General features: G+C 52.4%; 4 protein-coding genes across 5 annotated transcripts in view; 2 read left to right on the forward strand and 2 right to left on the reverse strand.

The window, feature by feature from the left end:
• Positions 1–7,013: 7,013 nt before the first annotated feature.
• On the forward strand, positions 7,014–10,763 carry NEIL2 (nei like DNA glycosylase 2; the record flags this gene model as incomplete). The annotated part of the gene is made up of 4 exons (XM_081998248.1): positions 7,014–7,157; positions 8,221–8,552; positions 9,802–9,998; positions 10,447–10,763. Exons 1-4 carry the CDS (start codon positions 7,020–7,022, stop codon positions 10,761–10,763), a joined length of 984 nt encoding a protein of 327 aa, XP_081854374.1. The 5' UTR covers positions 7,014–7,019.
• A 2,095-nt stretch (positions 10,764–12,858) lies between these two features.
• Positions 12,859–26,750, forward strand: FDFT1 (farnesyl-diphosphate farnesyltransferase 1; the record flags this gene model as incomplete). 2 transcript variants are annotated; one of them, XM_081997238.1, is made up of 8 exons in its annotated part: positions 12,859–12,960; positions 13,595–13,692; positions 18,905–19,088; positions 22,086–22,214; positions 22,697–22,888; positions 23,931–24,107; positions 24,369–24,521; positions 25,786–26,750. In XM_081997238.1, 8 exons carry the CDS (start codon positions 12,859–12,861, stop codon positions 26,005–26,007), a joined length of 1,257 nt encoding a protein of 418 aa, XP_081853364.1. In that variant the 3' UTR covers positions 26,008–26,750. The 2 variants fall into 2 exon arrangements, with proteins under 2 accessions (XP_081853364.1, XP_081853363.1); XM_081997237.1 differs by lacking the exon at positions 12,859–12,960 and having other exon boundaries at positions 13,069–13,692.
• A 2,486-nt stretch (positions 26,751–29,236) lies between these two features.
• Positions 29,237–40,926, reverse strand: CTSB (cathepsin B; the record flags this gene model as incomplete). The annotated part of the gene is made up of 10 exons (XM_081997626.1): positions 29,237–29,334; positions 29,418–29,546; positions 31,010–31,126; positions 31,788–31,934; positions 32,834–32,919; positions 33,553–33,671; positions 33,893–34,007; positions 34,414–34,499; positions 35,079–35,230; positions 40,809–40,926. The coding sequence occupies 10 exons, from the start codon at positions 40,924–40,926 to the stop codon at positions 29,237–29,239; spliced, it is 1,167 nt and encodes a 388-aa protein (XP_081853752.1).
• Positions 40,927–68,888: 27,962 nt separating this feature from the next.
• LOC309404059 (gallinacin-13-like) overlaps positions 68,889–69,503 on the reverse strand; it is a gene marked incomplete at its 3' end in the record, with an annotated part of 2,196 nt that continues 1,581 nt past the window's right edge. Inside the window, exon 2 of the mRNA XM_081998406.1 lies at positions 68,889–69,010. Within this exon, the coding sequence (XP_081854532.1) occupies positions 68,889–69,010 (122 nt within the window). The remainder of the gene's footprint in view (positions 69,011–69,503) is intronic.

A 69,503-nucleotide genomic window follows, 5' to 3' on the forward strand; every position in this document is an offset into this window, starting at 1 on the left:
AGTCTAAGTGCTTCACCAGATGCTTGCCATGACATTTTCATCGTTTCCAAAGAGGGACAGATTCTCCTGCCCAGGCAGAGATTTTCTGGGAGACCTCATCCTACAAGATTCTCCGCTCTTGTTTCTGTCCAGTACCAAATTCTTCTGCTCTTCTTGCCTTCCCAGCTCCCCTCTTTCTTCCCTGCATCCAGAACTCAAGTAAGGAACTACCAAGTGAAAATCTAGAAGAGGGATTGTGCATCCCCCCTGAAATATGCCATCCTCCATCTCCCACTGTTTAACATTCCCACAAAGAGTCTTTCCACCCAAATACCAAGATACATGGCTTGGAGAAGAGGAAAGCCACATACATGGTTGAAGAAAAAGAATGGCGTTGTATTTTCTTTGTTTGAACTCGCCATTTTCCCCTTGATGGTAGAAAAGCTTCTTTAAGGAGAAGGATTCAACTGGACTTGTGACAAAGACTGTGACTGGAGTCACAGTAGAGACCTGGACCCTTTCACATTCCCTGTGCTCTGCGTAACTCTGATTTGCAGGGTTTGGGAGGGGCGACAGAGCCTCTGCACTCCCCAGAGAAAACCACCATGGCAATGATGCCAAGGGAATGGCTGGATGGTGTTTGCACCAGAGTTTCCACTCTGTCTTGCTGAGCTAATGAAGGGTCTAGCCTCGTTAGTGTTAATTACAGACAAGGAAAAGACATTCATGAAACACGAATAAAAATGAATTAAATTCTGTGATTCTGCTCAGGCCTGGTAAGCTGCAGAGAAGAGGCCAGAAATAACACCTAAAAATATGAATTTGGGGTGAAAACATAAAGACATTTCTTCCCAGGCATGCAGGTCTTCAGCCGGCCTCCTCCTTGAACTACATTCCTTTGTAAATGGCAGTTGAGCTCTCTTGGGTGTGAACTCCTCTCTGTGACAGAGAAGCATGCACCACAAAGATGCCATCTAGTTAATGCACACATCTGAGATATCGAGAACTAGCCTGGACAACCTCAGAGGGAGGGGAGCGGGTGGCCTCGTGGAGAGTAGCTAAAGTCCAGACCAACCACACACCCCATTTCTCTTTCCATACAGATGGTCCCAGAGGTTCTGTTCACCTTGCCTTATTAATGCACTCCTTCTACTGCCTTCAGAGCTAAACTCGTTGGCTGAATTTTTCACCTGCCCTTAAAACACGCTCCGAGATGCCATAAAGGAATCTGCTTGCAATGCAAGAGGAGAAAACCCCTGCAGAACATAAGCCTGCCTTATGCTCCTCTTCATTTATCTAAATGACCATGGTAGAGATTTGATACCTGGTTCTCAGCCTTCCTCAAAGCCTTAAAAATAATTCTTGAAACACAGTGAGGAGCATTTACAAGGACCCTGATAACGGAACAAGATGTCCGCTTTCAAAAGGTGAGGGTCTGTGGGCTGTGAGGACAACCCGGCTCTCTTTAGTGGTGGAAACTGGCTCTTTTGTCCCCCCTTCTGCACCACAAACAGTAGAAGTCCAGATACATCTGGTTCTGTTGTTCTTTTCGATTACCCAAAATTGTTGTAGAGGTATTGTCGGTCCAGGAGCATTTACCATATTCTGGACAACACTGAAGTCAAGGTGATGAGAGGCTGAACTCAGATGGAGCACCGTCATGCTAGGTGCTGTACAAACACACCATAATAGATGGGTCCTGTTCTAGGGAGCTCATAATGATAGAATTACAGAGTAATTTGAATCAGAAGGGACTAGATCAGGTTTCTGAAGGACCTGTTCAGTCAAGTGTTAAATATCCCCAAAGGATGGAAATCTTCTGGGTTCCTGTTCCAGTGTTTGACCACCCTCATGGTGGAAATGTTTTTCCAAATAAACATCAGATTTTAATGAGAGGCAAAATCACTGGTAAATGAATTGCTTAGCCTTGGGGACTCCCAAGCAATGAGTCATTGCAGGAGACTGGACGTTGTCTCCAAGCCCAGGAGTCACACAGAGCCCCTGCTTGTAGGTAGGAGCTGGGACAGTCAATGCAGGATGACAAACATCAGAAGTGACAGGTGAAGGGATACTCACAGGATGAGAAGATAAAAGTGCTACCAGTTTCAGGAGACTCAGCTCGTTATAGCAAGAGGGGCAACTTACAAAATTCTGGGTTCCATCTGAACTCTGCTTTCCTTCCCATGATGGCATTTAGAGCCTGTTTTGCTAATGAAATTAGAGACACAATTATTAGAGACTCGTTAGGGCAAGACAATTATTGCTTTTATTGCAATAATTTATTTCATTGCAGCGTGGCTGGAGAACTTTGTGACCTAGGCCAGGTCCTACACAAATGCAGGACCAAGAACTATCCCTGCCCTGAGGACTAAGAAGGAAGCGCCCAGTGCTGCAAAACACTTAAGCACATATATAAATGTGTTTATGGGACTTTTTCCCTTAGAGGTCATCATTAATGACACATGCAAATTTTTATGTTGAAGGGTTTGCAGCACAAGGTTTGGTTGTGCCAAACCAGACCTTTGCAATGGCTCAGTGGTCACCAGAGTTAGACGGGCAGATGAGAACCAGGATGGGGAGCCAGAAGGGTAGAAAGGTCATTTAACCATTTCTGAATGTCTTTCCTCTTTGTGGAAGTGCAATACCTTGAATCACTTTGGTTATTCTTTTGTAAATTGATCAGAAGAGATCCATATTTCCCTTACAATCTTATGAGCTGGCTGGAGAGGGTGCCATCAGGAGGAGCTCGGGAATATTGTTTTAAAAGCAATGAACAACTCTTAATATAACGTTGAAGCTGTGACTATGTCACAGGTGGTGTTTTGTTTTGCTTTTTTTCTCCCCATGTATAAAGTTTGAAGCTTCCCAGATCACCTGGGAAGGTCCTACAGAAACAGACACTTATTTGTAAGGGGGAGAGGGAAACCAACCAACTGAACAAGCTGTAATTATTTAAAGATGTAAAAAAATATATATTATGAAGTAGTATGGCTATCAATCCACATAACTTCTACACCTTTAGAACTAATGGAAATAAAACAATGAAAATAAAACCAGAAGGCTGTTGCTTGACTCTGACTACCCTCGTGAGCTTCTTGGAGAGGGCTGGGGTTAAATGATCACATATGAAGTGCACCTGGAGAAGCAATGGTGCAATAGGTCCTGTCTAAGGAACTCATAACGATAGAATTACAGAGTAATTTAAATCAGAAGAGACTGGATCAAGTTTCTCAGGGACCTGTTCAGTCAAGTGTTAAATATTCCCAAGGATGGAAATCCTACAACGCCTCTGGGTTCCTGTTCCAGTGTTTGACCACCCTCATGGTGGAAACGTTTATTCATATAAACATAAGATTCTAATGAAAGGTAAACTCACTGGTAAATTAATTGCTCAGACTTGGGGACTCTCAAAAAATTAATTAATTGCAGGAAACTGAATGTTGCCTCTAAGCCCTGAGTCACACAGAGCCCCTTCTTGTAGCTAGGAACCGGGATGGCCAGCGCAGGATGACAAACACCAGAAGTGACAGACCCATCAACAGAACAGTTCAGGCCAGGCTGGATGAGACAATGAGCAACCTGATCTAGTGGAAGGTATCTCTTCCCATGGTGGAGGGGTGCAACTAGATGATCTTTAAGGTCCCTTGCAACACAAACCAGCCTATGATTCTATGACTTTAATACAAAGTGGGGAAAGCATCCAATATGTTTTCATGCAGCAGGTAATCCCCCTAACACAGCAGAGAGGGGAAAAAGCTCCTCAGGACACTTTTAATACCATGGTAGCTTTTCTTTTTGGTCTGCTCACTAACATGGCTCTGTGTAGTCGTCTATTGTCCAGCCTAGTTGCTCCCAGCTGAACTTAGAGACAACAGCCCTTAAGCCAAAATCGCAAGGGCTGAGCTCTGCCACCACCTCCCTCTGCAGAAGCACAGCCCTCCTACAAGCACCTAGCCTTCCTTCCAGGCTGCCCAGCTTCCTTCCCAGTCCAACCAGTCCCTGAACACAGGTGTAACTGGTGGAGGTGACTGTGGGCAGTACTTGAAAACCCACCCATTCCTCCCACACCAGCCAATCAAGGAGCTCTGCTGGTATTTGGGGGAGGAGGGTCCTCCTCCCTGGCCTATGAAAGTGGATGGGTGGAAGGGTTTTGGGTTCAGAAGGTGATACTGAGGGTGGGTAGGTTGCTTAGGGAGAGGGTAGAGGGGCGAGGGGCTGTGGGAGGTGATGTGCTGGGGGCAGGGGAAGGGCTCGTGGAGTATGGAGTAGCAGAAGGGGGACAATGAAGTAGGGGAGAAAGGCTGCATGGTCTGCTCCCCAAACGTATGTACAGGGTGAGCCTGGGAAGGGCAGTGGCTTGAGGGCTGGGTGCAGGAGTGTGGGGTTCAGGGGCATGCTATGGTGCCTGCTTTAGGGGCTCTGTCCACGTGAAAGTGTTGGGTGATTCCTTCTTCCCCAGTGCTCTGGTGTGGGCAGACTGCCTCCACTGCCCTGTGAGACATGAAGGGTTGTGGAATTTCTGGGCTTAGTGGTTTTGGAAAGCTGCAAGTTGATGCTTTGATGAGTGTGAGAAGATGGTGAGCTCTGATCCTGCCTAACTGCACATGGAGGGTTGGGTAGTGCCTTGAAATCCCTGCAGGAGCCTTGTTGCAGGGGTGCGAAGGCACAGCAGTGCTTCCTCTGCAGCAGAGTGTGGGGCTGTATTCCCTGGGTGCAGGGGAGCTGGGTTGAGGTGGACGAACCTGACAGCCTTTTCCTTGTTCTCTCCTGGTGTGGGTGCTTGGCTTCTGTCTGAGCATAAGGACTGGAAATGAGTCCCTACATAGGGAGGATTTCTTCTGGAAGCCTGGGTCCCTGCCCCAGACCTGTAGTGGTACCAGCTCCGGTGACCTGCTGGGACAGGTTCTGAGATGCCATGGTCATGTTCTTCAGGAGATGAGTGTCATGCCCTGCAGACGGCTGGGGTTTGTTATCCTCCTTTTTCCCCCTTGGAGGGAGGAGCATTTTGGAAGAGAATGAAGTAGGCTTGAAGTAAAAAGGTGAAGTAGGGAGGTCCATGGAGAGAAGGAGACCAAAGTCAGCAGGTGCCGATTCTTCTGATGCCCTGGGGAGAAGGGCAGACTCTTCTCTTGAACAGGAGCATTACTCTGCTGTCCAGAGTGTCTATAGCTGGGGGAATGCATGTATTAATAACTTAAAGTGCTCAGCACTTGTAGTCTCTCATGAGGAGCCGGTTGTGAACTGAATCAGCAGCAGAGCTGTGTAGCTCTGCAGGTGATGAGCTTCCTTCAGGTCTCAGCTGTCCTGGGGCTCATTCTGTGCTGCCTGACATGAAGTCAGTGCCTGGACTGTCAGGAGGAAGACCCAAAGGGCTTGGGGCATAGGCAAGACCCTTTGGATGACCTCTGTCCAGTGGCCGAACGCTGCTCCCGGGGATCCAGATTGCTTCTGGTGCCTTTGGCAGCAGGAGCGTCTCTTTAGCTGACTCTTGATCTGCAACTGGCTTTTACTAAAGTCTGAACACAATATGCAGCTTTTCTGGGTGAAACTGGAACAGACCTGTGAATGATCCCATGCCTGAGGGACACTGGAATAAAGCTCAGTCTTTTACTCCTGGTGAAGCTAGTTTGTATGACCAATTAATATCTTTAATTTCATGTTGTGGATCCAGGTAATGTTCCTTGACATGTTTTCCTCTTGAGCTCGTCCAAAAGGGATTTGGTTTGTGCTGTAGCACATGAAGGCTTTACAGCCATGCTGCCTTGCTTGCTCCTGTTGAAGTTATGTCCACACCTTACTGCTGTTCACAGCCCTGTGGAGGTGGCTGCTACCTTGAGCTAAGAGCTTCAGCGGACAGGGATGTCCTTGCTGTGGCAGAAGCATATGGTACTGAGGGCTTTGGTTTCACAGTCACTCTGAGCTGCTGCGAGCGTGGGCTGCTCTATCTGAGCTAGCCCAGACAGCAGAGAAGCTGAGATGCTAGCATGAGGTGGGAATGCCTCTTTTGGTGGGGACCCATGCACAAGATTGCGGGTGATTTTTCACATTAAGCGTGCTCAGAGCTGTGCCAGGTAGCTCAAAGCCTTGTGCCAACTGCAGTGGAATTTGAAGCTGAGCCTCTGGTCAGTGCCGGTCTCTGGGATTAATCTGCAGCGGGAATTGGCTCTGTGGGATGAAAGCCAAACTGCTTTCCATATCCTGGAGCCTCCTTTCTTGTGCACCCAGTCCCAGCAGAAGTCCTCAGAAGAACTGCAAGTGACATGTGGCTGGGATTTCATGCAAAAAAAATAACACCTTATGTACTGATGTGACTTCTTGGAGGGAGATACAGGGTGCTATAGGATGCTGCTACTTCATCTCCCCATCATCCAGAGTCTTCTGATCCCAGAGGCTGCTAGTATGAATGCTCTCTGCATGCCATCACAGTCAGCAGGGCAAGCAGCTGGTAAGGCAAGGGGAGGGGATGAGCTAGCTCCAGTGCCTATCAGGGAGCAGCACTTGCCTTGGTGGCTGCATCAGGAGAAGGATGGCTCACCATGGCCTGCATTGATTCTGGTTCATTAATGTCTATGCAAGGTTGTGTTTCCCCTTTGTACTGGGACATCAAGGTTGTGACTGAGGGAATGGTTAGAGTTAGGTGAGCTCTCGTTCCTGGTGAGGAGAGAGATGCTAAACAGTCTAATTAAAGGTCCTCTAGGACTCCTGGAGAAATTGTGACTGGAAAGGACTTCTGGAGATCCTCAGGCCAAATTCCTTCTTGTGGGGTGAAAACTAATGTTAAAGCAGGTTGCTGAGGGCCTTGTTTGATTGAATTATGAGTATCCCCAAGGATGGAAATTCCCCCAGCTCTCTGGGTCTGAAAGGATCTAGTTTCTCTCCATCGACTTTGCTACAGGGACTTGAGGAGGAAAATGGGGGTAAGGAGATTGTGGTGACCGCAGCCTCTGACTGTTTTTGTGCATTTCTGAGTTGCAACTTTCCTTCAAGTCTAGGGCACCAAGTGTGAGAAGGACCTGCTATTCCCTCAACAGCTGCTGGAGATGCCGGAGGGCCCATCAGTGAGGAAGTTCCAGCTGCTGACCTCCCCTTTTGTGGGACAAGTGGTGGCCAAGGTGGGGGGAAGCAGCCGGAAGATCAATGTGAATGACCTGAATGCCCTGAGGCTCCAGGACTCCCAGGTGAGCTGTGCTAAAGATGAACTTATTGGCCCATGGCAAATCTGAGGCAAGCCACTGTTGTCCTGCCTCTGGGTCACAGAAGGTGCACAACCTGAGAATGACAGCAAGCTTGTGTTTGACGTGGACCGTTGACTTTGTTTATAGCCACAAAATAGGTGCATGTGGCCAAAGAGGTGTGAATACCCATTTTTGAGTACCACTGTGTTGTGAAGTTTGGGATCAGGTTTACTGTGAGGAGAGGCTGTTGCAGGGCTGTGGCTAGATGCAGAGATGCCCAGAATTATTTGTAGTTTTGGTCAGTCATGCTAAGGCACTGATACTGTGTCTCCCAAGGGATGAGGTGTTGGTGTTGACAAGGGCTGTTTGTAGCAGATGAGAGAGTTGATATCCAGTATGTGGATATCAGGAGCAGCAGCCTTGTTTCCCCACAGCTGTGAACTTGCAGAATTCCCTTATACCCAAGGGCAGGGTTTCACCTGGCTAGGTTGAAATGTCTATGCTGTGGGCACTTGTGAGAGTCAGACTGGGTCAATCCTGGGGGCTTTGCTTGCCTGCCCTCCTTCAGATGATGATTTGGACCTGACTGACCAAATGCTAGTGCAGCCTCACCTCTGATTACATGATAGTCTCAGCTGGGGGCATGGATGTGAGTGGCTCAACAGTCATTTGTGGCTAGCCTGTGGCTTCAGAGCTACCCTTGGGTTGGGTCATCCTCTCCCGAGACACTCAAGGCCAGCACACAGTGGGGGGGTGAATGAGAAGCAGTGATGACAGACTTCAAAATCCTGAGTGTCTGTCCTAGTATGTCCCTTTGGCCTGGCAGGAGCCTCTGAGAGGGCTTCACACTGGAGTGGCATCTGAACACCTTGTGCTTCATCTAGAAAAAGAAGGGGTGCTGAGAGGATGCCTGCAGCTCTGATGGTAATGGCTCAGGTGCTGATGAATCCTGTGTTCAGGATGGGGTGATGTGCCCTCTATCCAAGAGGATGCAGAAAATAGTAACTTGTATGGAAACAGCCGGAGGTTATGTGGATCCTCAGTACATCCCACCTTTTTTCCTCAGGTTCATGGGAAGAACTTGTACCTGTCATTTGTGGCAGCTGAAGCTCCCTCAGGACCAACTGCAGAAGAGACAGTGCTGCAAAGAGAGGCTGCTAGTGGGGCCAGTTCTCCTGCCCAGGGTGGGCAAGAACAGGTTTGTGCTTCTCAGACACATCCCCAGGAGGAGGAGCTGCAGGAACTCCCACACTCCAGGTCTGAAGCTCCAGATGCAGCAGGGGGTCCAGGCAGCTGGCTGCGCTTCCACTTTGGCTTGTTTGGCAGCGTTCGGGCAAATGAGTTCTCCAGAGCAAACAAAGCCAATAAAAGGGGGGACTGGAAGGACCCAGTACCCAGGTACTTGGTGGAGTCTCCACAAACCTTGCTTTCTTCCTGCCTCTCATTCTGGAGAGAGGCACTCTTTTGTCCCAAACTAAATTTGTTTGGCGGTACTCCTAACCCTGTCTTTTCTCTGAAAATTCTTAAGCATGAGACATGGCTTGAGTGGGGTGTGTTCAGCCAGGGAATTGACAGTGCACTTGTGGGATGTGTGTTGCCTGCCAGCCTGGGCATCATAGTTCCAGCTCAGTTAAGATTTTTATTCAAAGAGATATTTTAAGGCATGAGTCAGTCTGGCATCCTGAAAATGCCAGTTTCTCCCAATCAATGTTTAAAAAAAAAAAAGCCTTGGATAAATAGCATACATCTAGGGCAGCTGGAATCACTCATTGGAGCAATGCTGTTAAAGGCAGCAGTGTGTTGAAAACACAGGCAACAGTCTGTGTCCTAAGTCCCACTGGAAGTGTACGGCACAAGGAAGGGGTAAATACTGGATGGCAGTGTGTACTCTGGTCTGGTGAGCTCTTTAACTGGAGCGGTTAATGTACAAGGTGGGTGTCTGGCCTCTGTTTGTGGTGTACTTAGTAGGGACATACTCCCTGCTCCCCCATCCTGAAATCTTTCAAAGGATTACTTTATTTCTATACAAGTAGTTTGAGACACAGTCAGTTTTGTGTGCTACTTTCAGCATCAGTTTCCCCGATTAGTGGACCTGACTGCTGGAGCCCTTGGTCATCTGGCTTGTCTGCTGGGGAGAGCCAAGATGCTGATACATCTCCCTGCCTGCTGCTGTCTCACCTAGGGACTGTGGAGCAGCAGAAGGAACAATTTTCCAAAAGTTGTGTGGGCTCAGAATCAAATTTCTTGGCTGAAATCATTAAATAGGCTCCCTTGCATTAAGATGGTGGCCTGGTGTGTTGGAGTGTCTGCTGTTGACCTTGTGCACACAAGCACGTGCAGTGATAAGCTGCAGGGAAGGGTTAGCTGGACTAGGGTACATGCTTGGGGGATTGGTACTTCCAGATGTCTCCCTGGCTGTCATGAGAACGAGCAGACATGTGCGAGGGCTGATGCATTGCTGTGTGCTTCTCCCTAAGCTTATAGCATGTACAGGCTCTCTTCTCACCTCCCAGCATCTTTTCACTCCGTTGCTACGCTGCTGTTTCTTTCTGCTCTTTCTGTGCAAATTTCTTCCGCCAGAGCAGAATATAACAAGTGGTTCAGGGATGTTTCTGACCAGAGACTTAAATTTCTCTGCTTCTCCCAGGCTGGTTCTGCACTTTCAGAGTGGAGGCTTCCTTGTTTTCTACAACTGCCGAATGCACTGGTGCTCCTCTCCGAGGGCCGATCCTGCTTCTGACATCCTGTCTGTAGAGTTCCACCGTGGCCGGGCACTGGATGCCCTCCGTGCACCTGATCCCATCTGCTACACCCTCTTAGACCAAAGATATTTTTCAGGGCTGGGTGAGTTCCAGGGCATCGTGGCAGAGGAAGAAAAGGAGGAAGGTGGGTGGGATGTCTACAGATACAGAGCTGCATGACTGAACCTTTAACTCCTTATAGCTTTACGGCTTCTGGTTGATCCAGCTGAGGGTATGTGGCCATCTTCCTGAGGACAAGGGTTGCAGTCTGTAGCCACAGGCTTCAGGTGCTTGACTGCACCATGTGAGCACAGTGAATTCTGTGACTATGGATTGGCTTGTACTTGTGGAAGAAAGGAAGGTCTGCTTCAAGGGTAGTGGGCAGAGACTATCTTCTAGTCCAATTCCAGCTGTAAGTCTAGTCCTTGTATGCCACCTCTGGTATGAGGAATGAGATCCTTGAGGCAGAAGTCACAGTGATTTGAGCTGTAGGTCTGTATCATCTGGGTAAGAAATATCCTTATTGTCTCCTTATTTCTGACCCTTTCCAGGGAACATCATTAAGAATGAGATCTTGTACCTGGCCAAGATCCATCCGTTAACACGAGGCTCTGTCTTGGCTCTCTCAGATCTGGAGCGTCTGCTTGACTGTGCCATTCAATTCAGCTCTGCCTGGCTGCACAGCAAGCTGCATGGCAAAGGGCTGCACCCTCAGATCTACCAGAAGGAGCAGTGTCCCCTCGGACATACAGTGATGAAGGGAACCCTTGGACCCTCAGGTGGCTTTAAGAGACTCATGTGGTGGTGTCCTCAGTGCCAACCTGTGGTGCTGTCAGGGGATGGGGATCCTTCCCAAGTCACTGAGTGACCTGGCTTTCTGTGTGCCCCCTCTTCTTGAGCATGTTTGGGTGGCCTCTGAACCATGCTCCCAGTTGTCCTGAGAAGGGCTTCATGGTTTCTTTGAGGCTGTTGATTTTGTTCCTTAGGGACAGGGAGTTGGCAGAGTTGAGTGCTCAGGGGAGATTACAGGAATCAACTGCAGTACTGTGGTGCCTCTGGATGCAAAAAGGAAAGTGGCTGTAAACGTCTAACTTCATTCCATCACAGTGACACAACAGTGTAAATAGTTTGACCAATTCTGAGGTGTCTTGGTGCCCCTGTTCAGACTACGGTGAATGGAAGGTGTAGGGTGTTGAGCAGGTGATGACTGCAGTCTGAAGTGACACTGTCCCTTGACAGAGGTGCAGGTGCAATGGCTTATGGTGGAGTTAGCAGAAAGGAGTGTATCCCTCTGCCTAAACAGTTTGATTACTTCAGTATTGGATAATCCTGCCTCTGCTTGTAGCTGAATAGCTGTGTGCTGGGCTGGCATTAGGTGTGGTTAAAAGTGAGTGACTGTTCTCACTGTCAGCTCTTACATGAACGGCTGCCTACTTCTGAGGGGTCAAAATAAACCTCAACCGTGCTTGGTGGAGCTCATCTCTGCCTGCCTGTCATGATGTCTGCCCCCACAGATTTGGATTTTTGTGGCAAACTGCAAATTCCAGACCTTCATGTAAAAAAGTCTTTAACAGATTATGGAGTGGACCCTAATATCTAATATAGGAGGTGTGTCTAGCAATGTTTTTGATGGTTATTGTATAAAGCTCATTATCTCAGAGGTAACTTGAAAGCAGAAAAGTTTTGAAATAGAGATGATGTGGTGCCTCCTTTGTTGAGCTGTATGTATCTACGCAGTAGGAAGGAGCTGTTGCTGTCCTTGCTCCCTGGATTTGTGTTTGTTTTAACAATAGACTGTTGACTTGAGTGAAAAATAAAAACTGGAGTTAGAACTGATGTTTTTCTTAAGTTCAGTGTGTCTTTTCTGGTAGCTTCTTGGTTAAAAATGGAGGTGTACAGGGAAATTCCAGTGTTTGGTGCTGCCCTGTAGAGGATGCACAGCAGCTTTCCTGTAGGAGTGGCTCAGCAGGAAAACTCTTTTCATGGGAAGTGCATTTAAAGGTAGGTTGCAAAAGAACTGTGAATGCTGGAGTTCAAGACCTCAGTAGTAGGCTGCTTCCCAAATAGGACTTGCACAGCCTCTCCCCTGTGAACTGTGATGCCCTTGAGTGGTTGCAGGTTATGGGATTGCTGAATAATCCAATTAATGGAGTTACTGTGCCAAAGATGATGGTCAAGTTGCTTCTGAGCATGTCCTGCAGGGTGTTAGCAAAGGCCTGGAAATGTGGCATGGTATTTTCAGTGCCCTTAAAAAAAACCACAAAAAAAACCCCCAAAAGCTGAACTTCACACCTTGAAGGATGAGAATAGCAGCTGGGTATCTCTAGGGGACATACGGTTGAGTCCAAGGCAGGGCTGGCCGAGGTAGCAGGGCGAGGACTCATGTCCTGGCTCACAGCAGGCTGGGGTGATGCTGGTGAGTGAAGGGAGACACCAGAGGAGAGGTGCCACTGGGGAATAAGAACAGAAGGTAACATGATCTGCCGCACGCCTGCCGCAGGGAGGGCCTAGCTGCACCCGGGGGCTGCCGGAGGAAGGCGCGGCGGGGCTGGTGGCCTCGGAGGGGGCGGAGGAGGGCGTTGTGCCTTCCCCAGGGCCCCACGGGCCTGCGTGGGGGGTGTCTCCGCGAGCCTGCGTGGCAGCGAGGTGCGTGGGCCGCCCGGTTCCTACTGCCACCTTCCCGCTCCGCCGGCACCGCGCGTGTGGCGACCGGCGCCGCTATCCAATCAGCGCCGGCCAGCGGCCGTCACACCAGGCCCGCCGCCTTTCTATTAGCTGGCGTTCTCCTGGTGCGAGCGCGCCTCGGCCAATGGGCGCCTCGCCGGCCCACCGAGCGATGGAACGAGCGAAATGATTGGCGGGGGGGCGGGGTAGAGGCGGCCCCGCCCGACTCCGGTTAAGCGCCGGGCGGGGAGGGGGGGGCGGCGGGAGCGGGCGGCGGCGGGGGGATCAGCGCGGCCCCCATGGAGCTGCTGAGGAAATGGCTGGGCCACCCCGAGGACATCTACAACCTGCTGCGGTTCAAGATGGGCGGCTACCGGGCCGTCATGCCGCGGATCGACCCGGTGAGCGGGACGGGATGCGATGACGGGGGGATGCCCTTCGCTCGGGCGGTGCCGCCGGGGGGTGGGGGCTGCCGCCGTGGTGTGGGAGCCAGGGCCAGGAGGGGGCTGTCATCTCCCTGCGCGGCTGTGGCGGTGCCATGGGCGGGCGTAGCGCCGACCCGGTGTTGCCGGCGGGCAGCACGGTGCTTCCCGGGCGTTGCACCGGCTCGGCCATCACCGGTCCGGCTGCTGGCTTTCCGTGCGAAGCAGCGGGTCTGGCCTGACCGACAGTTGCCCGAGGCCGGTCCCCAGCCTACGCCGCACCGGCTCTGAGCGACGCACGGGCCCGGCGCTCCGCACAGCCGCGGCTCCTTGCCCGGCTCAGACGGGGCGGGCGCCGAGCGGGTTAAGGGGGCGGGCGGCTGGGGCGGGGCGGGCCGCAGCCCCCCGCTGCCGCGCCCCCATGGCGGCCAGCACCAAAGCCGTGTACCTCCTCAGGCGGACGCTGGCCCTCTCCCCGCCGCGGGGCTCCCCCCGGGCGCTGGGGCGGCTGCGGGGCGGCGGGCGGAGGGTGCAACAGCGCGGACCCCCCCCGGCCCCGCCGCCGGCCGCCCCCCACCTCCAGCCGTCCCCCGTCTCCTCGCTCTGCCCGCAGGACTCGCTGGGACGCGGCCTCCGCACCTGCTACCGGTACCTTAACCAAACCAGCCGCAGCTTCGCCGCCGTTATCCAGGCCCTGGACGGAGAGCTGAGGTGAGCGGGGGGCGCCGGGACCTGGACGGGGTGGCGGGTGAAGTGCCCCCCCACCCCGGCCGGGGCTCCCTGGGAGGGCTGGCCGGGAGGTGGCCCGCGCCATGGTGCAGCCCCAGCCCGGGCGGCCGGACGTGGGGTTTTTCACGTCCGCGCGGGCTGGGTGTCGTGCACCCCCCTGCCCCAGCGGGGCTCCCCGGCCCAGCAGGCCCGGGGACGGGTGCTGCGGTTTCTCGGCCAGCCAGCAGACAGTTAAGCACGGTGCCGGCCGTGCGCTCTTTGTGACACCCTGGGAATGCGTCTTGGCAGCGCCGAGGCTGGCACTGGCCTTAGGGCTGGCCGGAGGGACGTGGCCCCGCAAAAATCCGGGGCTGACCGAGGGCCTGGACCACCTTGCCTGGAAGGTGCGTTTGGAAACAGCTGCCTCAAAACTTACGTGATCATCGGAGGGGGCTTGCTGTACGCTCGTTTTGTTTTTGCCGTGCAAATTTAGCTGACCCATGTAGGAAAGCTTCAGATGGTAATAGTAACAGAGGATGTAAAGCTCAGCTGGCCTGGGCCTCTTGCATATATATATGCTCTATATAATTCCTTATATTTGCATGGTAATCACTGATTTCAGCACGTGGAGCGCTCTCCAGTTAATCCTAAACTGGGTTAATTGTCAAAATTAAGAGTTCCGACAAGTTACACTAGACACGTCTAACGCTGCGGTTGCGACTCTGACGAGCAGTTGCAGACGCCAGCCTGAACACTGGGTTATCTGTTGGGTTTCTGAGCCCTGGTTTGGCATTTTGGGTGGTGCCCCGTAGCTGGCATCCAGCACTTATGAAATGGTTGTCTGCAGCCTCTTCTACAGGAAACGCGAAGAAATTCAGTGGCTTGGCCAGGGTTGCATGGAAAGGTATTAGTGGGGCCAAGAATTAAACATTTTTTTCCATGCTTGGTGTATTAGCTAATCACAGAATCACTTGGTTGGAAAGGACCTTCAAGATCATCAAGTCCAACCATTAATCCAGTGCCACCATGTTCCCTAAACCATGTCCTGAAGTGCCACATCCACATGTTTTTTGAACATGTGGAAATTAAAGGGAAAAAAAAGGCCAATTGATAAAACACCTTGAAACCTGTTAGCAGTGTCAGTATGTGGTGTGCTTGCCTTAACCTTTCTGCAGTTATCTATCTTGTCTGTCTTTTCTGTCCTTTAATTCCATTGCATTGCAGCTTGCTCCGATCAGGAAGGCTCCCTACCCTCAGGGCACAGAAACTTCTGCCTGGCATCCTAAATATGCTATTGCCAGATCTTTGCAACTTACGTCTGCACAGGAATTGCTGCTGAATTACAGCCGGCTCCGTAGTGGATCAGAAAGAACGAATTTTCAAAACACAGTAGCTTGGCTGAAGAATTTAGGGGAAAAAGAGGGAAAAGCAAAACAGGCAAAATATGGGAGTAGGCAGAGCAGCTTACCGGAGGAATGAATTTTGCTGGATCATGTCAAAGAAGTGCTTTCATTGATGGTGTAATGGGGGTTAAACAGAACCCTGGTTGTTACAGGCTGCTTAATATTTGCCTCTGTGCTTGCTGGTTGGAGGAGCTTGGTGCTGTAGGATTCACGGCTAACCATGGCATGCTGCGAAACACGGTGCTGCCGGGGGTTTGCTCCCGAGCGCAGTGTCCTACGCCATACCCCTGTCCCCTCCCTGGCAGCAGCTTTGTTTGCAACTTGTTTTGGGGTGAAATCTCCTTGTTTGAAGGCTGAGGAGGCATGGAGCTCCTGCTCCCTGGTTCACATTCCTGCTCCCGGGAGAGTTTCCACGTGTCCCCCAAGGACTGCTGGAAATTGGAGAGCTACTGGATGAGTGCTCGGAGCGGTGGTCCCCAGGCTAGTGCACAGGGAGTTGAGCTAAAATGTTTGCTTTCTTCCTGCTTATTTTTTTTGGCCCCATAAACCATGTGTTTTGCTGGCTGGGGCCCTGTTGCTCCATGGTTAGGGTGTTGTTTTGGGAGGTGGGAGGCTCAAAACTGCAGCTTTGTTGGCCGACATCATAACTCTTGCTGGTGGAGAGGAGGAGGGGGATGCTCCTGCCTTCCTCTCCTGCCGTCCTGTCTGTCCAGGGGACCCTTGAGGATTGATTCCTGCAAGTTTGGCTGCTTGGTGGAGAGGACCAGCCTTGTGCTGGCAGAGGGTGAATGTGGTGGCAAGGAGAAAGGAGAAAAGAGATGACGTCACCTGGGAATGGGGGAGCTGTGCCTAGGACAGGGCTGGAGCTTGAGCTCCGAGATGAAAGAATCCTTCACTACAAGAAGGATATTGAGTTGCTGGAGCACGTCCAGAGAAGGGCAACGAAGCTGGTGAGGGGTCTGGAGAACAAGTCTGATGAGGAGCAGTTGAGGGAACTGGGGTTGTTCAGTCTGGAGAAGAGGAGGCTGAGGGGAGACCTCATCGCTCTCTACAACTACCTGAAAGGGGGTTGTGGCGACGAGGGTGTTGGCCTCTTCTCCCAAGTAACCAGTGATAGGACAATAGTAAATGGCCTCAAGTTGCACCGGGGACGTTTAGATTGGATATTAGGAAAACTTTCTTTACAGAGAGAGTGGTCAAGCATTGGAACAAGCTGCCCAGGGAGGTGGTGGAGTCACCATATTGAAAAAACGTGTGGATGTGGCACTTCAGGACATGGTTTAGTGGGTGTGGTGGCGTTGGGTTGATGGTTGGACTTGATGATCTTAAAGGCCTTTTCAACCTTAATGATTCTGTGAAACAGGGCTTGCTCTTTGGAAGTGGGTGCTTCCAGGTGCATGAAGGGGAAGTAATGCCAGAGTGTCCTCTTCCCAGCACTGTAACGCATGTTTGCTGGTGAAGACTGTGGCTTTGGTTGGCCCCTGTCCATGAGATCTCAGGTTGGAGCTCAGCTGGGACCATGGTACCTGGGAATCCTGCAGGGAAAGGCTGGGATGTTGTCTACCTGGACTTTAGTAAAGCCTTTGACAGCGTCTCCCACAGCATTCTCCTGGAGAAACTGGCGGCTCGTGGCTTAGACAGGTTTACTCTTCGCTGGGTGAGGAAGTGGCTGGATGGCCGAGCCCCGAGAGTCATGGTAAATGGCATTAAATCCGGCTGGTGGCCGGTCCCAAGCGGTGTTCCCCGGGGCTCGGTTCTGGGGCCGGTCTTGTTCAATATCTTTATTGATGATCTGGATGAGGGAATTGAGTGCTCCCTCAGTAAGTTTGCAGATGACACAGGTGTCCAGGTGGCTGAGAAGGCCAACAGCGTCCTGGCCTGTATTAGCACTAGTGTGGCCAGCAGGAGCAGGGCAGGGATCGTGCCCCTGTACTTGGCACTGGTGAGGCTGCACCTCAAATCCTGTGTTCAGTGTTGGGCCCCTCATGACAAGAAGGACGTTGAGGTGCTGGAGCGTGTCCAGAGAAGGGCAACGGAGCTGGTGAGAGGTCTGGAGCACAAGTCTTATGAGGAGCAGCTGAGGGAACTGGGGTTGTTTAGTCTGGAGAAGAGGAGGCTGAGGGGAGATCTCATCACTCGCCACAACATCCTTTCAGGTAGTTGTAGAGACGAGGGTGTTGGTCTCTTCTCCCAAGTAATTAGTGATAGGACGAGAGGAAATGGCCTCAAGTTGCGCCAGGGGAGGTTTAACTTGGGTATTAGGAAAAATTTCTTCACTGAGAGAGTGGTCAGGCATTGGAACAGGCTGCCCAGGGAGGTGGTGGAGTCACCATCCCTGGAAGTGTTCAAAAGATGTGTGGATGTGTTGCTTCAGGACATGGTTTAGGGCACATGGTTTGGGTTAACGGTTGGACTTGATGATCTTGAAGGTCCTTTCCAACCTTAGTGATTCTGTGAAATGGGGAGCTGCAGGCAAACCATGCTCACTGTGTAGTTGCTTTTTATGACCTTGTATTTCATAGAAACATAGAATAGTTTGGGTTGGAAGGGACCTTTAAAGGCCATCTAGTCATCTAGTCCAACTCCCTGCAGTGAGCAGGGACATCTTCAACTAGAGCAGGTTGCTCAGAGCCCCGTCCAGCCTGACCTGGGATGTTGCCAGGGATGGGGCATTGACCACCTCTCTGGGCTACCTGGGCCAGGGTTTCACCACCCTCATCATGAAAAATGTCTTCCTTTGATTTGCACAAATTGCCACAGAGCTAAATTCAGTATATGATAGAAGCTAGGGGTGCAGCTAAGGTTTGGACGCGTAAGTCTGGTTAAATAAGTGTTTTAACTATGCTGTTGGAGTTACTGCTAGCTCTTCCTTCGGCATGGTGTCAATGTGAGAGGTGTTTCGGGGATGGCATTTCAGCTTCTGCTTTGCCTTTCTTGACTCTCTCCTCTGGGTCCTAGTGAGCGCTAGCCTTGCTTGTTTGCAGAGTTGGATTCTGCTTGCCGGGTTGGATCTGGCAGTGCCCTGCCCAGGGAGACATCACAGGCCCGTCCCTTCCCCGATACACATCTTAGAAAGCCAAGAGCCATGCTGTAGTTCTCTGCATGAAGGTAAAAGCCTGGGTTTCCTAACCCTGCTCAGGCGTACGGCAGCTTTCACGGCGGTCAGCCCATGGGGAGCTTGTGCGGAGGCACCTCTGTTGCTCAGAGTGGAGGTTCAAGGAGATAATGAGCAAGGTAGGTAGGAAGTGCTGCTGTTGGTGCTTTCCATCCCTAACCTGCTCCTGCGACCCTGGATTTGAGCAGCACGTTTCTAATGCATTTATTTTATGTTCCTGCACTGCAGGGGACAGCCATTGTCCCCACGTGAGGCTGGGGAAGCTGATGCCCTGGATCTAGTTGAAGATGTCCCTGCTCATTGCAGGGAGGTTGGACTAGACGGCCTTTACAGGTCCATTCCAACCCAAACCATTCTATGATTTGATGGAAGACAGATTAGATGTGGTCATCCTTTGACCAAAGCTGATTTTCAGACTGTAGGAGACACTGGGATACAATGGTGGGGACTGGGAAGGCTTTCACATCACCTCTTTCCGTTCAGCTCGGTGGCTGAAGTACCATATTCCTTGAAATGTGAAAGCTAATTGTGCTGGAAGTGTTTGTATCTTCCAAGGCATCAACAACCTGGTGGTGCCAACACGTGTCGTGTTGAACTGGAATCACCTCTGCCGAAGGCTGTGTGGTTAATCTAAACTGTTTGTCCGGCCTAGTGGGCAATCCCAAGTGAGAGATGATTGTGTTTTCTCCCCACCTAGACATGCCGTCTGTATATTCTACCTAGTTCTCCGTGCCCTGGACACTATAGAGGATGACATGACCATCAGCTTAGATGTAAAGGTCCCAATGCTGCACGAGTTTCACTCCTATCTCTATCAACCAGAGTGGAAATACATGGAGAGCAAGGAGAAGGACCGGCAGGTGCTCGAGGACTTCCCAACGGTAAGACATCCACCTCCTTGCTTCAGCTGCCTTGTGTCACCTTTGGGTGCACGGTTGCCTCTCTGTGTTACACTTGAACTCATTCAGTCCCTGCTGAGCCTGTAGCTGTTTGGAAGAGCTATGTCACCTGCATGTGGGGCTGGATGCAGCGCTGGAGTGAGAAACCCAAACATTTTGCAACTCTCTATGTGAGCCAGAGATAAGCTGGCTGTGGAAAAGTGCCAGCTCTGGAAAGTGGCTTTTACCTCCCCTCTTGGAAGATGAAATGACTGTCTGCTTGCGGAGAGCGATTTGGATTTGTTGCCCAACACCGTGCATTGGGTGTCCTGTGACCCCTAACAGACAAGGGGAGGAGGAGGGCTTGTCTGGCATCTAACTTGTGGATGGACCAGCGGTTGCAGCAGTCCTGCAGGATCTGCTCTAGAGCTACAGGAGTCTGTCTGCAGATCTTTGACATGCATGTAAGATAAAAAGCACCCTCGCTGTTAGTAACAATATTGCCTTAAGTCTTACTGCTCTAAAGATCCTTCTAAAAGGAAGCCACAGAGAGTCTGCGTCTCCACTAATGAGCTAAGCAGTATTGGAGCCTGTTCTCTGACCTGGAGGCCAGTTGAGAAAGTCCGTCCATGTCCAAACTGTCAAACTCTCTCAGCGGCCAGAACAGTGTGGTTGCATCCCAGACTGTCCTTAAGAAGTGGTTTGTGGCCTACGCTACTTCCCAAGCTCCGGCTGGGGTTTGCTTGGGGTCAGAAGCACATCAGGGCCATGCTAATGAGGTAGCTGTGCAGGTGATGGAGTCCATGATCGACATTTAAGTTACTGGTGCAGATGCAGCTGCAGGGCCTTGACTCTGCTGTGGGTACTCGGGATGGCAGGCAGCAGAGCTGAAACCACGATGCTTGTCCTGGGCTCCTGCCAGCTTTCAGCCCCCACAGGAGCAACGGGATGATGGAGCTTTGGTGTGCTGAGATGCAACATCTCCCAGCGCTGATGAGGAACCCATCTGTTGTTGTTCCCCTAGAGGGGATCCATCGAGCTGACAGCAGAAGGAGATGTTGTGGCTGGCAGGCAAGGCTGAGCTCTGCTGAGTGGGGATACAGATGTCTGGTTTTGGTGAGGGCACAAGGACAAGCTCTTGGTGGATGCTGTAGTTTTGCTGTTGCTCACACTGATCAAAAATAGCTGTGTTTTATTTTTTAGGGTTTTTTTTAAAGCTTTGTTTAAGAAAAAGTATAGTAGTTATAGTAAGGAGCATTTCATTTTCTGAGGCAGTTCTGTTTTGTTCAGCTTTTTATCATTTTAAATTTATTCCACCCTTAATGGGCTTTCCCTAGCAATGGGAATGGAATAATTGTTTAGAAAACTGAGTTGTATTGTAAATTTTGATGCTCAGCCTTGAGATGACAGTGGCTGTGTCCTATCTGGGAGGGGCGTGCGCTATAACATATGGCTGTGGCAGGGGATTCTTGATGTATAGTGATAGAGATGTGGTAGTGTTGTGGTTTAGCCCCAGCCGACAACTAAGCACCACGCAGCCGCTCGCTCACTCCCCCTCCCGCAGTGGGACGGGGAAGAGAATTGGGAAAAAAAAACTTGTGGGTTGAGATAAACACGGTTTAATAGGACAGAAAGGAAGAAGGGAACAACAATGATAATACCAACAAAGGAATGTACAAGAACAAGTGATGCCCAATACAGCAATTGCTCATCACCCAGTGATCGACAGCCCGTCCCTGAGCAGCGATTTCCGCCCCCCGGCCAGCTCCAGTTTATGTACTGGGCATGATGTCGTATGGTAGGGAATATCTCTTTGGCCAGTCTGGGTCAGCTGTCCCGGCTGTGTCCCCTCCCAGCTCCCCGTGCACCCCCAGCCTGCTCGCTGGCAGGCCAGCACAAGAAGCTGGACTGTCCTTGACTGCTCAGCAACAACCCAAAACATCAGCACATTATCAACAATTTCTCATCCCAAATCCAAAACACAGTCTCACACCAGCTTCTGTGAAGAAAACCAGCTCTATCCTGGCTGAAACCAGGACAGGTAGGTATGACAACGGCTTGGTACTTTAGAAAAGGTTTTGAGAAGGTGCTTATGGCACTTTGTTGGTCTCTCTTGATGTGTATGCGTTATTCACTCTGAGTTCGTATCCAGGCATGTTTTTAACAATATCTGATAGAGGTGTGCTTTGCAGGTCGTGCTTCTCTGTGTAGTGGATTCAAGCCATTGAGACAGAAGCAGAGTCAATACGCTTATTTTACAGACAGACTGAGACACAGGGCAAGGAGGAGAGCCTGGATCTGCGGTGATATTCGTGTCTGAGCTGTAGTTGTTCAGACTGCTGTCCTTACCAGACACACTGGGCTGGCTGTAGTTACCCACTGGTGGAGAAGAACGCTCAGCACAGTAAAACATGGTGCTCCACAGTTTTGGGGAAGATGCACTTTTCTTTTTGGTGCAAGAGCGACTGGGTCATTGAATTCACGTTACTGGAGATGCAGAAGAAGGATTTTATGCTTTCTCCATTGCTTGATGCCTTTCCAGTTGTGCAAAATGTGCCCTGTGGAACCAGAGCCGGAGAAGCCTCCAGAGAACAGAGCACCAGAAACCTCCCCTGTCTTTTCCCATGGTTGGCGTGATGGAGTGCTCTCACAAATTACAAAACAGTGTGACACTATGCACCCAGTGTAGCTAGTTTCGTCCTGCAACTCCCAGATTATAAGAGTCCAAGGCCACAAAGCCTTCCCAAAGATGCTGCTGTGTCTAATCTACTGCCAGAGACGGTTCCATTTAGACTGAGAACAGACTGAGCCTGTGCTTTAAGGGCCTTGAAACAACTCTGGTTGCAGGAGTTGTCCTAGATCTCCACCCAGGGCAAGATAAGAGCCTGGTAACAGTCTTTTTTCTGATTTCTTAATAAATGTTGAGCTGTATTGTTTTTTTTCCTGACTCCGTGGGTTTTGTTTTTTTTTTTTTACCGCTTGTGGTGGTTTGTGCTGCAGATCTCCATGGAGTTCAGGAACCTGTCAAAGGTCTACCAGGATGTGATTTCAGACATTTGCCACAAGATGGGAGTTGGGATGGCAGAGTTCTTGGAGAAGAAGGTGGACTCTCAGCATGAGTGGGATAAGGTAAGTCAGCCTGGACAGAGGAGCGGACTGAACGTGGGTAGGGTCCACCTTGTCTCTGTGGAAAGAGGATACAGAGCATCCCTGTGGGAACAGAGTTCTGCTGGATGAGGGAGGCTATGTGGGCTTGGGAAGGCTTTGAGAGACTGCTGGTTGTGTGGGTAACAGGAGGATGGCATGGATTGTTGGTGTTGCCCAGCAGCATGTGTTTTGGGTCACCCATTGCATCAGCTGCTTCTCTGTGGGCGGTTCATTTGGCTGCTGGAGGCAGAGTGGCACCTTGGTGGCACATCCTTGCTGAGATGTTTGCTGGGCATGGGAAAGCTGAGACGTCCCAGGGAGGGCTGTGAGAATGTGCAGAAAACATACTGTCAATTACTGATGAGCATAATTTTTGTAAAACTCACTGTGGCAAATAGGCAGCTCTTTGTAACTGCTCCTCTTGTCTTGTTTTTTGTGGCCCTTCCCCTCTTGGTGCCTCGCAGTATTGTCACTACGTTGCTGGGCTGGTGGGGATCGGCCTTTCCCGTCTCTTCTCTGCATCAGAGCTAGAAGATTCTATCGTCGGGCAGGACACGGAGCTGGCCAACTCCATGGGCCTCTTCCTGCAGAAAACCAACATCATCCGTGACTATCTGGAGGACCAGCTGGAGGGAAGGGAGTTCTGGCCCAGAGAGGTGAGGGGAAAACGCTGCCTTGGGGCAAGCGTTTCTGCTGTGCCTCATTGGGAAGTGCACTAAGACTGAAGGTACTGTTGTTGCTGCTCTGATACAATGAGTTGCATCCTCTCCTTAGAGGAGTTCCTGCTGGAATTTCCTTCAAAATCACCAAAGCGAGGATTTTTCCCACTGTTTGTTGGTGTCCCTTGACAGTCTTTCATACTTCTATCCAAGACCTGTAATGGATGTAGCCAACCGGCCGTGCTTCCCTGGACACCTGTCTCAGGAATGTTACAGCATGCATAGCAGAAGGTGCACAGCTAAAATTGTAGTGTCTCTCATGTCCCTTTAAATCAAAGTTAAGAGGAGAGACTTGATGGTCTGCTTTAATTTTATTAAGACCCTACAGTAAAGCTGTGCTGCATAAGATCGCTACTGTTGGTTGTGCATCTTCTTCATAATAACTGTTCTTCTAATGACAGCTGACTGACAAGTTCCACATCTATCTACAGCTGTCTGGATACAGATGTGGGGATGAGGTGATGTCTCCCCACACTCGCAAGAACTTGCTGGGCAGCTTTTTCCATTCTCTGTTTTGTTGGCTCTAGGAATGAGGGAGGGTAAGACTGGGTGAGATCTCGAGAGAGTACCTAGCCTGTTCCCAAAGGCAGGATCAGCTCTGCCTGTGCCTGACAAATGCTTGTCCACTGTTCTTCAGGCCCTACAAGAATTTTTTTCTCTCCCTTTTCCATGTGGCTCACCTGTCTCATAGAGCATTTCTTGATGTCAGCCTGATATGTGAGGCATCTCTTCCTTGCCCTACCTAAAGAAGATGTGGAGATGAGTTACATCCTTCTTTACAATCCCATTATGTATACAAAGGCCACTGTCATGTCTCTGCAGGCTGCCCTTGCTTCTTTTCTTTAGCCTAGCAAGCCCAAATCCTTCAAGGCCTTCATGGGTGGTTCTTGTTGCTCTCCTAGACCTCAGACTGTTATTGATGTCTGTCTTACGGCACGAATGTACCCTCCAACTTGTGAATCCTTATCTTGATGTTTAGGTTTGGAGCAGATATGCAAAGAAGCTCTCGGATCTTGCCAAACCAGAGAACATCGATATGGCTGTCCAGTGTCTGAATGAGCTCATCACCAATGCCCTGCACCATGTCCCTGATGTCCTCACATACTTATCCCGCCTGAGAAACCAAAGTGTCTTCAACTTTTGCGCTATCCCCCAGGTGAGTTATGCTTTCAGGTGGTTCTTTGTCATCTGCAGCCTAGCTGATGAGAAGTTGGAGGTATGGGGGGATTATATATTGTGTCAATATTAGCCTGTTTTATTCTCCATCTCTTCCTTCGTTCCTGGTACCTGCTGTTTCTGCTGTCGGTGAGATTGTAGCTCCGCTCAGAGTGTTTTGCCATCAATTTCAGTAGGGCCAAGGTTACTCCCTTGGCAAGCTCCTTGCAGTGCAGTAAGGGATCTTTGTGTTTCTCCTTAGGTGATGGCTATTGCCACTCTGGCTGCCTGCTATAACAACAAGCAGGTGTTCAGGGGTGTAGTGAAGATCCGGAAGGGACAAGCCGTTACTCTAATGATGGATGCCACAAACATACAAGCTGTCAAAGCCATCATGTACCAGTATGTGGAAGAGGTAGGTTGAGCAGCCTGCTTCAAGTAATTTCTGGCTATTCCCATCCTCATTCCTGGTGTGGAAGTGGGAAGACCTGTGAATCTGTTAATCCTTTCCTTGTGATTCTTAGCCACTTCAGTGGTGGCAGAGTATGGTGATGCTGACAGGGTTTTGGCTTGGACCAAACTGGGTGATTGATGTGTTCCTTGAACGTACCCTTGGTCTGTGCCTGTGTTAAGAGGCAGAGACCGAAGTCCTGCTGTCCTTCTGGTGAAGAACCAGAGGAGTCAGCTGTCACAGCACAGGACTTCCCTTGGGCTGAGCAGGCACAGAAGACCTTTCCCGCAACACGCTGCTTCTGAACAGGTTGCATCATCTCACCATGGGCTCCTTCACAGCACACAGTCTTGTTTTCACTGTGTCTGTAGCTGCAGCTGGCAGTGTGGTGTGGTGGCTGTTGCCTTGTACTCTGTGGCCAACAGTAAATGAGGGCAGCTCTTCACAAGTGGTTAAAGCAGTGGGACACCCAACTTCAGGGTACTGTGGAGGTTAAAAGTTCATGTGGAGGAACATCTGGTGGATAGATTAATGAAAAAAACCAAACCACCCCTAAAAACCAAATCTAGCAAGAGCTGTTAAAAGACATTACGTCTGCACCAGGGAGACCTCAAAACATGGGTTATTAGAGCTCACTTTGTGGGCTGGGCAACCCCATGGCAAGGGACAGTGAAACCTCTGTGCCTTAGCCCAGAGGAGGGGTCTCTGCTTTGTGCATACCTCCCGAAGACTCGTGCAGACAGGCATCTCAAAAAAACATTGGGTTTGCAGACCATGAAAAGAAAACACTAATCACCATGGGGTTATCTGATCAAGGTGGCCATTTCCTGGAAGTCACACCAGCTGCTGGTCACACTGGGGTATCCTCATGCCAGTTTGAGGTTTGGGGTGAGCTGGAGCACACCAGCAGTGAGTGAGGATTGCTGGGGCAAGAACCACTGGTCATAGTGACACCACTTGTGGCTAAGACATAGTCTGAGGCCGTGTGGTTCATCTCCTGTCATGGGGTGCCCTCAAGAGGCTGCTTGGCATAATGCAGGTCTCCAGGGAAATGGGCCCTGGCTCCATCCAGGCATCCCTTATAGCTGTTCCTTAATCCATGGCAGTCAACCACTGAGGTTGCTTTTGAGGATGTGGTAGCCCTTAAGGCTTCCTCTTCCATGTAGTGGTCCCGTTTGTCTCCTCAACCTTGGGTGGGAACCATAACTCCTCTTTTCTCCATCCCCAGATTTACCAGAAGATCCCGAGCACAGACCCATCATCCAACAAGACGCAGCAGGTCATCGCCTCCATCCGTGCCATGAGCTTGCCCGGCGGGCCCATGGTATCACGCCACCACTACTCCCCCATCTACCTGTCGTGTGCCATGCTCCTGGCAGCCCTGAGCTGGCAGTACCTGAGCACCATCTCCAAGGCCACAGAGGACTACATCCAGGCGGGCGAGAACTGATGGGCAGCAGGTGGGCGGGGGGAGAGATGGTTGGCAGATGAGCAACGGAGGCAGGAGGCTCTTTGTCCCCTGCGGTGCGGATGGCCAGGCAGCAGGGTGCCACAGGGCCTGGGACGGTGACAAGGACAGTACGCCAGTGAGCTGCAGCCCTGGGGCGATGGTGTGGCGTTGCTGGACTCTGCTCCTCACCGCCCTTGCCATCTGCTTGAATGGTTGCAAACACTAATCGGAGTCTTATTGTTTGGGGTTGAATTTTTTTTTCCCCCCTTTCATGTTGGATGGTTTACCTGAATTTTTTTTTTTTGGTTAGGATGGTTTTAAATAGAAACTCTGGTTGCCTCTTTTCTTGCTTGAGACACCTCTCCAGCTCAGAGTTGAGCAAAATCTCTTGGGTTTTGCCTCCCTTTATTAGGCAGCCTCTTCCCTGTCAGCTCTGGTGCCTGCTCAGTACTGGAAGGATGCCGCTTCATCTGGGAGAGGAACGTGCTTCCTTATCCAGGGAAAAAGCTCTGTCTACCTTTTGGCCTTCAGCCCAGGCTGGTTGACATCCTGAAAACAGGCAGAGGCAACCTTAACATTTCTGTTGATGTGCTGAGGGAGGCTGCAAGGCTTGAAACAAGCCCTTTTAATGTTAAATAATGCTGGAGGTGGGATGTTCCGTCCCCTTTAACGTGTCCCTAGCTGAAAGCCATCTAGCGTAGCTCCCTCCCCTCTAGCAGATGGCACCTTGCACTTGCAAAGCTTTGTGGTTTAGCAGCTGGGGTGGTAGTTCAGAGGAGAAGGGAGCTGCTTGCATGGCCCTGAGCTAATAACCCTGTGCCTGACTCCACTGTAGGGTCTGGGCTCTGCATCACTTCAGCCCAAGGGGACGGGTGACTGTGGCAGAGCAGCACCATCACAGCAGCGCCTGCTGCCTCTGCAAGGCAGTAGAATGAGGGTTTGCACCATGCTGTCCCTTGTGTGATGCTTTTCTGGGGGCCTTGGTGCATTGTCTGCCCTGAAAGGCAGGGGTGATGGCTGCCAAAGGCTGGGAAGGCTTGAGCCACTGAGGAGAGGGCCAGGGCAGGTTTCCCTGGCCTACTTTGCTCTAGCTTGGGAGGATGCTTTGGGTTAGACTGATGTGCAAACTGGAATAGGCTTCCACTGCTGTTTTGAAACGCATCAGGCTGGACTTAAAAGTGAGCCATGTTCCTCCTGGGAACAGCATGGGTCAGAAGAAGAAACAATGCTTTAAAGGCAAGTCCTGTTTTTGTGGTCCCTATCACTGCCAAATGCTGTGTTGCCTTGGTGAAGGGGAGGACAGCCTCTGTTCTCGTGCAGGACAGAGCTAAGTCTACCAGGCATGGGTCGGTGGCCTTTGCAAGGCCAAGCCCATGCGGCCAGACTGTTACTCAGAGGGAGGACCCCTACTCCACAAGTACTGATGTAGATAGTTGTTCTTCAAAAAAACAAACTTGCGGTAGCTCTCTTTGTGCGGCTTCCTGTCTTGTTGAAATTAAAATTTTCTTTGGGAAAAAGACTTTTTTAGCTGTCATTTCTTTTACATTGGTAGTTCCCCTACAAGCCCTCAGCTCAGATGAAATGCTGCTGCTCACAGGCATCACAGTAAAGCCTTGTCTGCCAGACCCACAGGAAGAATTTTAACCAGGGTGAGAGACAGCTAAAGGTCAGAAAATAAACTTTTGATGGACCTTGCTCTCCAGTGTCTTGGTGTGTCCTCTTCCCCATGCAGCCTCTGTGCTGGTGTGCAGAGGCTGGGGGGCAGTTCTGGCTGTGTTCTGCTCCATGTTGAAGCACCTTCTCCACCACCAGCAGTAGGCAATGCCCAGGAGCTCCTCAGGAGTCAGCTCGTGCTGTCACCAGTATGGCCAAAGGACAGGGCTGGTCTGTCCACACTTGCATGAAGACAGAAGGGTATCACCTGCCTTCCACAATGCACAGAACAAATGGAGAATAGCCTGAGGTGGTTTGAAGTCAAGCAGAAGCAACCAAGAGGCAGGAGACAAGACATTGGAGAAATCATTTATTGGCACAGTTGTTCCAATCACATAACACCACAGCTCTGTCTCACTGGGTCTGAGTAAGCAGAGTAAGGGGCTATTTTACAGTGCAAGGGAGAGCCTGCTTCACACATTTCAGGCCTTGTAGCCTCAGCTCAGCAATATACTTTGTGCTTTAAAATTAAAAAAAGGAAAAAGCTCTTTATATATTATATAGTCCTACACACCATTATACCTCCCTGTAGTAACAAAAATAAGGTGGGGTTTTTTTTTTCTTCCTTAAAGCCTGTGGCTCAAAAAAAGCAGCTTCAGTTGTGTGCAAGTTAGTGAGATGATACCTCCAAGCATCTGCATCAGCTCTGTGTGCAGCCCTGGGGAACATATCTCCTCTCTGCTCAGTGTCAGCACCTGCAGCACCCTTGCCAAGCCACAACCTGCTGCACACACCAAGCTGCCCAGCCACGGCCAAAAAGTGCTTTGCTCTTTCCAGTGTGCTCCTAGATGCTTGCAGACATTTGATCAAAGGCTCCTGGAGCTCCAGCCAGGCCCTGCCCTGGGATCAATAACTCCAGGCTACAGCAGAAAGAAAGCAAATGAACAGCTGAGGAATGAGTGGTTTAAAAAGCAACCGAATGCATGGAGCAGAGCGAGTGATGCACAAAGGACGTGTTGCAGGCAGGAGGGAGCCTTAACCCAGCCTTAACCCAGAGCCAGCCCCCCATCAAGTTTGTCAGTGTTTTGTCATTAATAGGTCCAAGTTTAGCCAATTCAAGGCACACACTAACCTACCCTGCTTGTTTTGGGTGCCAACAGTCACAGCAACCCAGCCATGGGTGCACAAGTCACTCCTGGCCATGGGTTCCTAGCAGGGTCCATCTCCACTGCCCCACCAAGGTCCTAGTCCCAGCAAAGCTACTGCTTCCTACCTTCCCAGTAACAGACTGGGCTGGAAGGAGTCTGGGCTAACCAAATAACCATGGCACAAGAGGCCAGTGCACCCTCCAGCAGTCCTTTGAGCAGGGAATGCCCCATAGCTGTGACCTACCAGGAGCAGAGGGCTTGCAGAGAGCAGTTCCAGCTCCACCATATAATTAAAAACAAAACAAAACAAAACGATAAAAAGCTTTAATAAAGTAACCTCAACTATAGTCTCTTAGGAGGGGGGGCTCTGCAACCCACTATCAGTTAAAAGCATCGGGGACTCAGGATTATTTGTGGTTTGATCAAGGTTACACTCTCTTCCAGTACTGCTCCGTCCTGGGGATGCCGGCCACGATCTCGGACTCAATGCCACAGTGGTCCTCTCCTCGGAGGATTTTGAAGAAGCCTGGAAGCACACCAAGAGCAAAAGTCAACCTCCCTACCACGCCAAGGAGAATGGGGAGGGGGTTCCCTCCGGCAGCGCCTCACCGTTGTCCCCCCAGTCGGTGTTCCAGGAGTTGGCGGCCAGCCAGTACGGAGTGCCGTTGTCTACCCCCCAGCCCAGGATCCGGATCGCGTGGCCTCCAACCTGCTCACCGGTCACGTGCTGGTAGACCCCTGCAAGGCAACATGGCAACACATCAACAAGGCGCCACGTCTGCCCCTGCTTCAGACCACTGCCAGCTTGTGAGACATTCAATATCAAAGCCCAGAGACCAGCTGAGAAGGTTTTTTTTCCAGTTAAATGCAAACCTGAAGCTTAGTGTAGAGTCTGGAGGAAAGACTGATGCTAAGTGTCAGCTCAGCATGCAGGACACCCAGAGACACTTGGTAAGGGTCCCAAAGGTGGCACATTGTAAGCCATGAGAACATGGATTTGGGGCCACACCAGGAGAGCCATCTGCCACGATTTTACCTAAAATCCTATCTATTCTTCTCAGCTGCAATCCTGGGGCTCCCCATTGGGGCTTCCCCCTGAGCCAGTCCCAAGGACCTATTCACAGAATCACAGAATCATTAAGGTTGGAAAAGACCTTTAAGATCATCAAGTCCAACCATTAACCCAACACCACCATGCCCACTAAACCATGTCTCGAAGTGCCACATCCAGACATTTTTTGAAGACTTCCAGGGATGGTGACTCCACCACCTCCCTGGGCAGCCTGTTCCAATGCTTGACCATGCCCTCAGTAAAGAAATTTTTCCTAAGATCCAATCTAAACCTCCCCTGGTGCAACTTGAGGCCATTTCCTCTTGTCCTATTGCTGGTTACTTGGGAGAAGAGACCAACACCCACCCCACCACAACCTCCTTTCAGGTAGTTGTAGGGAGTAATAAGGTCTCCCCTCAGCCTCCTCCTCTCCAGACTGAACACCCCCAGTTCCCTCAGCTGCTCCTCATCAGACTTGTACTCTAGACCCCTCATCAGCTTTGTTGCCCTTCTCTGGACACGCTCCAGCACCTCAACGTCCTTCTTGTCGTGAGGGGCCCAACACTGAACACAGGATTCAAAATGCAGCCTCACCAGTGCCCAGTACAGGGGCACGATCACTTCCCTGCTCCTGCTGGCCACACTAGTGCTGATACAGGCCAGGATGCTGTTGGCCTTCTTGGCCACCTGGGCACACTGCCGGCTCATGTCCAGCTGGCTGTTGACCAGCACCCCCAGGCCCTTTTCTGCTGGGCAGCTCTCCAGCCACTCCTCCCCAAGCCTGGAGTGTTGCATGGGGTTGTTGTGACCCAAGTGCAGGACCCGGCACTTGGCCTTGTTAAACCTCATACAGTTGACCTCTGCCCATCGATCCAGCCTGCCCAGATCCCTCTGCAGAGCCCTCCTACCCTCCAGCAGATCAACACTCCCACCCAACTTGGTGTCGTCTCCTTTTCCAAATTCCCCTTGCTATAAACCAATGGATACAGGAGATGGTATCTATCTGCCCATGTTCTTGCAACACCAGACGCTCAAGTGTGCATTTGACATCTCCTTTCAAAGTCGAGTAGAGGGACAAGGGCCATACAAGACAGACCCTATGGATGAAGTAGGGAACAGGGCTCCCTACAGCCTTGGTGCTGATGCTCACCAGACTTATACATGAGGAAGTCCTCATAGACAATAAAGGCTCCTTCCACCGGGCCATTCTTGTAGATCTCAGCCATGATTTCCTTCTCACTGTGAGGGACACCATAGGATGTAATGCCTAAGAAGAAAAAAAGTCCCACCATTAGCACGGCATTGTCAGGCCACACAGGTCTTGGGACAACTGGACAGTGACTGCTTGGTGTGCCTGTGCCAGAAGCCTACTCCACTTACAGGTGAAATTCAAACCCAGCTGCTCCAGAGGCACTGACACTGCCAGGCAGGGAAAGCGGGCTCCAACCATCCCTCTTCCATTTAACTGAAGAGTCCTATTCTGTACCCGAAGACCTATTTCAGGCAGCTTCAGTGGGAAGGGAATTTTTCCCCTTGTACATCCTCACTTCCAAAACAAACCAAGTTACTCAAGGCTAAGACAAACCTCCAAGAAACAGCCAGACTCTCCTACAGGTATAGTGCTGGCTACCACCAAGGAGTAGGAAGGAGGTGGCTTTGAGACCAGACTCCCCCAGGGCTCAGCACCACGCTCTTCAACCCAGGCATGTGCACCACATGGGACTGAGATCAGTTCCCCCATCTCAGCTGAGTCTCAGCAAATACCAACTGTGCATCTGCCAGGCTTGCTCCAGGACCACCCATCTTGAGGGCACAGAAAAGAGGCACCATAAAACAGCTTAGAAAGAGGTCCAACCCCACTGAGCTACCACTAGGAACAGCTCTGGAGCCATTTTGCATCAAGCAGCAGCCAAGGCCACCTCTCTTACCGTAGTGCTTGTCCTCCTTGTACGAGGGCGAGTAGCCGGGTTCACAGTGCCGGCTGCACCTGGGGGTTTCCCCGCCTTCGCCGGTGCATGGTGGCCGGGAGCCATTGACGTGGTGCTCACAGGGTGGGATGGAGTAGGGACGGCAGCCTGTTGAAGACAGAGATGGCATAAACTGTCTGTCCCCAAGCACCCCTGTCACCAACAGCCATGCTGGAGAAGGTACCAGATGCCCCAAGTAAAGGTATGACCTTTCTGACCCAGAAACCCCACAGTTTAGTGGGGTGCAAGCAAGAGTAAGTCTGCCAGTGCCATGGATGAACAATCCCTGCATCAGCAACAGCTCTCCCTTCTGGATCTGCTTCCCAACCCCTCCCTTCTGACAAGGGGATGGAAAAGATGGAAACATGAACCAACCTATGGCCATGCTTGGAAGAGGCAGAGATTTCCACTCTGGAAGCTGCTTTTTGAAGGGGAAATATGTCAGGATGACTCCTGCCCTCATCCAAAGTGTATTGAGCTGGTCCAAAACCAGCAGCAACAAAAAAATTCACAGCCTGATTAATTCCTGCTATGAGCCTTGTGGTGTTGTTAAGTCTGGCTACTGTGCTCCCTTCCTGGATGGGTCTCCTGCCACTAGGTGCTGCTTGGGGACACCTGTCCCAAAGGGGTGACCAGAAGGAGCCGTGGGGACAGGAGCCACCCACTGGGATAGCAGAGGTGTTTGAGCCCAGACCTGAAGGAGGGAGCAACCATAAGGATGCAGACCAGATGCTTGGTCAGGCATTGGAACAGGCTGCCCAGGGAGGTGGTGGAGTCGCCATCTCTGGAAGTGTTCAAAAAATGTGTGGATGTGGCGCTTCAGGACATGGTTTAGGGGACATGGTGGCGCTGGATTAATGGTTGGACTTGATGATCTTAAAGGTCCTTTCCAACCTAGTGATTCTGTGATTCTGTGATTCAGAAGAGAAGCACCCTGAAGCACATGAACCTGTAACTGAGCTGAGATGCTTCTCTTTGCTTTCACAAGGGTATCTGCCAGGACTTACCCACATGGGAATCGTAGAGACCCCCGGACACGAGGCCCCTCTCTGTCCAGTACCTCCATGCGCCAGAGGGGTAACCACCGTTGCACCTGGAAAAAGAGGCAGCAGTTCCAGCTCCAGCCTGCTCAGAGCCATCCCCTTTTGGGGGACGTGGGGGAAATGGAGCCAGCTTTGGCTGGCTGAAGGGAAGCTTTCAGCACGTTGAACCTTTTTAAGTCTGTCCCTGCCTTCCCCAGGATTTCTGGGCCTCGAGACTCCGAAGCCTTGGGGCAAGAAGGAGCTAAGAGCACCCATGCCTTCAGATCCCAAAGCAGTGGTGCCTCCGTACCAGATCCTCAGTCAGCCTCTGCCACCAGGAGCAGCAGAAGGCACACAACGTGGAGACCCAACTCCCCACCCTGCTCTCAAGAACTGCAAAAGCCACAGGCAAAAGGCTTGTGCCTGAAAACTAAGGCTTTGGGGCTATTAAAAGATCCTTCCTTTGGCTTAGGCAGCTGCCAACTATGTATGGGAAAGCATCGTTATGTGGTTGCCCTCCCTCCATCAGCCATCACCATCCACTACTGCTGGGGCCAGGATGTGGACTTTTAGTCCATGCTAACTCCAGCATCTACTATGCAAACCACTGGTGGGTCTTCCTGCTCTGTAGGGAGACTAGGAAGGGTTGTGTCCCTGCTCCTCCCACCCACCTTTTAAGTGCACAAGAACCAAAAGCAGCTCACCCCATGCCACACTCGAAGCCACAGCATGACAGCAAGTCCTCCGCTGAGACCTCCACGCTCACCTTGGCATTCGTGTGAACGCAGATTCTGTCCGAAATCGCTTCTACAGCACCGAAAGCCTGTGGGCAGTCCCCAAAACATAAAGGAAGACCGTTAGAGCTGGCCAGGGGTGAGAAACCAGGAAACCAGAAACCTGGCTGGGAGAAGCCCACTGAGAAGCTCAGACACTGCAGGATCCCCCGTGTCCCTCCATTTATGCAGTTCAGTAGCAAACTCAACAGCATTTTTTTTTTTCAGCAAACTCTGTGTCAACATGACCTAAAACCACCCACACTCTTACCCAGCAAGAGCCACAAGAGCCCTGGTCTCTTATCTCATTGATGGTAGGACAGTTAGGCCACTGCGTCCGTGAGTCAAAGTTATCGGGCAGCTCCATGTCTGCAGCAAAATCTACCCTGCAAGTGAGAAGAGGGAAGTCCTGTTATAGAAACACCAGTGTAACACGACTGGGTGCACAGGGCTCTCTCCAACCTCCTCTGAAGGTGACCTGGAGGACGAGCGCTCTTGTTGTTTGCTTACTGAAGGAGGACAAATACTTCTGAAGTCCTCAGACCAGCTCAGCAGCTCCTCCAGTGTTTTGAGTTTCGAGGAGTACAAGTTACACGATTGCTGAAGTATCTCGCAGGACAGAGGATGGATGTTCCCCCCATGCATAATCCCCTGCTTAACTCCACACAAGATGCCCAGCAAGCTGCACCCTGGGGAATCCCACTCACAGCGTGCCAGGGGAGACCCTCACCCACTCCAGACACACCACGAGCATCCACACAAGCTTTTACAGGGCCCTCATCATCTTCTCACCTCTCAGGGAGCTTGGGCCCACCCAGGAAGGTGCCACAGAGCTTCTTCACATAGCTCATGTCAGTGTTGTGGAAGTTGTGCCCTGCCTGGAAAGAGACATGGAGAAATGGGACATGATTCTCCACAGCCATCAAGTGCATTCCTGGGACCAGCGTGGTGCTCCAGATCTCCCTCAAACCCAACTGGTATCTGACACTTGTTTTAAAACCCAGGGGAGAAAAGCCAAACTACATATGGACACCGAACAACACAGCCCCTTCCAGGATCAGCGCATCATGACCAGTAAGCTAAGCTCTGGCTCTAGGCTTTGACCACAGCAGCCTGGCTGATGTGGGTTTGGCCAGGTCACCAATACAGCTTGACACTCGTTGCCTGTTCCCAGCCTCTCACAGAGCCTCCCCTTCCTCTCGGCACTGCTCCTTGCCTATGAATTCATCAGTACTCTGCTCCAAAGAGAAGCTGCAGAGTCACTGTCACCACAGGAATCTCTGACAACATCAACTCATTGGAGAAGTCAACTGGGACCAAAGCTGGTTTGATGCAACCACAGTGGTGAGACTCCCAAAGCTCAGCTATTAAATCCCACAAAGTCAAGCAATCCATCAAAAAAAAAAAAAACCCACCACAAAACACCAAAAAACCCAAAAAAGCAACCCGGTACTCACCTTCCAGGTGGTGTTAAGCTTGTTTATGTGGTTGACCAAGTCACTGGAGAGAGGAGGGTAGTAAGGAACGCTGCGAGCATTGGCAAAGGCAACCAGGACACACAGGATGGACACGGACGGCCACATCTTGGCTAGAGAACAGGACACTCCACCTGCAGCCAGATTTGGGCATCATTGGAAACCTTCCCAAGGCAGGCTCGGACTGCGAGCGAGGGCTTGGCAGGAGGACTGCCGCAGCAACACGTGGAAGGATAAAACACGTGGCTGCATAAAGTCCCTCCCAATCCCGATTTACCCCAAAGGTCAGGAGAGACGCAGGAGCAGACTAACAACCCCGTTCCTCAGAAGACATCAGACAAGGCAACCCTGTTTGTCAACCACTGCAGGATTAGTAGCAGCAGGAAAATATTTTTTGAAGCAGATTTAAGGGATTTGAAGGGTATTAAAAGCTGTCTTTACTTCCACAATACTGGAGAAAAGGACTAGGAGAAGGAATAGGTGACTCCCCTCACCATGGCAAACCACAGGCAGGGCTGCAGCCCCAGGGACTTGCTAGCCTCTGCCCTCGTGCACTGCTCTTCCCTTTGAATATATCGCTCCAAATCACATTTTGGGGCTTTACGGCCTCATTTTGGCCAGACCATTGCCCTGGGGACCCCAATTGCGATCACAGCCCCGAGGTAGGGACCCCCTGCCCGTGCAGAGGGGGTCTGCGCCCATCAGAGCTGCCTGTGCTCCCCTCCCACCGGGGCTTCTCACGAGAGAGGTTGTGGAGCTGCATCCCTTGGTGCAGGGCACCGGGAAAGTCCCAATTTGGGGAACAGAGACACGGGAGAAATCCGGGAGCATGGCAAGAGTGAACCACAGCCTCCCACGTGGGAGCACACGCATCACCCTGCCCAAAGATGCTCCAGGGCTTGGTGGTTTCTCTGTTCTCCTGCCTCCTTTAACCTAATTCACATTAAATTACCCAACTGCAGTTTAAGCCCCGTTGCCAGCAGCGACCGCTTGCTCCGCGTCCCCACGCCTGACGCGGGCACGCAGATGGGCCACGAGCCGCTCAACCTCTGCAAACACACCAAGGCACCCTCTTCCTCCTCCAAAACCTGCCAGCTCCCCTTCTACCGACCCCACACCCACCCCGACGAGCACCAAGCCCGGCGAGCGTCCCAAGACCTCGGATACTCCACGGCAGTCCCAACAGCGGAGGTATTTAGACTCTAATTCCTACTCATCTCGGCGAGCTGGACGTGTAATCACCTTTGCGAGCCTGGGCTTAAGCCTTTCTAGGCAAATACACCCAAGGAGCCGGACACGCAGCTCTCGCCAGCGGCGCTCCGGCCCCGCGGCAGCCGAGCTCGCCGAGCAGGGGCAGGCGACGGGGAGACGCGCACGCGTCGCCGTGCCGCCGCCTCCACCCGCTCACGGCCAAGTTTAGCCTCTCCAGAGAAGAAAACCCAGCAGGAGTGTCCTACTTTCTGCCAGCAATAAGCCCAGGCGGCGGCAGCTAACAGTATAAAGCTTGTTTTGGTTTGATTTTTTTTGGTTTTTTTTTCCTTCCCCCTCCTCCTTTTCACCATTTCTTTATAGTTCTTCTCACTCTCCACGCCTTCAGCAGGATGCTCAAACCCAAAAGCTAGTTGAGTTTCAGCAGCACACGGGTCCTCCTACCCCTAAATCTCACTTCTTTGAAGGTTTTCATGCGTAATTGCTCGCGCAGAGGTTTCTCGCAGACCAGGGACTCGCTGGCATGGCTGGTGTCCCTGCCGTGCTCCCCTGCTGACGCGGCAGGAAGGACGTTACGCCCAGAGAAAGAAATACCCATTTCTAAGGCTACTGTGGGTTTTACCTTGTGCCCCTTCAATATGGCCACAGGAAGCCTGTAAGTGACCGGCCTGAGCTGAAGCACCTTTTCTAACAAAAAATCTTTAAAACAAACCCACCAAAAAAAAAGAAAAAATCACAAAATGAAAACAACAACCCCCCAAAACCTCTGTATGTCCTGCAGTCAACTTTACACTTCCTGTAGCACAGAAGGGAGGCATTTTTGAGGCCAGAAGATACCTGTTCTACTTCTGTTTTCAGCAGGATGCTTGTAAATTTGCTGACACGCTGAAACCCGCCCGGCAAAGCCTCCCGCACGGATACAGCTCCTTGCGCCGAGCTCTGGGTGGACGGACACGGGAGATCTCACATCCTCAGGTTACCAGACCACACCAGCCGCGGACCGCGAGCTCCAGGCAACCCGAGACCGGACTGAAAAAAGATACCAGGCTGTTTCCCCTCCGGCAGCACCTTCCCAGCGCTGCTGCATTGCGTCCGCCCCGCGACGCGGCTGGCGGCCAGCGCAGCCGGCAAGGAGCCGCGAGACGTCGCCCAGCGCAACCCAAATAGCTGGGAGCCAGTCGGTCGTTTCGGCAGACCAGCCTCTCGCCAAGTCTCCGACTGGCATGAAGTTTTGGGGGGGGGGAGGGAGGGGGAGGAGGGAGCTACTCCGAGTTGGATGGCACAGATTGTCCCCAGATCTGGGTGCAGAAGGAAGAGAAAATCCTGGATCTCATGGGGACAGACCTTTCAGCAGGGCCTGTAGCGACAGGACAAGGGGTAACGGTTTTAAACTAAAAGAGGGGAGATTCAGACTGGATATAAGGAAGGAATTTTTCCCAGTGAGGGCGGTGAACCCCTGGCCCAGGTTGCCCAGAGAGGTGGTGGATGCCCCATCCCTGGAAACACCCCAGGTCAGGCTGGACAGGGCTCTGAGCACCCTGCTCTGGGTGAAGATGTCCCTGCTCACTGCAGGGGTGGGACTAGATGGCCCCTTCCCACCCAAACCCTTCCGATTCTGTGAAGTCTCCTATGGACATGAAGTTTCAAGGCCGGCGGGGGGGGCTGATACTCTCAGCCCAATGGCACGGACTATGCCAACACCCGGGTGGAGAAGAAAGGGAAGATCCTCGATCTCACGTGATTTCTTCCTCCCTACCCCCCCACGGCCTTATTACAGCAAACCCTTACACGGAGGGCGCAGGCACGGGGCTCGCGGGGCGAATCCCCGCGGACGGCGGGTCAGGCGCAGCCGGGGCCACGCCGAGCCCGGCGGCGACGCAGCAAGTGAGGAAAGGCTGCCGCTTTGCACCGTCACCCCCCTCTCCCCACAGACACGGGCCCCGAGACCCTTCCCCCGGCAGCGTTACCGCGTGCGTGCTTCCCCCACCGCCGCCACCCCCCCAAACACGCCACCAAAACCAAACTTGCGTAACCGCTGCTGCACCCGGCAGGTACCTGCTCTTCTTTCAGCCACGGTGAAGAGGCCGGAGGAGTTTCTCCAGCAACCCCAGGAGACCCTTTCCCTTTGCACCCCCCCCAGGTCTCTGGAGGTGCCTCGCAGCTTCAGGAGAGCCCCGGCAAAGGCTGCCTTCGTCCCACCGCTTATTAGCTCGATGGCAGAAGCAAAGCCTGGCTGCTGCCCTTCTTAAGACACCGCAGCTTCAGCTCAGCCAACTCCCCAGATGGTAGGAGGATGGTTGGGGCTGGCAATGAGCCCCTCGAGCTGCTCCTCCTGGGCTGCAGCCCTGGGAGCTGAGGACAAGCCCCCTGTCCCCCCCACTTTGGGATCTGAAATACCTGCAATTTCTTGAAGGATGAGCAAGAAGTAACTCCAAAAAGCTGCTGGGCATCAGCACGCCTGACCCTGGGCAGGACTCTCACAATTCAGCCAGCTGGTTGCTTAAAAAGAGGAAATTTGGGCCATGTGAGCGCAGCCCTTGAGCCCCCCGCCCCAGCCAGCGAGGAGCAAGCACTGAGGCCGAAGGCTCGCCAACGTGAGCTGCTCGGAGCAGCTGCAGCGTGCGAGGGAGGAGATGCGAGATGGCTGCGGCTGGTGCTGCGCCACACACCCGCAGTCCCTCTGCGCTGCCGGCTGCTGCCTGCAGCGGTGCAGGCAGGGAGGAGGGAAGGAGGTAACCATCACCCGGGTGCCCTCTCCATCCCTCCTGACCAGGAGGTCTTGGAGCCAGAGGCAGTTCCCTGGGGACAGGGCTCCAACTGCTTGGACCACATGACGCCAGAGATCAGCAGGCTCCCACGGCCTCCTCCCAGCAGCCGAGGGCGATGCTCAGTGCCCACGACAGCAAATCCCGCTGCCGTCCCTCTCCAGAGCCCTACCATGAAGGTCTTCTCCCACCACACACAAATCAAAGCCCACCAGTCCCGTTTAACTGAGCATTTCTCTGCACAGTCACTAAAACCCCCAAAAGGGGCTATTCAAAGCCCGGCTCACATGACTCAGTTTAGGCAGGTCAGGCCAGGAGATAAGTCCCAGCCCTGGAGGCACCTCTCAGCAACTCCACTGCCTGGCCCAAACCCCTCCAGGCACAGAGGCACCCACACCCTCCCTTCTCCACGGGTTTGAGGAAGATAAAAGCTGTACCACCCTCCCGACTGTAACCCCCCCACCCCTCCGGGCTCAGAGGTACTCAGCAAAGTCCAAGTCATGCGTCCTCCTCCAGCAAGCAGCCCTTTACCCAAGCTGAGCTTTGTCCTTTGTTCTACCTGCCAGTATTTGTGCCTGGCTCTAAACCACAATAAAGCCAGCCTACAAACAATGCAAACCAGCCGAGCTTGCTGCTCCGCCAGGTTAGCTTCGGCGCACCAAACCCACGGCCTGGTGACTTCATTACTGCATTATCAAAGCTTGATTTTTTTTTTTTTTTTTGTCTTTTTTTTTAATTTAAATAAGGATGAGCCACGCTTCCCCACGCCCGTTCCTTCCCAGGAAAAGCCAAATCACTAGCACAGGTTAGATACCTGGCAAAATAAATACATCTTGAAATAAGCTGCAGCGCTCGCCTCTACAGCGTGCGTTCACAGAAGGTGCAAGATTTCTCCTAAACGGAGCTGCACTGATTTCTTCTTTTTTTTCCTTCTTCTTCTTACAGACCAATCCATAAACCAGAGCCTTGCACAAGACCTCGGCTGCCGTAGCGGACACCCTGCGCTACGGAAATTCCTTGCCCTCACCCGCACCCTCAACTCTACAACCTGGAGGTAAATACAAGAAGGAAGCGATCTTTGCCGTATCACGCCTGCAACGCGACCCCGTGAGCGTGACACACGGACGGAGTGCCCACCAGACAGACGCCAAGGCGGCTTTTACCCAGCGCCATCGCCAAGCCAAGGTCGCGCTGCCAGGCCCGAGCGCGGCCGCGCATCACGGGATGTTCCCAGAAGCACTTCGGCGGGTGCCAAACCGACCTCCTCAGCGTCAGCTGACGAGCGGAGCGGGGCTTGTTGGGTGGGTTGTTTTGGTTTTTTTTCCGTCTTCATTATGAAAACAAGGTCTCCTCCCTCCTCCCCTGCCACTTGCAGGGAGGCTGGCTGTTTCTGGGAGACGCTGAGGGTTAATGGCATTTTCCCTGCAATAAGCCCGGCCCGTAGCTCAGCCACAGAGCATCCCGCCTGCACCCGCCACGTCCCCAAATACCCCAAAATACGGCTGGAAACCGGGGGACACGCTGCCGTTGCCCCCAGGGGCTGCTTCGCAGCACTCCGCGGGCGCAGGGCTGGGGTCCCCCCGCGGGCGCTGGGCTCCCTGCCCGGCCCGGCCGCGGGGGAAAGGGGATGCCCCATCCCCGCGCCCCCCACGCGTGTCCCCCCGCCCCGAGCCGTGCAGCGCCCCATCCCCTCCCCTGCAGCGCCCGCGTCCCGCTGCGCCCCTTAGGCCCGACTCACCGCCCCGCACGGCCCGGGCCGCTCCCGCACGGCTCCGCGCTCCCTCGGCGGCCGCGGAAGGGGCAGCGCCCGGCGGCTGAGTCACCGCGGGCCCGGCCCGCCCCCGGCGTGACTGCATCCTGCCTGCTGCCCGCCTCCAGCGCGCTGCCTGCGTCCTGCCTGCTGCCCGCCGCCTGCTGCCCGCCTCCAGCGCGCCTGCTTCCCCCGCCTGCCTGCCTGCAGCCTGCCTGCTTCCCCCCACCAGCCTTCCTCCATCCCACCCGGTTTTTCTCCTCCAACCTGCCTGCGTCCTTCCTCCATCCTACCTGCATCCTTTCTCTCTAAATTGGGGAGATATGGATTTGATGGGTGGGCAGTTGGGTGGATGAAGAATTGGTTGGATGGTCATATCCAGAGGGTAGTGGTCAATGGCTCAGTGTCCAGATGGATATCGGTGGTGAGTGGTGTCCCTCAGGGGTCTGTACTGGGACCAGTACTCTTTAATATCTTCATCAATCACATACAGTGGGATCAAGCGCACCCTCAGCCAGTTTGCAGATGACACCAAGCTGAGTGGTGTGGTTGACACACCTGAGGGATGGGATGCCATCCAGAGGGACCTGGACAGGCTCGAGGAATGGGCCCATGTGAACCTCATGAGGTTCAACAAGGCCAAGTGCAGGGTCCTGCCCCTGGGTCAGAGCAACCTCCGTTATCAGCACAGGCTGGGGGTGAAGGGATGGAGACCCGCCCCATGGAGAAGGACTTGGGGGTCCCGATGGGTGATAAGCTGGACAGGAGCCGGCAATGTGCGCTCGCAGCCCAGAAGCCAACCGTGTCCTGGGCTGCCCCCAAAGCCGCGTGGCCAGCAGGGCGAGGGAGGGGATTCTGCCCCTCTGCCCCGCTCTGGGGAGACCCCCCTGCAGTGCTGCGTCCAGCTCTGGAGCCCTCGGCACAGGAGAGACATGGACCTGCTGGAGCGGGGCCAGAGGAGGCCCCAGCAACGCTCCGAGGGCTGGAACAGCTCTGCTGGGAGGACAGGCTGGGAGAGCTGGGGGGGCTCAGCCTGGAGCAGAGAAGGCTCCGGGGAGACCTTAGTGCAGCTGCCAGGGCTTGGAGGGGCTGAGGAGGAAGATGGGGACAGACTGTTTAGCAGGGCCTGTAGCGACAGGACAAGGGGTGACGGTTTTAAACTAAAAGAGGGGAGATTGAGACTAGATAGAAGAAATTTTTGACAATGAGGGTGGTGAAGCCCTGTCCCAGGTTGCCCAGAGAGGTGGTGGATGCCCCATCCCTGGCAACACCCCAGGTCAGGCTGGACGGGGCTCTGAGCAACCTGCTCTGGTTGAAGATGTCCCTGCTCACTGCAGGGGGTTGGACTGGATGGCCTCTAATGGTCCCTTCCCACCCAAACTACTGGATGATTCTATGATTTTATGATCCCGTTTCCAGCCTGCCTGCATCTCTCCTCAATCCCACTTGCATTCTACCTCCATCCCTCCTCAATCCTACCCACATGCTGCCTGCTTCCCTCCTCCATCCTGTCTCCATCCCTCCTGCTTCCTTCCTGCAGCCTGCCTCCATCCCATCTAACTTTCCTCCTCCAACCTGCCTCCATCCCACCACTGCCCTGCCTCCATCCCAGCTCCATCCTGCCTGCTTCTCTCCTACATCCTACCTCCACCCCCTGCCCGTCTCACCTCCATCCTGCCAGTGTCCTTTGAAGTTTTCATCTGGAAGTCCAGCAAGTTTTTACTGTGTTACTGTGTTGTGACTGTGTTAACTGAATTTTTTCCCCCCATTTTGGCTGATTTTCAGAAGTATGAACAGCACAGAAAGGTCATCTTAAGAGCTAGTTTCAAGTTCTGTTCTAAAAACTCTTTGCTAAAGCTTCTGTTTAATGAGAAAGACCATCCATTTTTTTCATTTCTCATTTCTGTCTGGGAGAAGGTGAGAATAAAGTATTTTCTCTACCACCCTCAGAAGTGGATGGATTGCTTGGAATAGAAAATACAAACTAAGCAGTGATCAAAAGTCTACTGACATCCAGCAGCCAGTGTGGAACAGCAAAGCTTGGCAAAGGGAATCACCTGGGACTTATTTCGGATATTGAAAAGGGGAACCCTGGGGCCTCCTCAGCAGGAAGGGAGAGCAGCAGGGACAGTCCGTGGTGCTTGGTGCTGCTTGGGTGGAGCAGAAAGGCTGGTCTGCAAAGGCCAGAGGGATGCACTGCTGCTGCCTGGCTTCTCTCGACTTTTGGGAAGTTTTAGATGCCTTATAGGAGCATCAGGCTTTATGGCAGGACACAAGGAGGTGCCAAACAGGATGGAGTAAAAGCTGGGGATTAAAGCCTCATTTCTTCCCAGCTTTGTCCGTGGCGCCTGGGCAGGGCTGCCCCAAACTCTCCAGCCACCTGAGAGCATTTCTGCGAGGTAACAAACGCGTCCCTTGGCAGCTGGTGAGCTCGCTCTCTCTCTGTTGGGTTTTTAGGAGCATTGTGTATATGTATAAATGTGTGTAGAAGTATGAGTTGTACATATTTTTACATATGTTTTAGTATTTGAATTCTTTTTTGAGGGTTTGTTCTATGTTTTGGCTAGAAAATCAGTGAGTACACATTTTCTTTTCCTGCTGCCATTTATATCTGATCATTTTTTGGTCACATTCACATTTTAGAGATTGATTTCAGTTTAGAAGGCTTCCTAGTGAAGGGATCAAAAATATCAGAAAAATAATATTTAATACACCTGACTATATACCCCAGTATTTAAGCAGTAAAATTGGAGGTGTTGTTGCTGTGTTTAAGTGTATTTATGCTTCAATACACTGTGTGCAAAGGCCTTTGGACCATCACTTGCCTTTACGTATAATTTTTAACCAGCAAAGAGTAAAGTCCTTCACCTTGTTTTTATTTATGCTTTGGTGATTAAAATAATAATAAAAAAGTAAATAAATCGCTTGTAGCCTGCCTAACCTCCCTCTGACTCACACTGGATTTCTTCGCTCTGCTCATGACACTTTGGTTTTGCAGTTCTCCGTGTTGCCTGTGAGGTTTTGCTGACATAAAACACAGGCGAAAGAACCTGATTTTTGTCCTGGCCTTTGTACGGTCTGGCTCGGAAGTCCTCGGCGCCGCTGGCCATGCGGGCACGGCGTGTGATGCCAGGAGGCTGGAGTCAGGACATAGCTAATGCTCATTTTTCCCAGCAATTGCTACATGTGCCTCTTAATTCCCAATACCTCCTTATTCCCAAAGAGAGTTTTTTGCCTAGAAGTTGCATATTATTAATTTTAAGCCTGTGCAGTCCTATAAAACACCTTTTAGTTTGTTATGGGGCATCACGGAGCCCATCCTTTGGGCTATGCCAATGTCCTCCGCTGTTTGTCCGGGAGGAGCAGCTGCCTGTTTTTCTGTAGGTGCTTTGTGGCTTTTTCAAGAACCAAAAGTATGAACTAAAACTTTGTGCAAACTGCTGTCCTTTCTGCCCTCTTTGGGGAAATGTTGAAGTTGCCATCCCTTTTTCATTCAGTTTAGGCCGAAAACATGCCACTTCTTGAGATAAGTTGGTTTTATATGTGAAGCTGGACGCAACCAGGAACGTTTCTCGGTTAGAGATGCTCTCAGGGAGCCTGTAAATCCCTTGTGTGCCTAAAGCAGGCATGAAATGACCCCCTTTGTTGCTTTTGTTGTGTGATATTTTAGTGTATCGGAGAAATAAATGGCGTTTGCTCAGGCCGTGGCAAGCTTCAGCCTTTGGAGCAAAATCCACCACTACAGGAATGAGAGAAGGCAAACAGCCAGGAGGCCTTGGGCAACCTTCTCTCACTGCTTGTTAAATCACTGCTGATTGACTCAGGGTGTCCCTGCTTCAACATTAGGCAGCAAATAGATCCAAACGAAGCTCCTGCAGGACCAACACCGCTAAGTTTAAGGCAAAAAGCTTCTATGCATATTCATCTCCCACCAAAAAAAAAATAGTAGTCCTAAATAACACGGATATGGTTTTCTTTTCATCTCCAGGATTTAAAATCATTATTGCTTAGGACAAAGCTATGAAATGCAGATTTATTTAATAAGCAAATAACTTGGCTTGGCTTAGGATAAGAGTCAAGCGTGCTCCTCCCTGACCCCAAAGCCTGCGCTGCGCAGTTGGGCTGCCAGACCTCCTTCTGGGTGTATCCACCCAGATTTTTCTCTAACTCACCTTTACCAGCTGCTTTTAAACACTAAAATTTTACTACCAAAACAACATTACAGAATTTGCTCTTTAAGGCCTTTAATATTCTTGCCCTCTCCTTGTTCCTTCACATTTTTACTCTTGACTTCACATCCCCATTTAAGCAACATGATTCATCCTCAAAAGTCAACACCGCCCTTCTCTATGCCAGTTTTCCTCTTCCCAGCTGTCTTGTCATTGGGCGTTGAGCCACCTAATCTACAAAATATCGCACATTAAACAACTTGAGGCATTTGGGGAATAAATAAAATAAATGGAATAAATGTAATTAATGAAATAAAAATGCATTTTTGGCACAAGAGACATTACTTCGAGGGTGCATACCAGCATTTATTGCTTTAAATTTAGAATTATCCAGCCTAGATTGGTCACCCATGTCTTTTGAGACAACATATCTGGGTTTTTCACCTGTAAAACAGAGAACCAGGAAAACCACCATCTCAGTGATTTGCAAGGGTACACCGGATGTACATCTTGTACTCAAATTTGCAAACTAATTGATCTGAATGTGAGTTATATCTGCATCCCTAACAACGTTCTATCGCTTCTGTAGATTTTGCAGCTGACTTGCATGCCCTCGCAGTGGCAGAGCATCTCCCGCGACCCGTTGGTTGGGTTTTCATGGGGATAATAACAGTTGTTAGGGTTGGATCAGCTGCCAAAGTAAATAACTCGCCCGGGGCAACTGGTAATCAGGATTTTATAAAGCCAGAATCCTGCCTGATAAATCCTCGCTGGAAGGGTCAGGCACCGATGTAATTCTCGCCACTTCGTGGGAGCTGGGACATCCCGAGTTCAAATCCTTGCTCTCCAAGCTTTCAACAGTTGCCAGAGCTACTGCTGGAGCACCTGGCTTTAAAAAAACCACCGAAACACGCCTTGGGCTGGCCGTTGGCTAATTCCGCTGCATTTAGACTTGTCCAGTGGCAGCTGAGGGTTTGTTGACCAGCTTTTTCTGCCCAGAGAGAAAATGAGCTTTGCTGTCCACCTTGAATAAGCGGCTGCTGGCTGGGTGAGGGGGCTGTGTGCTCCTCCTGTGGATGGGAGGTAAGCAAAGCACCGTAATGCCGTGGGGATGGTCCCCTGGCCACGGGGAAGACGTGGGAAGGGTTGCTCTGAGGGCAGAGCCTGGCTTTGCAGCTCTGCTCCTTCCCCCTGTGAAGGTTTGGTCTGTATCTAACCCAAAAATGGCTGAGCAGGAGGCAGCAGCACTCAGCTCTGCCATCAGCAGAGCTGAACCCAACACCGAGCCTGGATTTCCATCCATGCAGCAAGGCAGGTGGAAACTGCGAGGTCCTGGTGTCCTCCAACCCCTGTGCACCCTTTTTGCCTTACACTGTCAATGTTCCTTAAGAGGCTGAAGGCCCCTTCTAGATATGGAGGATCCTGCAAAGTCCTCCTCCTTGGCTCCTTGGGAGGACGAGGACAAGGTCGAGGTACTTAATGCCTTCTTTGCATCAGTCTTTAATAGCCAGTCCAGGTATCCACAGGGTATTCAGCCCCCTGAGCTGGAAGATGGGGATGGAGCGCACAACAACCTGGCCATAATCCAGGAGGAAGCAGTTAAGGACATGTTAAATCACCTGGACACCCACAAGTCTATGGGGCCTGATGGGATCCACCCGAGAGTACTGAGAGAGCTGGCGGAGGAGCTTGCCAAGCCACTCTCCATCATTTATCAGCAGTCCTGGTTAACAGGGGAGGTCCCAGAAGACTGGAGGCTTGCCAATGTGATGCCTGTCTACAAGAAAGGCCAGAAGGAGGATCCTGGGAACTACAGGCCTGTCAGCCTGACCTCTGTACCGGGGAAGATCATGGAACGGTTCGTCTTGAGAGTGCTCACGGGGCATGTGCAGGACAACCAAGGGATCAGGCCCAGCCAGCATGGGTTCATGAAAGGCAGGTCCTGCTTGACCAACCTGATCTCCTTCTATGACCAGGTGACCCGCCTCGTGGATGAGGGAAAGACTGTGGATGTTGTCTACCCGGACTTTAGTAAAGCCTTTGACAGCATCTCCCACAGCATTCTCCTGGAGAAACTGGCGGCTCGTGGCTTAGACAGGTTTACTCTTCACTGGGTGAGGAACTGGCTGGATGGCCGAGCCCAGAGAGTTGTGGTGAACGGCGTTAAATCCGGCTGGTGGCCGGTCCCAAGCGGTGTTCCCCGGGGCTCGGTTCTGGGGCCGGTCTTGTTCAATATCTTTATTGATGACCTGGATGAAGGGATCGAGTGCTCCCTTAGTAAGTTTGCAGATGACACCAAGCTGGGTGGGAGTGTTGATCTGCTGGAGGGTAGGAGGGCTCTGCAGAGGGATCTGGGCAGGCTGGATCCATGGGCAGAGGTCAACTGTATGAGGTTTAATAAGGCCAAGTGCCGGGTCCTGCACTTGGGTCACAACAACCCCATGCAACGCTCCAGGCTTGGGGAGGAGTGGCTGGAGAGCTGCCCGACGGAAAGGGACCTGGGGGTGCTGGTCAATAGCCGGCTGAACATGAGCCAGCAGTGTGCCCAGGTGGCCAAGAAGGCCAACAGCATCCTGGCCTGTATCAGCGCTAGTGTGGCCAGCAGAAGCAGGGCAGGGATCGTGCCCCTGTACTGGGCACTGGTGAGGCTGCAGCTTGAATCCTGTGTTCAGTGTTGGGCCCCTCACGACAAGAAGGATGTTGAGGTGCTGGAGCGTGTCCAGAGAAGGGCAACAAAGCTGATGAGGGGTCTGGAGCACAAATCTTATGGGGAGCAGCTGAGGGAACTGGGGTTGTTCAGTTTGGAGAAGAGGAGGCTGAGGGGAGACCTCATCACTCTCTACAACTACCTGAAAAGGGGGTTGTGATGAGGTGGGTGTTGGTCTCTTCTCCCAAGTAACCAGTGATAGGATGAGAGGAAATGGCCTCAAGTTGTGCCAGGGGAGGATTAGATTGGACATTAGGAGAAATTTCTTTATGGAGCGAGTGGTCAAGCATTGGAACAGGCTGCCCAGGGAGGTGATGGAGTCACCATCACTGGAAGTGTTCAAAAAATGTGTGGATGTGGTGCTTCAGGACATGGTTTAGGGGACATGGTGGCATTGGGTTAACAGTTGGACTTGATGATCTTGAAGGTCCTTTCCAACCTTAGTGATTCTGTGATTCTGTGATTCAGCGAATCCTTGCAAAGAGGGAACTCTTTATGCAACCCCACAGTGCCTGGTGACTCGGCCGAGCTCACGAGGAGCAGGGTGACTTCACCAGGAGGTGACTCAGGAATGGTTGACATAAGCAAAAATCTTCTTCCCACCATTGCTTGGACAAATCGAATCCAGATGCGGGTGAGCAGAGAGATGGCGAGGGCGAAGGCCCTGGCTGGGTTTGGGGAGGCAACGGCAGGGCCTTCGGTTGTTCCTGCAATGTTTATGTCCCTTTGCACAGCACTGGCAATGGGCAGGGGGGAAGATGAAGGGAGAAACCACTTGGGACCCCCCTTCCCAGTTTATTCCAGGCTGCTGATGCCAGGTTTGTGTCTTGGGCAAGGGGAGCTGGGGGACAAAGTTGATCCTTGACTGTAACGCAAGGCAAAGCCCTTGCCTAAGTTAGACATTAATAGCATTTCCTCTATTTTCTATGGCAAAGCTCTCCTTGGTTCCCTTGCTTCATCCGTCTCATCTTCCTGGGGTGTCTCCCCTCCTTTGACTTCAGGCAAACATGATCAGCTGTGCTAAGTCTACGCTGCACCCAAGGAGCTGCCAAACTGCTCTCGCCCAAAGAGGAATGTCTTTCTTCATGTCTGGCATGTAAGAGAGGCTGAGAGCAAAACTCATCTGCATCTGGTGTGAGACAGACCTTTGCAGCATCCAGGTGTGAACGTTACTGCTCAGTTGTTCAGTGTTGCCAGACCTCTCTTGCCAGCTCTCCCAGCAGTTTTTGGCTACGGCACTCTTGGATCCAGAGGTGGGCCTTTGTGTTTAGCAGTCTGGGACTGATTTTTTTTCCCTCCATTACTCTGGTTGAGTTTTGAGTCTATGGGAACTTTGTCCACCTACTTTATTCCCTGTCAAGGGGGCTTCTTCCTCAGCTTTTTGGGCTGGGCCAGCTCCCCAGTGTCTCTCCCTCAACATGGGGCTTGTCGGGGCAGCTGCTATGGTCTCAGGTAGACCAAGATGTTCCTCTTCGGAAACACCTTACCTCCAGGGCACCTTTCCCATGTGCTTTCCATCTGACGTGTCAGGCTGGTTCAGATGCTTTGGGGCAGATGCTGTGGCCTCATTTCCCTTTGTGATACATGCCTGACTTTGGTCTTGCTCCTACCGTACCCCAACCTCCAGGAAACTCAGGAGCAGTGGTAAGTGCTCAGATCTTAGCTGCTGTCCCTGGGTGCCTGATCCTGACCTCCTCCTTCCACCGCTTGCTGAGCTCATGCTTTTGAGCTGCCCGGCTGCAATCTCTGTCCGTCTGTCCCGGCTTGTGTCAGAGAGTGGGAGCTGACTTCCCCTCCGTGCCCCTCTGCGGTCATCCCCCTGCTCAGATGACAGGATTGCGTAAGAAAAGCGAGAGACAGGGACAGCTCTTGTGCTTCAAAAGGAAACCTCCAGCTGGCCTCAGAGGAGGAAATCCACTGGAAAGAAGAAGTGAGAGAGAAGCCGGGGCTCTGACACATGCCACGAAAATTTGCATCCAGAGCATTTTTCTGTGGGTGATGGACAGAGGGGCAGATAAAGAACCCCCCCCCCTTTCATGTCCTTTGGTCTTCTTGGAGGACCAGCGTGTCAGTGCCTTCCATCAAGAGCACCCTTGACATCCTGACTTTACAGGGAGAGCTCTGGCCACAGCTTTTTGGGGGAGCATTTAGTAATTTTACCTTTCTCTGCAGGCTCAAAGGTTGGCCATGGCCAAGACAAGACCCTGAGCAAGGTGGGCACCTGGGCTTTGGGCTGATGGGGCTTGCTCCTATGCTCACGTGAGTCTTCCCTCCCGATACAGGCTTGGGACGGTGCTTTCCCAGGGGGATTGCCCGGGGAGGGGCTGTGCTTGCCCTTCTCTATTCAAAGAGACCCTCTGACTCTTACCTGTGTCACTGAATTTATCTCCATCTCTTCGTCTCTCCTGCTCACAGCATGAAACACACATTGCGGAGGGTTCCTTAGGCCAAAATATTTGTCCAGCATTGTGTCTGGGTTTGGTAGCTGATATATGGGTGGAGGCTGTGCCTTATACGTGCAGAATTCATGTTCAGGGAGATACCGGTTCCTCTGCAGAGCTGTGATCAGTGTTCACTTTGCAGAAGGGAAACTGAGGCATAAAGGGTCCATCCCATGGTCAGCCCAGGTGGAGAAAGCAGCAGTCCTGACCCACGGGGAGCCCTGCTGCAGCCACTTGGCCACGCTGCCTGCGCCCTGCTCCTGCCTGCCTCCTAAAAGGGTTGCTGGCTCCTGGCAGGAAGGGAGACCTCCCAAGATTCCTCTCAGAAATGGGTGGGTTTTGGTGCTCTGGTGAAAGGTTATCTCATCAGGCGCCGCGCCAGGCTCTCAGTGACGTCTGCGGGTCTGTCACGTGCTGCCGGCCACCCGGGACCCATTTTCTCCTGGTAACCCTGTTTTTGCCTCCTCTTTGCTTTGTTTATACATGAGCCTCAGGGGGGAAATGGAAATAGGAGGAGGACTGGTGGGACTGGAAATCAGGGTCATCCGTAAGGAGCTGGGGCAGGAAGGGCAAAGTGCTGGGGGGTGTTCTGAGGGTCAGTGGCGAGGGACTACGGACAGGGTGAGACGGGTACCTAAAAGCCAGCCTGGGCCTCTTTTGGATATGGGAGAAACTGGAAGCACGTTTTATTGCATTTCAATTTGTTTAGAAAAATTGTGCCGGATGAGGAAGCCGACGCGGAGTTTCCCACGGGCAGAAGGGACGTCCCTGCGAGGAGGACACACGGCGCCGTCCATCCCAACCGGATCCCACTCCGGACCTCTGGGTTTGCCGGATGAGGCCAGACCAGAGGGGAAACCAGTCTGGTTCAGGCTGCGCTGGTTTTTGACGCCATCTCGTGGTCCGGGAATGCTTTACAAAGCGGGGTGTGGAGCATATTTCCTTGGCTAGGCAGGAAACTGCAGTCAAGCAGCTCCTGCTGCTGCTCTCCGGGGCGTCCTGAAAACTGGCCCTGGCCCCACCACTTTGAACAGGTCTAATTCCTGGAGGATGATTTCCACCACCTCATCCCATGGCTGTTTGGGAATTGCCATCCTGAATACCTCTAAGGAGCTGGGCTATCTCATCCCATCTCATTTTAAGCTCCTATGGAGGAAAGCCCCGCACCCCCACATCCCTCCAAGGGAGTGGGGAGAGATGAGGAGGGAGGATTGGCCTCACCTTCAGCCCTAACCCTCTCCAGATGTGGTCCTTGCCCTCATCAGAGGTGAGGAAGAAGATCAGGTGATGAGATACTGGAGCTGCAGCATCCTTATCTGTGTCTACAGGAGAGATTGAATCACGTCCCAGCCCACTGACACCACTGTCAGCTGCTCAGGCTGGAGCAACCTCCTTGCACAGCATTTAGCAAGTATTGACCCTCACAGAAATTGCTGGGAGCATTTAACGTGCCTGCTGGCAGCTAAATAAAGCTACTGCAAAGCCCTGCTTCATCAAGGCAAAACCACATCAGAGACTGAAACGCAAGGGTTGTGTGCATCAGGAGTGAACAGGAAGCTGAGCACCATAAAATCTCCACAGCAAAGAGGATTGAGCCTCTGTTGCTGCAAGCCCCGTTGCCCAACAGGAGTCCGTGTGCTGTGGCGTGCAGCAGAAATCGCTTGCGAAGCTTGCTCAACATCTGCAGCTGCAGAGATTTGAGCAAGTACCTCCTGGTTGGCACAGGCAGGGCTTCCAGCTGGGAACAGGTCTCGTCAAGGGATGAAGAAAAGTGAGGAGTAAAAGGCATCTGTAAGCTGTCCTTTCTCACTGTGGGGGATTTGGAGAGATTTCATGTGTTATTCTCCTCTGGTGTCACTGCCACAGGAAAGAAAAACTTTTCTTTACTGAGAGAGTGGCCAAACATTGGAACAGGCTGCCCAGGGAGGTGGTGGAGTCGCCATCTCTGGAAGTGTTCAAAAAATGTGTGGACGTGGCACTTCAGGACATGGTTTAGGGGACATGGTGGTGTTGGGTTGATGGTTGGACTTGATGATCTTAAAGGTCTTTTCCAACCTTAATGATTCTGTGATTCTGTGTGAAAGTGTGGAAGTGCCAAAACTTTTGTGGGTACTTACATGCACTGATCTTGCTTTCATCAGCAAGAATTCCCATTTTAGGCTGACTACCCCCGTGGTTTCAGAAGGACAGTACCGAGGGACAGGAGGAGAACAAATTGCTTTGAACCATATCCTGGGCAGAAGAAAAGTGGCATCAGCTCATCCTGGAAATCTCCAGTTGGAGATGAGGATTGTGAAGGTTTGGAAAGCAAGCAGATTTCCAACACAAGGACAAGGAGCCCAGCTGGCCATGCACAAGGCTGCAAAACACTTAATTATTAACTATTGAGCACGAGCAGTTCAACAGCTGATGAGCAGCCTCCCGGCTTTACACTGGAATTACCCCAAGGGAGATGTGAGAGCGTCTCGCAACACCCACGTCAGGATGGAGGCGGCTGCAGGTTTTCTCCCATGGCTGATTTCCAAGGTCACTCCACCCCCGCTGCCTCCCCAAGCACTTTCCAACCAGCCAAATCATTCCGATAAATACAGCAGGAGGAAGGCAGCAGGTTTGGCTTGGGAAGAGCGGATGGAGCGGGCTCCGAGGCGGCGAGCCTGATTCGTGCTCGTTGCAACGGAGTCACATGCATGTATTTAGACTGGGATCTAAGTGTAAAATTACGCTGTTCTGGGACTTCAGAGAAGTCTGGAGTTTTGGAGGAGAAGCTGGCAGCTGGATTGTTTCCTAGCTGATGAGTAGCACGTCAGCTAGATTGAAATGGATCTTCTTTAGCCATGAGGTGGCCTTTTTCACCTGGGGAAAGGGAGGCAAATGTCCCAACATACAGCCCTTGTGCACAGTCCTGTTGGTGTCTCCAGCTATGCCTGTGCAGTGGGGGCCCCAGGCTGTCCCCCAGGTCCTTGTCCTTATTCCCTATCCCAGGGCATCACTTGGCTGCTGGAGGTTCCTGGGATGGAGAGCCTCTGGGCTGAGGAAAGGGGTGGTGGTGACTTCTGGCTGCAGCTTCTGCCATGCTGAGGCACCTGCTTGCCCACTGCGGGATGGACCTCAGTGTTTGAGGGCTGACAGAACACCATGGGGGCTTCCCAGAGGAGCCTCACTGTATGTTCCTAGTGCAGGGAGTGTCTGCAGCCTCTCCAAGGACTCATAGCCACCAAGTACTATGTGCTGTTTACAGAGAAGGACTGGTGAGAGATGTAGTGGTCGGAGGCCGTCTTGGGCTTAGTGACCATGACATGATAGAATTCTCAACTGTGAGCGAAGTAAGGAGAGCGGTCAGCAAAACCACTACCATGGACTTCCGGAGGGCAGACTTTGGCCTGTTCAGGTCACTGGTTGAGAGAGTCCCTTGGGAGACAGTCCTGAAGGACAAAGGGGTCCAGGAAGGCTGGACAGTCTTCAAGAAGAAGACTTCAAGTCTTCAAGAAGAAGTCTTCAAGTCTTCAAGAAGGAAATCTTAAAGGCGCAGGAGCAGGCGGTCCCCATGTGCCATAAGAAGAGCTGGCAGGGAAGGCGACTGGCCTGGCTGAACAGGGAGATTTTGCTGGGACTCAGGGAAAAGAGCAGAGTTTATCACCTCTGGAAGAAGGGCCAGGCAACTCACGAAGAGTACAAGGATCTCGTTAGGTCAAGCAGGAACAAAATCAGAAAGGAAAAAGAAAGCTCAGTCTGGCCACAGTTGTAAAGGATAACAAAAAATGTTTTTACAAATATATTAACAACAAAAAGAGAGGCAAGGAGAATCTCCATCCCCTACTGGATATGGCGGGGAACGTTGTCTCCAAGGATGAGGACAAGGCTGAGGTACTTAATGCCTTCTTTGCCTCAGTTTTTAATAGCCAGTCCAGGTATCCACAGGGTATTCAGCCCCCTGAGCTGGAAGAGATGGGGATGGAGAGCACAATATACTCCTCATAATCCAAGAGGAAGCAGTCAAGGACATGCTAAACCACCTGGACACCCACAAGTCTATGGGGCCTGATGGGATCCACCCGAGAGTACCGAGAGAGCTGGCGGAGGAGCTTGCTAAGCCACTCTCCATCGTTTATCAGCAGTCCTGGTTAACAGGGGAGGTCCCAGAAGACTGGAGGCTTGCCAATGTGATGCCCGTCTACAAGAAAGGCCAGAAGGAGGATCCTGGGAACTACAGGCCTGTCAGCCTGACCTCTGTACCGGGGAAGATGATGGAGCAGTTCGTCTTGAGAGTGCTCACAGGGCATGTGCAGGACAATCAAGGGATCAGGCCCAGCCAGCATGGGTTCATGAAAGGCAGGTCCTGCTTGACCAACCTGATCTTCTATGACCAGGTGACCGCCTAGTGGATGAGGGAAAGGCTGTGGATGTTGTCTACCTGGACTTTAGTAAAGCCTTTGACAGCGTCTCCCACAGCATTCTCCTGGAGAAACTGGCAGCTCATGGCTTGGACGGGTTTATTCTTCGCTGGGTGAGGAACTGGCTGGATGGCCGAGCCCAGAGAGTTGTGGTGAATGATAAATCCAGCTGGTGGCCGGTCACAAGCGATGTTCCCCAGGGCTCGGTTCTGGGGCCAGTCTTGTTCAATATCGATGATCTGGATGAGGGAATTGAGTGCTCCCTCAGTAAGTTTGCAGATGACACCAAGTTGGGTGGGAATGTTGATCTGCTGGAGGGCAGGAGGGCTCTGCAGAGGGATCTGAACAGGCTGGATCGATAGGCAGAGGTCAACTGTATGAGGTTTAATAAGGCCAAATGCCGGGTCCTGCACTTGGGTCACAACAACCCCATGTAACGCTGCAGGCTTGGGGAGGAGTGGCTGGAGAGCTGCCCAACGGAAAGGGACCTGGGGGTGCTGGTCAATAGCCGGCTGAACATGAGCCAGCAGTGTGCCCAGGTGGCCAAGAAGGCCAACAGCATCCTGGCCTGTATCAGCACTAGTGTGGCCAGCAGAAGCAGGGCAGGGATCGTGCCCCTGTACTGGGCACTGGTGAGACCGCACCTTGAATCCTGTGTTCAGTGTTGGGCCTCTGACTACAAGAAGGACGTTGAGGTGCTGGAGCTTGTCCAGAGAAGGGCAATGAAGCTGGTGAGGGGTCTGGAGCACAAGCCTTATGAGGAGCAGCTGAGGGAACTGGGGTTGTTCAGTTTGAGGAGGAGGCTGAGGGGAGACCTCATCGCTCTCTACAACTACCTGAAAAGGGGCTTGTGATGAGGTGGGTCTCTTCTCCCAAGTAACCAGCAATAGGACGAGAGGAAACGGCCTCAAGTTACACCAAGGGAGGTTTAGATTGGATATTAGGAAAAATTTCTTCACCGAGAGGGTGGTCAAACATTGGAACAGGCTGCCCAGGGAGGTGGTGGAGTCGCCATCTCTGGATGTGTTCAAAAAACATGTGGATGTGGCGCTTCAGGACATGGTTTAGGGGACATGGTGGCTCTGGATTAATGGTTGGACTTGATGATCTTGAAGATCCTTTCCAACCTTAGTGATTCTGTGATTCAGCTGGTGTTTGCAAGAGCCGCAGGCTCCTGACACTAGCTCACCAAGGTGCCAGGTGCACATCATCTATGGTAGTCCTCATGAGGCCGGCAGCTGACCCATGGGATGGGCTATGTCACCTTGGCCCTGTGCATGCACCAACTGCCTGTAAGTCCCACCTGAGGATCAACAGCCCTGAGTCTTTCCAGCATCAGGCGCAGTAAAGTCCTAACCCTGAACTGGCACCCACCCAAGGGAACAAACACTAAAAATGAGGGGACCCACTGCTGGGAACCACTGTGTCAGGGTTTGGCGCTCCTATCATCGTCTCCCCAGGGCCTTGAGCATCTTCCTCCTGGCAGTGGTGCTGAGCTGCACGTCCCAAGGTGAGCGGAGGCTGAATAAACAATTGCCCCCGCTCCAAAAAGGATACTGGCGCCTGCTGAGAAAGCCCCAAGCGGTGTTTATGCCAGAAGACACACAAACATCTCAGATGAACAGCCCTGACCTCCTTCTCTTTCCCCACCCCCATATTAGACTTTTTCTGCTTATCTCTGCATCCCTGGGGTAGCCCTTTGCGGAGATATTCTGGGAGCCCAGTGTTGTCGTTTCCTCCCAGCGCCGTTTCCTTCGGCGGGGGGTCAGCACCACCACCCTCTCCCAGTGAGGCCCCACGGGATGCCCGCGGTCCCCCGGGATGCTTGGGGCTATCGCTGGGAAGACCTCAGCCAGAGGAGGAAGCTCTTCGACAAGAGCCAATGGTCCAGGAGCCAGGGAGGCTGGAAGGTGCTGGGTGAGGAAGAAAAACAGGAAAGTGGTGGCAGATAAGGAAAAGACCCTGGAAGAGGAATATAGAGGAATAATGGAGGGTAGGAGGGAAATGAAGATCCCAACTTCTCCTACGACAGACGTTGTGCCGTGAGAGGAAGCTGCCGAGACAAAGGCAGCCCAGAAACATCTTTCTTGTCGCGTTAAGTAACAGGTCTCAGCCTCACGGCAAGGCGGGAGCCGGGGACGCTCCAGCAGGACTGTCTGCAGGGGTTTGTCACTCACCCGTGGGGTTAGACCCGGCCAGGAGACTCCAAACACAGCCCTGTGGGAAACTGTTAATTAGCCTGTTGTGAAGCCCTGCTAATTAATCTGTTAGTGGCACGCTTCCCATTGTGGTGAGACCGAGTTACTGCCTTGTGCATAGACAGCTCTAGAGAGGGGATGTCCTGGGGACAGGACTTGATGTGAACCCAACACCTTGCTAAGCTGCTGGGATGAAACTTATCAGAGACGAGGGCTTCTGTCCATGTCCCAGGTCTGTCCTACCTCAGGGTCCCCTTTGCAGGCATCCCGGTGTTTAATCCTACTGTGGTAGAACATAACAGCTGTGTTTCCCGACTGATTTCTGCAGATGCCACTACTTTCCCGCGGATTGGTCAGGCCTCTGCACTGGGTATCACCTTTGGGCAGGTTCTCACGCGTGGCACATGGAAATCTTGTCCTTTTGCATAGTTTCTCCAAGACACAGCCTTTCTCCTACACCTGCATGGACAAAAACCCAGTCCAGGTCCTCACCGTCTTCCATCCTGATTACGGCTGTAAACTTTGGTGTCACCCTCCCCAAAACAGCCGGATGCGATGGGGGGACACCTGGCCTGGTGGCCCTTTGGAATCACTTCTCTACCCACAGGTTCCTGGGGGCATGCCAGGTCTGAGACCCCTTCACTGCAGGAGAGTTTGTTGGGAATGTACTGATGGCCAAACCATGCCCAGGCTTGTTTAGCTCAGTGGTCACTGGTCAGCGTTAGAAGCAAGGACCTAGTAATTTAAAAGTGTAGACAAAGGCACTTATTTAATTCCCTCCTCAGTAGGAGGGATTATCCATGTCCTGCCAAGGTACCCTGCCAACAGTGAGGGTCTGGTAGATGATAACCCCAGGAGGGAAGAGGTCAATCCTTCACATAGACCAGAGGTGGAAGAGATCTACAGGGTGACTTTGATGAGATGGGATGCAGCACACTTGCCTGCGCTGGCAGACGAGGGATGTGGGCACATGAGCCCAAGCAGAATCGTCTCAGTAACCTGACCCAGGAGCTTATCACTGATGGTGCTGGCGATGGGAACCAAAATCCCAGCTTGAGAGTGGCAACCACAAGTGCACAGGGAACTGGCTGGTTTGGCCAGGACATGGCTGGTGTCCACCAAAGGCAGCACCAGTCCCTCTAACACCTAGGACATGTGGGACATGGGCTGAAGGAAAAAGGAGGTGAAGTATCTGTGGTCTGAATCCCTCCATTCATGCCACAGGGTTGTCTTCCATTCCTCTCTCCGTGTTTTCTCTGGGCTCCCCACCTCTCTGGTGCAGGGTGGGACATCATGTGGTGATAAGAGCTAGGTAATGGTAGCCAAACTCCCTTGGTGTTTCCAGGCATGGCTTGGGCAGCCTTGAGAAGAGGAGACAAAGGAAGAGCTTGGCCACAAACCTTCTCTACAGACAGTCCATCTCATCCCACCACTAACATCAATGATATGCTGAAGCTGAGCCTGTGTTCGTGGTACCACTGGCAGGTCTCCAGCTGGTATCAGTGGGGCAGGGTTGGACCACAAACACTTGGTGGTGAAGCCCAGCCAGATCATGTGGAGAAAGCAATGAGGGAACCCCAGGGGCTGTGTGACCTGTCCCTCAGCATCCTACTGCTGATCTGGGTGTCTCCAAGCACTCTCTGGAGATGGGTACCATGAGTCCTCAGCAGATGGTCTGGAGGTGGGCATGTGATCATGCCATGGGCATGACATGGAGGGTAGGCTATGAGAAGGTGGTAGCTGGGAGGGGCCATGATAAGGGAGAACCATGATCCTAAACTGCATCTAGTTAGCGAAAGAAAGGTCAGCCTAGTGGGTCGTTTGTGCGTGGGCTGTGTGAAGGATCAGCTCCTCTCTTCCTCTCCAACACAAAAAGAAGAAAGTCTGTGACATACAATGACCTGCTGCACTAGCATGGGTGTGCCTTGGCCAAGGAGGGCAGACCAGCTTCTCCAGGCCTGATCAGAAAGCCTTTGGAAGGAAGGGCAGGCTCCCCTGTGGCCTGTTAGGTCCGAAAAGAAAGTCTGGATAACTCTGCACATGACAGTGGCAATGCCCAAAGCTGGGCCATCTCCAGGACTGCACTGCAGGAATTGCTGACTGCGTTCGTCTCCTTTGCTGAGCCACCCAAAGGGCAGCATCACTGGAAGAGAGAAAGAAACAAGTGAGAGCAGAAGCCAGCCCCCGAGGCATGGTCTGCTCCGTGCAGCAGCTTCTTCTCTTCCTCCATACACCTGTAAAACATAGCCAGCCTCCCGCAGCAACGCTGTTATGAACAGCATTGGGTTTGGGAGAGCACTTGGTAACCCGTCAGCCTCCAGCTCCGCCACCATCAGGCTGTGTGACCTTGGCCACATCACCACATCCCCTCTCCCCTGCCTGTAAGGCTGGAGATGAAGAGGGAGAAAAACAGGGGACCACACCAGGTGGTGGTGGCTGGGTTGTCCTCCCTGAAGAGGTGGGGCAGACATTCTTCTGAATGGAAATTTGTCACCGGGTCCCTGCCTGGGTCGGTTATCTCTGCTGCTATTTCGGTCAGCAAGAAACAGCCGAGCGTGTGCCAGACACGGCGGTGGCAGGGGCTGGGGGGGAGCGGGGCGATGGGAGAGGGTGGGGAGCTGGGGCGGCTCCTCGGCCGTCAGAAAACCATGAGCCCCCACCAAGGTCTCAGCCGGTGCCAGAGATAGTTGGGGTCCCCCAGAGACGGGGCCAGCCCTGGGATGGGCGCGGGGTGGCTGAGCTGAGTGGGGTCGGTGACAGGCTGCACATCAGTGCCGATAAGAGCCAGGAAATGGTAGCCAAACTCCCACGGTCTCTTCGGGCACGGCTGGGTACCCGGGGGACTGGCGGGAGGGAGGCAGCCGGGGGGACTCGCCCCGGGGAGAGCCCTGCGGACGGCTTCGAGCTGCCCCCCTCGTGGGGGCTGTGTGACCTCCAGTCAATCCATCTTCTCCGGGGATGGTGCGTGGGGAGGGAAACAGATTTACCGCCTCCACAACCCCCAAGAAGGAAAGTTGCGTGGTAAGAAGCGAAAATCGCTTTTTTAGACTTCTTGGTTGGGGGGTTTTTTTAGTGATATATGGAGGAATTTTCCCACTGAATGCTTTTGCTTTTCGGTTTGCACAAGTTGAAAACAGCAAACAGGGTCACAGGATGTTTCTGTGGAAGGTTTAATCCTGTCAAAATTACTTTCTTCAGTATGGATGTCTCTAACAGCCCATGTCCCAAGGTAGCCTTTACTGTTGTAAGGTACTACAAACATAATATTCTAAGATATTTCTTAAAAATCAAATACATTTTTTTTTGACACCCTGGGACACCTCCTTCGTCTTTCTCAAAAGCAGCTGTTCTAGGTGGCCCTGGCTGGAGCAGGGGGTGGGTCAAGGGTCTCCTGAGGACCCTCCCAGCCTCAGTTACTGCCTCTTTTCATGAGCTGTTCTCCACCATTCACCTTTGGGAGAGAGAGTTATCTCAGAACCCATCTTACAGATGGGTAAACTGAGGCAGGAAAGCTTGCAACACTGTTCAGAGGCAGGAGCAGAGACCAGCTCTCCACGGGCCTGGTCACACGCTGTAGGAAAAACTCTATCCTGAAGCTGAACAAGTGCCAAACCTTAAATAAGGTTGTTTCCCACAGCAAGCCTTTCCTGACCTCCTGTTTGCTGGCTCAGGCAGGCTCAGCCCCACCCCCCCCCAAAAAAAAACCCCAGTGATTTTTTGATTCAGCATTTCTGTCACTGTCTGGGAGGAGCATCCGGCACAAGGGACATTTCTGGACCAGTGCATGCCCTCATCCAGACAGGCAACACCTCCTTGAAAGGTGGCAGCTGTTTTGCTGTGTGTGTCCATCAACAGTGGGGCTAAATAGGTCAAAAAGATTTGGTTTAGTCCTGAGATTTCTCAAGGAGGACAAACCATCAGGGGAAGCCTCTTGTCTGTTCCTCCCATGGCTCGTGCAAATGATTTCACTAGCTAATCAGTGCATGGTTGAATGTTAATTTGGCAGCTCTCTCCTTCCAGAAACATGCCACTGGGGTCAGCCAGTGATGCCCTATGTGATTTTGGCAAGTCAATGGCACAGACGCTCCCAGCTCTCCATATCATCGCTGCTTACGGAGGGAAGAGGGAACCCTGGATTTGCTTGTGGTTGTTTTACACGCTGCAGAGCTGGGTCTGCAGCCTCATAACCTCTTGCTGGGTGGTTGCCCAATCCAAGCCAGGATGGGCCCACAAGGATGGGTTCCCAAAAGGCTTTGTGGTGCATGGATGCCTTGGCTTTACCATCTGCTACATCAAGTTTTCCTGGCTAATGGAGGACCTTCCCCCCATCCCTCAAGACAAGTATATCTGTGTACTTGCTGCTGGTGGGGCAAAGGAAAGGAGAAATGAAAGGCCTGCTAAGTTCCCCCTCCAACACTTTTGGTGCCCTCCAGATGTCCACTGATACCTCTTGAGCTCCAAGGTCAGCCCCAGACATGGGGAGCGGAGCTGCCAGCTCAGGTAACGTGACCCTTGGGGACAGCTCACGTAGACACGTGAGCACGGCAGGTCGAAAAATATAATCTTTTCAAGGAAACAGGATTGCTCTTTTGCTATACATGAGAGCTGGCTTCTTTCTGTTCCTGATGGTGTGTGGCGTTTTGTCCTCTGACACTTGGCCAATGTATTCCTGTCCGGTTCCTAGTTCCCCTTGTGCTGTTGTGTCTTGGTCCATGCAAGTTGGTCCATGTGTTATCTAGCCCATGGACCCAGCAGTGGGACCCTTACCTCCAATACCGTTAGTTTACCTTCTTCCCTGGTGCAGATACCACCCCTCCAGAGCAGGATCTCCCCACTTTGGTGACCTACAAGCTGTAAAGACAGAGAACAGCAAAGGGATGGGCAAGGAGCACCTGGGCCAGGAAACAACTGGAGGTATGTCTGACCTCTGCCAGGCTTCCACCCCTGCAGTCCAGGTGGACTGCTCATCTGCTGGATGGTCAGGTTTGGAAGATCTTCTGGGGGCCTAGGGAAAATTCTTCACCCCTTCAGTTGCCTGGATGGTGAAAGGGCAGTCTGGCAAAAGTCTTCTGTTTTCAAGAGCAGCACAACATTGACGTGGATGTATTGTGCTTACGGACAGATAAGAGAGACTCTCTAAAAAAACCCAAGGCACCTTCTCCTTCCCCACCCTACTGGAGGATATTTCTTGGCCTTATAACACCACCTTCCTTCACAAACCTCATTTATTGGTCTAAGTATGACCACTGCCCTCATGAGAGCGTTACTGCTGCAGACTCATCCATGAGAAAGCCACTCATCCCTGTCCCATGTTCAATCACAGAAGGTCTCCACACATATTTTGAGATACAGTTTTACCTCAGAATGGTCCAGCTGGTGGCTTGGGGGCCAGCAATGTCTGGTGGGATGATTCTGCCTGTCTCTGAGGGCATTTTGAAGATTTTCACTACGTGACTCTGTTGAGTGACAGCGCTGTTGTGGGGGCTCATAACTGGATTAGCTCCAGCCAAAATTGCTTCTGCCTACGCTCAGCAGAACCTTGGTTCATCCCCCACAGTGTCAGCTCACAAAATGCAAGGACCCTTTTCCAACCTGTGCTTAACCCACCGCAGCCACTCACCCCCCAGGGGACTCTGCTAATGAACTGTGCTTGAAGACCATCATGTCCCAGCAGATAGCAGCTCCCCAAGGAACAGGCAGCCTGGGAGTGACGATGCTGATGGTGAACCCTCCCATTAATCACAGAAGCACAGCTGCCACCTCCCCACACCAGCTACCAGAAGTAATCACATCGCGGAGCAGACAAAACATGCGCCTTTTTCTGCTGCCATGTGCTCCCGCGTGTTTTCTGCCCCATGTGCTCAGTGTCAGGAGATGTCTGGTGCTCAGACAGGGCTGCCCCTTGGCTGAGGACCATACATTAAAGGATTGTATAGTCATCCAGCCCCATCCTTGGAAACATCAACTTTAAGAGTCCCATGATGCACTTAACGGGCAAGTCCAAACTGTCCTTCTTGGGGAGATAAACCTATTCACATGCCACCAAGGGGGACCTCAGCTTCACCTCTGCTTTCAGGTATGGCTCCTTTGGGCGATTACCTCCCCATGGTCCCAAGATAGTATTGATAAACTTCTTACCCTGAAGCAAAACCAGGGCAGTGTTTTCTTGGGTTTTCCTTACAAGCAGCAGCTTGGCAGGACAGGTTATTTAATCTTTTTTTTTTTTTCATCCCAGGAACTGTGTTTTAGTTGAGGTGGCTGCTTCAAAGGGCTCCTATGGGCCAAGCAGAAATGCAGTGACTGGGAGGAAAGGGGCTAATGGCAAACTTGGGGTATGCTTGAACTTGCCCACCCTGCAATAAATCTAGTGGTTTCCAGAGCAAACGTACAGACCCCTTGAAATCACAGAATCACAGAATCACAGAATCACTAGGTTGGAAAGGACCTTTAAGATCATCAAGTCCAACCATTAATCCAGAACCACCATGTCCCCTAAACCATGTCCTGAAGCGCCACATCCACACGTTTTTTGAACACTTCCAGGGATGGCGACTCCACCACCTCCCTGGGCAGCCTGTTCCAATGCCTGACCACCCTCTCAGTGAAGAAATTTTTCCTAATATCCAATCTAAACCTCCCCTGGCGCAACTTGAGGCCATTTCCTCTTGTCCTATCACTAGTTACTTGGGAGAAGAGACCAACACCCTCATCGCCACAACCCCCTTTCAGGTAGTTGTAGAGAGCGATAAGGTCTCCCCTCAGCCTCCTCTTCTCCAGACTAAACAACCCCAAAATCACACTTGTATGCTCAGCTCCTCGTCCTGCAGACCTCACTGGGATGTGTCGCCATTGCCAAGTGCTGCCAACTCCAGACCTCTATCAGAAAAGTCACCAAGGCTTGTAGTTCCCTAAAGCCTTCCCCCCATCCGGCTGCAGGTTCGGGTTTGTCCCTGCACCTCCCATAGCTGCACAAACCTCGCTGGTTCCTGGTGCCCGGGGACCATGGCATCAGGTCCTCCAGGCTGGGGATGGAGTGCCAGGCTTGAAGAACCATGCCTTACTTCTGCTCCCTGTGTCTTCTCCAGACAACGACTGAGAGCGCCAGGTTTTGGGTTATGCTCTACAAAACAGGGTTGTGGGCCAAGACCCTGCCTTCCCAGGGCTTGGTATAAGTGACCGCTGCAAAAACCCAGCAAAATGCAATGCGACGATGGTGACTGCAGCTGCAGTGGTGGGGTCCAGTTCCTCTTTCCATGTCTGATACAGCTGAGTTTTTTGCTCTGTTAATATCTTTCCTGCTGGCTGGATCTTCCCCCAGTCCCGGGAAGGATCAGTCCGACACCAAGGAGGGGTCATATTCCTTGGGGTCTTGCTAGCCCAGCCAACATCCATGCAGAAGGTCTCTCCATTTGTACGTACACCCCTATGAATTAAGAGATGTGTTTTCAGAAGGAGTGTTTTCGGATCTTACCCAAGGAATTTAGGACTGTCTCTACCGGGCCAGGAGACTGTAGGTCTGACACAACTGCTTTGCCAACACATTCCTCCAAAAACACGTTTTTCCTCTCCTTCTTTCATAGATTTGGGGAGCATGGGGGGGGGGGGTGAAAGATGGGGGGGGAGGGTGTTCATGCCCATGCACCTCCTCTTCTTCCCCCGTCCTCCCCATCACCCTCCCCAGCCCTTTCCCCTCTTCTCAGCGACGATAAGCTCGCGATGGAAAAAATGTTGTCACACATATCTCACTTCCAGTGTGTGGGAGTCGCTGATAGCGGCACGAAGATCTGGACAATAAAGCCTCCTGACAGCTTTTGTGTCCGACCCAGGCACGGGGACCCGGTCCTGGAGGAAGGGCCGAGTGCTGGCGGGGCTTGGGGAAGGGTCCTGCAAGTGGTGGCCCTGGGGAGGAGAACGGAGAGGGGAAAGGGCTCATTCACCCTTCCTCATCTGGAGTGCAAAGCTTTTCCCCTGCACTTTCCCCAAATTCAGCATCGCTTCTCATCCCGGGGCGGGGAGGGGGGTCTCCAAACCGAGAACCACAAGCTTTCGGCTGCCGGTGGCTCTGCTGGCGCGCTGGGTGCTTGTTTTGGAGCATCCCCACCGGCCAGCGCTCCCTCCCCGGGGGCGAGGGGGCTGCCTGGCTCCAGCACGGCGGGAGCTCCCGTGCGGGGCTGCCGAAACAGCCCAGAGCACCTCGCCGGGAGGGTGAAGTCATTTATTTACCTCTAGGAAAAAAAAAAAAAAAAGTCCTTCATTACACAGCCCCTGAGGCTGTCGCTGTGACGCGGGCGGCCGAGGTCAGCGCAGCGCAGTCCCAGTGGCTGCGTCTTTTCTGAGTCCCCTTCGAGGGGCGTACAAACAGGCCACGGACGTGTTCGTGTGGAGAAGGTGCCAAGGTTTTGCTGGCAGAGGTTCATCTGACTGAGAGAAGCGTCTCCCCGGCGGCGGGTCACCCGGGGCTCCCTTCGTCATCCGCAGAGATGAGAAAACCCTTGTGTGACGTCATTCCTTGCTGCACAGAGCCTGTGGCTCTGGCTCCCAAGGGAGCCCTGGAGGCCAAGGAGATGGAGACCTTTGCTTCGTAGACGTTCACATCGCTTACCCGATGCAAGGGCTCGGCTCTGCCTGAGGTGAGACGGGCTCTTCTGGAACGGGGCTTCGGGGTGAAAGAGTCCCCAAAGGTGATCCTGATTTTATAGCACTCCTAGTTTTTCAGTATCTATTTTCTCATTGCAATTGCAACAAGTGAGAATGATTTTCACAGAAAATCTTTTTTTTTTTTTTCCCTCCAAGAAAAAAAAGATAAATTTTATAAATTTTCCAGCTGGAAAGTGAATCACTCCTTGTTTACATTTCTGCCCCGTGCCTCGGGGGCTGTAGCTTCTCTTCCCAAAGTCTCCATTTTCCTCTAGAGCACCGGTCTGCAAAGTGGGGTGTGAGCAAGGTGATCTGTCGGAGTGGGGGAAAAAACAATTCTTTGTAATATTAATAAATAATATGAAATAAAATGTATTAAAAGACCCCTGCTGTAGGGAACCGTCTCTCTCCTTGGGCTGCAGCTCCCATGTCCCACAAGTCTTTTCCCTTCCAAGGGCTGTGTTGTAGGACACAGGAAGCACAATTTGTTTCTGGGTTTAGCCAAAAATATTTAATTCTTTTCTGATTAAACCATGTTTCTGGGGGAGAGCAAAGACGGGGCGGCAGTAGGGGTTATTGCTGTTTTATAGAGAATGAAGGCTTTCCACTCAAAGTCAGGGGAAAATTGCTGAAAACATTTAGAGGAGGATGCGATGCTCCATCTCAAAACCATTTCCATGGTAAATTTGTAGCCAGCCCTGCTTTCCTTTATTAGCAAATATTTCTTTACGGAGAGAGTGGTCAGGCATTGGCACAGGCTGCCCAGGGAGGTGGTGGGGTCAACATCCCTGGAGGTGTTCAAAAAACGTGTAGACGTGGCACTTCAGATCATGGGCTAGTGGGCATGGGGGTGTTGGGTTGAGGGTTGGACCTGATGATCTCAGAGGTCTTTTCCAGCCTTAATGATTCTGTGATTCTATGAGGTCACTCCCGACCCCAAGCTTTGGGTAAGGGGCAGATGGATTCACCCCCCTCCCTCCGCCCTGGTCTCCGACTTTGATGGCAAAGGGGCATCTTTCAACCCTTTGCAGATGGTCACGCGGGATTTTCCGGGCTGCCTGCCCGGGACGCGAGAGGTTAAACTCTCCCAGGCCTTAGCAGGAGCGGAGCTGGGCGACAGCATCGCCCTTGGCTGGTGCTGGGCTGCAGCACAGAGGAGCTTTCTCCTCCGCGGCGGCTGATAGCTGGCTCCATCCTGCTGGGAGCGATTTCCCTCTGCAGCTCCTGCCAGTGCACACACACACACACACACACACACCCCCCACGCGCACACCCAGGCGTGCGTGCTGCCCACAGGGCTCGCGTTCAGGGGCTCCCCACCTCCTCGCCCTCGCAGCCCCGGCAGCCCGTCCCCGCGACGTCACCCTGCCCCTGATAAGGCGCAGAGGCGGCTGCGAGAGGAAGGCTCCCAGTTGCTGCCGGCGCCAGGCTGGGTAGAGACAGACATGTCTAACCCTTGCCTCCTCCGGCAGCGGCCAAAAACAGATGACATCAGCCCCTCATCCCCTGTATCCCCCCCCAGCATCCCTATCGGCCCCACGGAGAGGCGTGTGCATGGAGGAGCGAGGAGGAAGAGGGAAGGCGGGGGGGAGGAGGTCAGGGAAAAGGAGGGAAGACGAAGGCTGGAGCTGGAAGTTGGTTACTTTGGCAAAAAGACAAAGTTCTGCAAAACTTCACCGCCCAGACTTCAAAAAGGTGGAAAAACTGTGGGCTCGTTTCTGGCAGGTCTTGTTATCAAGCGGAGCCTTATCCGCTTGATGGGGCTGATGGCTCGAGCGAGCCGGAGTGGCTGCTAACCTCTGGCTGAGCTTTCCGAGGCCCCCGAGGAGCCAGACCGTCGCTCAACGGGGAGCAGCAGCATCCAGGAGAAGGGACGGCCTGAAGGCACGGCCGCCGTGTTTGCAGACTGCAGGGCGAGAGCAGCAAGGACGGGGGTATCCCCAGCCTGGGAGCGGTGGGAGCCCAGTCCCCCACTGGTTCAATTCATGGTGGTAGGAGGAGCGGCGCAATCTCTCCCTGCTCAGAATCCTGACAGAGACGGGACAGATGTCCGCTGGGTGTCAACCGGCACAGCCGCATCACTGGTTTTACTGGTTTCCCTCTATTTCCTCCAGGACAAGACCGGTCCCTCTGGAGTAGAGAGGGGAGTGGGCTTAGGTTAAAGCTGGGGGTTTTGCAGTTCAGGGAAGATATTGGGTGGGAATTTTGGCCACCTCGTTGCTTGCATGTCCCAAATATACCATGCTGGCTGTTTTCCAGAGATGAACTTTTCTCTCAAGGAGACATCCCTACCTCCTCATGCCCTCTCCTCACACCTCCGTATTCTTGCTCACCCTACGTCACCTCACCTTCACCTAGGAAGGTGAGGACCTGCTGCTGGGGTCCTGCTCCAGAGCAAACCGTGGTGGGCAATTCCCCTTCCTTCTTAGCGCCGCAGTCAGTAATGTTTACTCCCTAGTGAGCTTGGCCTTGGTCCATTCCCACTCATAATTCCACCCAATAGATCAGCATATGCAGGAAATGAGGCGGCGATGCCCCTCATGTGATGCTGGGATATGGTCTGAAATACAAGAGTTTATTCTCTGTACCTCCCAAAACCCTTTGCATGGATGAGGCATGAGTGAAACTCTCCCCAGGCTTTTGGTCTGTGCCAGCTCTCCCTCCTCCAGACACGACCCTGGCATGGCTCAGGGGACAGCACAGGCCAGACGCTCTTCCCACCAGGCAGTTTCCATGCAGGCATCAGCTCCTTCTGCTTTTATCATCAGCCTTATGAGCACTTTCTCTTTTTATTTAAACCTCACACTGTGCAAGCAAGAGTTCGTGTGAGAATCACTCCATACAGAAGTGGGGCAGATGCAGAACCCACCACACTCTCTGTGCAACCACCAGGTGAATCATCCTGCCCATGGGAGCAGGATTTCTCCATCTCACCCACCTTTACCTTGTCTCAGAGGTAGATAACCTGAGCCATCCGCCCAGGTTCACCTTGTTGTTGTTATGGGGGAGGAAGAGGCACTTCTGGAGGGCAAATCATACCTCTGTCTTGGATCCATGTCCTTGAAGAGGATGTACTCTGTTGTGGTCTCTTCTATAGGCAGGTGAAGCAAGAGAGAAGGGTTGATAAAGACTGTGGCAAGAGGTATGGGCTAGAAGAGAGGCTTCATAACTGTTTGGACAAGCGCAGCAGATCTCTGTCTTGCTGCCACCCTGGAAGGGCACAGGTGTCCCCTTGGTCCTGTGCCATATCTGCCAGCCTTGTGCGGATGTTTCGGATACCCCAGTGCATCTCAACCAGCATCAAACCCCAAGTGTTAGGCAGGATGGTCCATCTTAGAGGGAAACACAGCTGCACTCTGAACCCACATGGACATATAAACTCAACAGATTTATTGGTGATGGACAAACCGAGCCGCGGGTGTAGGTGCAGAGGTGTCTGAGAGCAGATCCTACGTACAGCTGAGGTTGCAGCGTTGCTGGGCTGGTCCCCTTGGGGTGCCGGGGTCCGTCACAGTGTGGCCGCTCTCACCGGCAGCAGCGCAGGCGGCCGTTGCTGCAGCTCCCTTCCCAGTGCTCCATGTGGAAGCAAAGCCTCCGGCAGTGGCCGTGGTTGCTTCTGCAGTGCTGGCTGTCCGAAAGGCCTCGTGCTGCAGGGGGAAAGGAGACAGGAGACCTGCTTAGGGGGGACCTCCGAACCCACCTGCAGCCCCGCTATTGTCACTGGCTGAGCAATGGAAGTTGGCAATGGGGAAGCTCAGGTGGCTTCATGGAGAAGGTCAGATACGCTTGGGAGGAGCACCTCCCTCCAGCAGGCACTGGGAGTCTCTTAACAAGTAGCCTAGGCAAGACAGCCAGATTTGGGGTGGCTAAGTTAGGTTAGATGAGTTAGGTGAGGTGGATCCCTTGGGCAACACCAAAAGTCAGAGAAGTGTCTTTTTGGAACTGGTGTTTTATCTATTGGTTTGTTTGGGGGTTTTTGTGATTGTTGGTTTCTTGGTGTTTCGGTGTTTTTCATTTGGTCGGGTTTTTTTAAATGTTCCTGTTCTGATAAAAAGGGTACCTTCTGCTTCTCTTTACATGCACCAGGAACACCCAGTTTGGGGTTTCTGGAGGGATACACTGGTGGTATCCACCATCAGT

This window comes from Phaethon aethereus (assembly GCF_964289735.1).
Source record: "Phaethon aethereus genome assembly, chromosome: 3".
Lineage (NCBI taxonomy): Eukaryota > Metazoa > Chordata > Aves > Phaethontiformes > Phaethontidae > Phaethon > Phaethon aethereus.